Genomic DNA, 72,089 nt, shown 5'->3' with positions numbered 1-72,089 from the left:
ATCAGCAAGGATGACTGGACAATAAAAAATGTATGCAGTTGTCAGTTCTGTTTTCCGGGCAGTTATCACAGTTCCTGTAGGTTTTCTTACCCTCTTTGTCAATTTTCGGTCCTCTGTGAGTGCCAGTTCTAAATCTGATAACGGTTTTAGTTAAAAATCAATCTCTGTTGATGTTATGGACCTGGTGCTTTATTGGAATTGAAAGTTCCTTCAATCTGTATTTGCCCATGGCATTTTCGTCCAAAAGAGGAGACATTTACATTATTATTATAGTTGACATTTCGATTCTCTTTTGCCAGTTTATATCTACTTTCTTATTACCGTGCGCTGGCAACCATGGAAGAATGTAGACCTTATTTAATTTAATTTTTCTAGACTCATCATAGAAAGGAGTGCTACTGCCAGAAGTGTTGTCTTCTGCCTGTTGATTCGTGGAAGATATTTTATTTCCGTTCTACCACGCAAAGGAAAACCATTGGAAGCATCCCCCTGTCCACCTGGAAATACGCTTGCTAATGGTTACATGTTCCCACGAGAGATTAATATGTTTAAAAGTATATACTCAAGTTTGAAAAATACAACTTTCATTAAAAATGGTAAATTTTGCTATATGGCCGTGACTTAACAAACAAGGTGATCTCACGGACAACATACGGCTTTCAGACTTGTTGTTGGCCATTATTGCACGTAGTTTAACTGAAACAACATGGACGATTTTATTAGCAGCGTCCAGAACAGTTTTTTTAAAGATCAGGGAGTGAATTTTAGTAAATTTTACCTTGAAATAGTTGTTCCACTTTCTTTATGGACATCACTTTGTATATTTCTACTCAAGTTATTTATAGACGGCGTCGCTTAATCGTACAGGAAGGCAACAGATTTTGCTTAAAATAGAAAATGTAAAATAAACGAATTGTAAGTAGAACTAAGCAGCCTAAGCTGCACAGAGTTGTTACCGCGCAGTTTGCACTTATCTAAAAATCACTGGCGCAGACTGACAGATACATAATAAGCACGACCCTAAGCTAACTTAAACCTTAAACTAAAGCTTTAACTCGTACACAACAGCATGGCCGAAAGGTAGAACATGCTCTCTCTTTACCTCTCCTTACTGAAGTATCTCAGAAATCAGCTTAAATAGTAGTTTCTCACGTATTTGCCTTAAGCGTAAACCGATAACTCATTCTGGTAGGATTAGTTTGTATGATTATGGCAAAGCCTCTAGGGCTATCTGCTTAAAGGAAAGGATGCCTTCGGGGAGGACTTCTAAGGGAAACTGGCTCTTATACACGTTGCAAATGAGGAAACCCGCGAAAATGTCCATACAGTTTGCGAGATTCGATTCTCGGACCGAACTACCAGTGTTCAGCGACTTTACCGCTCGGCCGGTGATGGGCCCCCGTTCTGGTAGGAAAGCGTACTTTAGAAGGTAATAATGTCACGGGGTTTGTCTCACACCTTGTATTTTGTACTTTCGTCAAAAGCCACTCGGCTTTATTATTTACAAGTACTTGAGCCTTACTTTATTTAATGAAAGATATATCGAAAGTCAACTATTACGTAACTTTGGTACTTAATAATGCAATATTAAATAAATAAACGTTGCCCAATAAGCGAATATTTTAGCAATAAATATGATCAACGTAATTTTATAAGGCATCTAAGTTATATTATTTGTATTTTGTTAATTAATATAAAACATATTAATAAAACATATTTAATATTATTACATAAACTATTTTTGTAATTTTTAAAAGAAGCTTCTAAAAGCAAACTCCATTTACCTTTGTATGCGACATGTAGTCTTCACGCCAGCTAACAAAGCCAGCCCCCTTTCGAATGTTTGTTGTTATATGAATTTACTTCTACTTAGGTTACTCAGTTAGGGTTAGGGAAAATTATGTATCGAAGATCATTTCCCGTCATTTAGAGAATAATACTCATTATAAGAAAAAAACTATTTGGAATTTTATCAAACGGCTGCTATTATTATTAGCATTTATTTAAAAAACAGCGTATTTCTCAGTCTAATAGGTCATCTCTTACTTTGAAAACTATAGTGTTAATCCTAACGTCTTGTTCATCGACGTGAGCTTAATTTTCACGCATAATCGTTCGAAGGAAAACTCAGAATTTTCATGTTTACGCAAATATACCATTAAATATTTAGCAAATTATCTAAGTTTTAAGTGCCTTTCGAGACTCCAAAACTTCTCTACACTATTCACTAAATTAATAAAATTTGCCGAAGTAACAGCCTGGAGACTTTAAGATGCAACTTTTGTAGAATTTAAAATAGGATTGTACGAAAAATAATACCTAGAAGTATGTTTTGATTTTAATAAAATCAGTAAAGATTCAAAATACCAAGTATATTTGCCTCCTCCTAGCATTAAATAGATTGTTTATGAAAGCTAAAATCATATGTGTATAAATCAGCAAACAAGCGACTAAGTTACTAAACAAAAGACGACATGCTTGGTACTGCATCTCAGTTTGTTTCTTTGGCCGAAAGGCTTGGTAGCATGGAATTTTATTGCATTCTCTATTTTGGACCCACGTTACGTTACAAAGATAGGGATACCACCTTAGAGGACTTACTAAGAAATTTGTTTAAATTTACATTATTCTGAGGAAAAAAAAAAAAGAAAAAGCATCATTTAACCACTAGCAATCGAGTTGTAAAACTATCGAACAAAAGTACTCCAGTTCGGATTCAAATCGTTCGTGGATTCCTCATGTGCAACATAAATATGAGCTTGTTTCCCTTAAAACATCCTCCTCTAAGACATCCCTACTCTCTGATTTTATCCATTCTGCTAATAGTTTATATACCTGTGATACAAATTCAAAAAAGAATGGTTTCAAAAGTCCTTCGTTCAAAGCTAGCATCCATTTCTTTAGTTAGGTAATCGTGAATTATGTTTTCATAACAAGGTAATGCGAATACCAGGTTCTGCAAATTTATTACTTCCTTGTACGAAGTAAAGGAAGTATTGTAATTGCCAAAAATTTTGGGTCTCATATTTGAACGAAAATATACATTTCGGCCGCTCTCGAAACCATTTTAACGATGTATTTTAGTGACATCTGTACATACAGACAGAATAAAAGTCTCCCAAAACGGATTATAAAATTGATTTAAATGGATCAGAAGAGAGTTTTTACCCTAACCACTGTACATACGTACATACGTATCTCGCATAATTCAAGAACGAGTAGCCGTAGAACGTTGAAATTTTGTATATGGAACTAATATAAGAAGTAGTAGTTTTAGCTTTTTTCGTTACAATTGGCTGCACCAATCGTATATATATATATATATATATATATATATATATATATATAATGATATATTTAAATCAATTGATTAAATTAAATTCTAATCATATTACTTAATAATGCGTTGACAATTCTCTACCTAAATTGCACCGCTGTTCCTAAATTTTGGTGAAATTCTTTCTTTATTATAAATTATATTAACCGGTTGGCACCCGCCAAAACACTAAACTCAGAAATCTGTCATATTACATAAAGTACTTAAGAACACTCCTGATGAGAACATAGCGTCACCTCGTGCTTTCAGTTAATATCGCTGATTGGATGAGCACCGTGACGCACACATATCTATTAATAGGGCTTCTCCCCTATTTATAGATTACATTAGACACCGCTATTCAGATATATTTTTCCTGCAACCAAGCTTTCCTGAAACTACATGTATATAATCTATATTTAACCAAGAATATCGTTTTTCAAGTATTTATTCTGCATTTTGTTTTATATTTTTCTTTTATTCTATATATGCTACTTTTGACGAATACTTCAACACTAGTCATATGTCATTTCAGAGCTCACGTGACTTTGGTCACACCCCTTTCTACATCTCAGCTTCCTGCACCGCCCAGCTCAAGCATTTCTCTACCTTCAGCGCTCTTAGTAGCATCTAAATTAAGACAGCCGGAACACAGCACGTAATTACTGCGTGCTAATTGCGGCTTAGAGAGGAATTTGGAACTTGGTACAGGAGTAACGCTTGTGAGATGGATGCTAAAATAAACGTATCACTTTATACTCCAAAATTTGTCTCATTCCTGTTGCACCGGCTGCACAACACAAATGATATATGAGAAAATACATTTCATATATATATATATATATATATTACAGTAATATATACTATTACAGTAACAGAGTGAGAATATATGTATATATATTTTCCCACTCTGTTACCGAGTTCGATTAGCTTAGTTTTTTATGCTTATATACGTATGTTGGCAAAATGTGCATTTTTTGCTGTAAAAGTAACTGAATTGTGTGTTTTTTTATGTTCCGGTTAAGAATTTTATGCTTTTAGTTAATCTGTATGCAATAATTGTAGAATTATCAACAAACTGAAAATTTGAGTTAAGCATAATTAACCGCCGCTTGTTTACATTTCAAACTCTGTAGAATAGTGAATTAAGTCAGTTTCTGCGTTTCTGCACCTTCAATGTCTTTTTGTGAAGTGGTACCAAAAGTAAACTTTCAGTTTCCCTTCTCACCGCTGGCCGAATTGCTTTTTTTTTGCGTAGAAATTCTAATTTTAATCGTAAAAACTGTTTTTTCAACTGTTTGAACTGTATTTGGTGTTTTATGTAATTTTTAATATTTAATGAAGTTTTATTGAGTTTTTATGTATTTTTCTTTGCCGCGAATTGAGAAATGAATTTTTCTAATGCGATATATATCTCAATGAAATTCGAGGAAATGTGTTTAAAGTAAATGCAACAATAATGTGTATAAATGAATAGGCCATACAAGGAAGTCACGTGGTGTCCACATCAGATTTTTTTGAATAAAATTTTAAAATATACGTGTTTTATCAGATAAGCATTTTGGCAACATGTTCAAATTTGGTTTAGAAGTTTAAAAAGTTATCAGGTCCATTTTTAAAACTCGTATTTTAAAGGCGGAGCATCAGTTAATCAAAATAATTTTACTGCCTTTTTAAATTACATAGTAACTGAAATACGATTTCTGTAAAATTACTTAGTGCAACATTTACCTATAACAAAAATTGCTTAGTAGGGAATTAGTGTTGAATTGTGGTCATCATGAGTTACAGTTACCTGCTCGCGAGTTACAGGTTAGAGATGATTCTGTGATTTAGAATCAGAGAGTTGTTTGCAAAATTCCGTAATTTCATTTTGTCACCTTCAGTGACAAACGTTTTAAAATCAATTCCTTTGCAACATTAATAATACTACTTAGGTGTTATACTTTATCTGTGCTGAAATACTATTGCCATACAATTAGAGTAATTTAAAATGAAAATATCAAGACAAAAAACTTTGGTTTACTCAACCATGTTGAATATTAATATGGCTTTGTTTTTTCCTATTTTAGCATGCAACGTTTATGTATATTTTCCTCGCTGCAAACTTTAGTGTTGCATAATTAAATGCTTTACTTGAATACAAAGCAAATTCTTTGAAGTAAATATCACATTTTTATTGGGAAGTTTTAATTTGCAATAATTTGGTAATAAATCACTAAAACGTCATTTAAAAAAATACTGAAGTATAAAAATGTTTCAGTACGTCATTTGAAATTACTATTGCAGTTGTGCGATGCTGTTTGCGATCAAAGCTTTGCATCATTCATATTAAACCAGAATAACTCGACATTTTCTTTATTTTCGACACTTTTCGAAAATATTACGATGCGTCTATTTCTTCTAAGCTTGCGTTTGTTACAGAACGGCTGAATTTCTTATGAAGGTAGAAACATCTGCTACTGAACTAATTTACATATTTGCTGCAAAGGAATATTTCCCAGCAAACTTTTCTATAAGTCAGCATGATCAAAACAAAGGAAGGCGCTAAAATATTAAATATGAAGTTGTTCTATTCCAAGAAAGCTTTTAACGACTGAAAATATTTGAAGCTGACATGCAAAATATAATTCTTTATAATATGTTTAAATATTGAATAAAATGCGTAATTCATAAATGCGTAAATTCCGACCTTTATGAAACTTGTCTCACTCGACCTTCAAAACAACAAAATAAGAGGAAGGTCACTGTCTATGTAAGATTTTTCAAAAACAAGTCCATTGTGTTAACATGCTTTACATACATATGTTTTACGCTAATTTAATGAACTTTTGAATAAAAACTTAAGCGATGTGAAAGCTCTGCAAAGCGAAGGGTATGTTTGTTTCAAATTTAATCAGAAAATTCGGCGGTATAAAAAAAATCGTGTTGCTGCTGGAGAAAACGCAATAACATTAATTTATCTCGAATTTAAAACAAACTCAACTATTTAAGAGAATTGTACTGCCACCGTCCAAATTAAAATATTTTAAAATGCGTTATCGCTCAGCAAACCGAAAATTATTTGATTTCTCACGCATTAACGTGCGTGTTATTGCATCACAAATATTTTCTTTGTTATTTTTTGTAGCGAATTTGTATTATTTGCACAAAGCATTACTTTCTCTGTAAAATCAATTATGCCACCAAAACGGAAACCGATTGCTTGATCTACATGAAAGGGCATCACGAGCTTTCGAAACGAACGAATTTTTCGGGACACAAATCTGTAAAATTTTTTAGTACTTCAGTCGCAACAAATATATTCAATGGGCTGTTCGATCCGCTCAGTCAGTCCTCTAGCAGAGTATCAAATGGGTAGCTATTTAGCTACAATATCTTTCAAAGTTTCAGCCCTACAACCAAGGGTCATACAAGACAGTATCATATGCTCCCTGTCGAGCTTGAACATCCTCAAAATGGGAGAAGGGTCTAGTCCTGTAAAGACTGATTTCATGTCCCCGTGAACGAGGCTACTTAAGTACAGATCCTAGCCAGCAGTTTCGCAGATTTACCTGCTTTGAGCCAAGGGGGCAGGGGGAGGGTGAATGAGATGATATAAGCCAATCGAAACATGGAAAATAAGCATAAACCAAACATTTCGTGACAGAATTAAAAAACTAAAACTTTCATTCCTTTAAGTAGCATTGAAACTTATACTGGTTAACAGCTATTGATGTACTATATTGTTAGTGAGTTAATTTTTCAATAAGGAAATAGCCTGGTTTATTAAATAGCAACTCCTTCATATGCAGTCATCAGCTCATGAACGTTTATCGCATCCTACAATGAGTTGTTATTACAGATTTCATAGATATAATTCTCAAATATTTATTTAAATTAAATTCCAATATAGAATATTTGTATTAAAATGCCGTAAAGCTTTTTTTTTTTTTTTTTTTTACATATAATTCTTACTTCCTATCTTAACACTGGCCAATATGTTTGTTTTTTTCCCTTATATTTTATTTTTTCCCAGATATTTTTATCATCCAGTTATGTATATTTTCCTATCCATTGGTTAAGTAATACATTTTATTTCTCTTTCTGTACAAAAGATAGTCAGCTTTATTCTGAAATTCTAGGGAGAAACAGAAGTCTTTAAAGAAATAATTAATTCATTTTCAAGCACGTTCTCTAAGACTACTAAAGCAAATACTTTTCATGCTGCAATGAGAGTTATAAATCAAATTAGGATACAAATGATGATGCTGGAGGATAAAAATAATTTTCTAGTTTGCTGGAATTTATTATTTAATTTGAGAATAAATAAATTTCGAATTCAAGTAAATTAAGTTTAAATAAATAATATATATGTAGATTTTTCAAGCGTTTCTAGTACTTGAAGATCACGCGAAAATATAAATTATTCTTGTAAGAGTACCTGACAGAAACCGTTTCTTCTTTCCCTCCTTTATATTTTACATTTTTAAACGAATCAGAAGAAATTTTTTTTTGTGTCAAAAGTGCTCTACGTAAAGACAACTGAGGACAATCAAACGTCTTTTCAATGGTGGCAAAATAGTCGAATGTCTTGTATGATATGTCGTATTTTTCAACACCAAGCGCGTCAGTAAGATGTCGCGCCTAATGTTGCAAAGATGACTACTGTATCATTACGATGACGTTGTGTTACTTACGTTTCTGCAAAGATTTATAACGTTATTTGAGGATTCCCTTGGGCTGATGCATTTAGGCATGAAATTGGTACGGGCTGAATTTTCCGCCAATTTTCGATTCGTACAAGGCAAATCCTTTCCTTAGGTTTGTCATCCTTCTGTTTTCAGATCGCGATGAGGACCCAAAATGTCAAAAATGCAGCTATTCTAGCTAAATCCTTTATCATAAGATTAAACAGAAAATAACTGATAAATTTAAGTAGGATAAACTACAAAGTACAATAATAATGCCTATAAATATTCCTTGTGCAATTCCACTTGTGTTAAGTAGGAAAAGATTATTTACCTTCCACGATAATAAAAAGGGGAGTTTCGATTAAGATTACGGAAAATTTTAATGGGCTGTTCCCATTAAAATTAAACCGCATAATGAAATACAACAAATGAAATTTAGTCTTTAACAATAAATGAAGAAATTATTTGAATAAATTGTTCAGTAGTTTATATAATAGCCTCAGGTTTGACATCCTTTTATTTTCAGATCGCGATGAGGACCAAAAACGTCAACAATGCAGCTATTGTAGCTAAATCTGGAACATAATCTTTCCTTTAGAATGTTATTCGGATTTTGTGCTTCTCTGGCTACATTTTACGGGACATGAACATCAGTATAAGGCCTACACCGAGCAAATTCTCTTTAACGTATTTCAGCGGTATTACTGTAAGAAGTAACACAATTAAATACCAACAAGCACTTTCACGGCAAAATAACTCCGACAGTTACGCTATATAAGATAAAAAATTTATTGAAATCGATAAGTCTAATATTGTAGCGACAAAACATTATTCCTCATTCAGAACGGCAGAAAAGTTAACATCTTCCTTAAGTTTGTATTCTTATTACAGAAGATTCATTAAAGATTTCGCATGCTATGAAAGAAAGAAATCGAGGTTTGTTTGATCAGCGAAAGCGAATACAGCGTTTGAAAAATTATAAACCTCAATAGTTGAAGGTCCAGTTTTGAAATTTCCCAATGAGGGAAAAAGATATAGAAAGAGCTGCAAATGCGTCTTATTTTGCCGCTGTTTACAAGTAAAAATATCGCGGAGAAAACAGCACAAGTGGTAAAACACCTTTGTTCAAAGCATCGTGGGAGAAAACACTGCAAGAAAGAAACATTGTACTAATTTGAAAATATCGCTATATAAAATATCGTGGTTAAAAATAAAGCAGTGAAAAGTCTTCGCAGTTTAAAATATCGTCTTAGAAATGTGGTAGTAAAAATTTTAAGCACCTACCAGTCATCGCATAGTGATAACATAGCAGACGTGTTTTCTAACTGAAAAAAAAAAATTAAGTTAATTTTAGCGTAATCATTTGAGAGCGTAAAGAGCCCTAAGTGACATTTTTACTTATACCTTTCATATTTTTGTACTAACAGATTCTTACTGGAAAAGTAAGAAGAAAAATTAAGCTGGAAATTAACAAAAATTAATTAAACTTATAGTCCGATAACAGAAATTTAAACTTCGGCATCTTCCTCTTTCTAATCTTTTTCACATCATATTTTATCAAAAAAATATATACTAATACATCGCTATAAATGAGGTTAATTAAATAATGGTTTTTAATATCTTATTTCCCCGCGTACTTTTCCTTCTACTCCTCCTGTGGCTTTAAAGTTACCAATCGTTTTTTGACGAATACGTTTAGTTAATATACCAGTAGCTTATCGATAAATGCTGCAAAGAAAATATTTGGGGAAATACGGTATGTAGTAACATAATTTTAAAACTATATTAACTGCTATGCGTAGCATTAATTTTTACTAATTTCTATATTTTGAATGTTTAAATTTCCTTCCTGCTTTCTTGGTAAAAATTTATTAGTTAATTTAATAATACAAAATTTAATAATACAAAATTTAATAATACAAAATTAATTTAATAATACAAAAAATGTGATATACTGAGATAAAAGTGCTATTTCTTCCTTCTTGTGCTCATAAATCACTAAGCGAACGTTCACTTAAAAATTTTATAGTCAGAAAACGCATGTGTGCTATATTATGAAAATGCGAATTTTTCCAACATAACATTTGTAATGTTCCTCGTTTCTTTGTCTATGATAAAATGTCGAGGAATTTAGTGAACTAAGTAGCGACTTATTGCTGAGTTCAAGTACTTACAACGTGACTCGAGAAGGATTAAAATACCATTTAATTCACTCAAAGAATTAATACAGAAGGCTCCTTCTCGGGCTTACAGGAAAGCCTCCCCTCGGGAATTTAAATCAGGATAAGAAAATAAGAAACTAATCTAATACTAACTAAAATAGACATAGCTGAAGCTAGACAGAAATATCTAATGTTGTTAGCCCTTAAATTCAATGAATATCAACAGCAACAACAAGATTTGGGCATTCCCTACTCCGTGAACTCAATCACACTACAAGTCCCCCCACAATCCTTAGAACCAGGCGTGGAAGAACCTCCGCTCTGGCGCCTCAGAGAGGGAGGCGCACCACCTGGAATTTACCAGGCAGCACTGCTCGTTAGATTTGCTACCTGCCAGTCACTTGGGCGAGCCCGTAGCAGTGGGTTGTTACCCAGCAAACCGGGGGATCACCCCCTCCGGCTACGGATCCATACCGCTCAGGACATGCCAGACCCCGAGGGAGGCCAATATGTTACTTTTTACAGGGCCTTCAGACCCACCAAGTTCATAAATTTTATACCCCTGTCGCCGAGACTGCCTAGGTACAGATCCTAGACAGTAGCTTCGCAGAGTTCTCTACGTCGACACCCACCGAGGGGAAGCCGGTGAATATCAACTGGCTCGTATAATAGGGCCGAGAGTAATAGATTCGAAAACGAAGTAACCAGAAGGCAAACACATGCCACTAAGGGCTCCTAAGCACTTTCTATCTAAGTAAGTTGAACTTTCTTTAAATATGACTTCCAACTCATTTGTATTCAACGCCATTCTAAAACCTCATTCTGGGGAATAGTAAGTGAGAAACAAGAATTGAAAGGAAAGGTTTTTCAAAATTAAAACTAACTGTTATATAAAATTAACATATACCTTGTAGAGATTTATATTTATTTTTGAATAACCAGTTAAGTTATGCTACCTTTCCTATAAGCCTTCACTCCCCTAATTGTCAATGTCACGATATTTAAATTTGGTAGCGCGCGTGAAGGAATGGTAATTCTACCTTGAGAAGAAAAGTTTTAAATACTGAGTTCTAGAAGGGAAAGCACTGTACCTTTGAGCTTCTGGTTCTGTATTTAATTGCTGGTAAAAGGGGCGTAACCGCTAATACTTTGCTACCACTAGACTTCGACACGGTTTTAAAGAGTATATGAGCCCTGTGGTGTCTTCCGATAACATCGCAGCATAAACATCGCGGACTGAAACGTCGCGGAGAAAACAACTCAAGGTAAAAACGTCGTGCTACAAAACATCGTGGGAGAAAACATCGCAAAGAGAAAATATCGCAGTTCTAAAACATCGTGGTACAAAACATCGATGGTTAATTTTTACTTTCACATTTTTTTATTAACGAATACATTTTTGCTGAAAAAGTAAGAAGGAAACTTAAGCATAGAAGATTAAATGCAACCTATAGATTATACTTTTCGTGAAAAATTACCAGTAAAAACTTTATAAAAATGATTTATTAATGACCTTTGTTAGTTAACTATGTCGCTTTAAAATTTTATTAAGTGATATAAGTTGCATTAATTTTCTATTCTTAAGTTTCCTTCTTATTTTCTCCGCAAAAATTTATTAGTTAATAAAAATATGAAAGTTATCCTTCCTTCCATCTTGCGCTCACAAATCATTATGGGAATATCTATTTACAGTTATTAAAGAGTGAAAAAGCATGTCTGTGATGTTATCGTCATGCGATGATTTGTAGATACTTTATTTTTTACCACGATACTTTCGACGACGGTGTTTTTAAACTGTGAATTTTTGAACAGCTTTGTTTTCGACGACGATGTTTTGTATCACAATGTTTTAGAACTGCGATGTTTTTTCCTACGATGTTTTGTAGCACGACGTTTTCGCCTTGCGTTGTTTTCTCCGCGACGTTTTCGTCCGCGATGTTTTCTGCTGTAACCGAGCCCTGCAGAAAGTTTCTACTGTTTGTTAATATCTTTGAATGTTTAGTTTAGTTCTTGTTAGTTGAGTTACCGGCCGAACGTGGCGTAGTTTGTTAGTGTCAAACTGACGCATTGTGAATTTTAAAGAGCTTTAATAAAGGGTTCCTTTAAGCCTTTTCCTGTATGGTTCCTTCTCGTACTTCAGCTGTCACACCAAAAACTAACAAGTAGATATTACAACCTTACACATTTTATACAATGATGTTTGAAAGCTGCGATGTATACCAAGAATGTTTTCGAACTGTAATGTATTTTCTTTTCTTTCTGATACCCCACGATGGCGGACGCTTTATCCTCGCGATGTGTTTAAAAGTGACGATGATAACAAATAGGAAATTTTTGATGAATTTTGGGAGAAACTCAGGGAAGGCATTCAGCAACTGTAAGATAATTCTTACTTTTCAGATAAATATTTGGAACATCTGTAAATTTATTTTAGGGAAGAGCCAATGACGGTGTACATCGATCACACTGCAATTAGTATCTTGCACAAGAAAAAAACAAATTGAGGTAAAGAAGATGATATATAAAATATAAAGTTATACAGAAGTATAATTTAATTATTCAGCACTCGTCCAGGAAGGATAATCTAGTTGAGGATGTAAAACCGATGATTAATCTTGCCAGTGAATGGAGGGAGGTGAGATATTCAGTATTAACTAAAATACATGGTTTATGCATCTCAGGGGATAAAAATAAAACGGAAAATCGGATCCGGAATGTAAACATTTTATGCGTATTTAAAGATTTCGAATAAATTTCAATATACTGTTGCAGAGGTATAAGCAATGCATAAAACAAGTAGTAAATATGTGTCCGTTCCGAAAAAAATAAAACGGAAAATCGGATTCGGAATTTAAACATTTTATGCGTATTTAAAGATTTCAGATAATTTTGAATATACTGTTGCAGAGGTATAAGAAATGCATAAAACAAGTAGTACATATGTGTCCATTAGTTTTAAATTGTACTTCAAATTAAAGCACCAAAACGTTAACACGTTAATTGTTACTTCATTCTACTCAGGGTACTAGGCTTAAAGGTTTAGTAATTAGACTAGTTAATGCATGCAAATCGGAGTCTAATTTTATAAATTAACTTTTAAATTAACCGTATGAAGTACAATTAAAATTCATTCGCAAACATGGAAAACGAAACGAAAGGGAGGCATTATTCGAAACAAAGCCATGCTGGAAGGAGAGAGAGTAAGATCATTTGTAAGATCATTTCCAGAAGGGATCTGTTTTTTCCTGCTGGCCTTTCATTCAGATCATATATGAAAAGCCAGAAAATACAATAAGGACACTTAGGTTATACATGTTTTAAAAACGGCCTAAATGTATAAAAGAAAATAAAGAGAATAAAAAAAAAACGAATCTGAAAGCTTTCAGATTTTACATTACGCCCAAAGGAGCTTTATCTAACGTTTTGTGTATTACCCTTATTTATTAAATATCATGTTCTGCGTACTTAAACCATAAAATTCAGTTCACCACAAATATCACAAAATAATTTTAAAAAAGCATAACTTTAGTATTTCCGATACAAAGTCTCGCGCGCTGGAGATAAAAATGTTTTTCACGTACAGTTGTGCCATTGGTCTCTTTTAAATCGTTGAGTTTGTTAATCAAAAAATCGTTAACGTTTTACAAAACATGAAATATAGATAATAAACCAAATTTCAAATTAATACTTCCTATTCAGGGTGGAAGATTACATTATTCAAAATTTGATGGCTCTAAGTACAGTTATTTTATCACAGTGCGAGAAACACACGTACATTTATTCAGATTTTTCATTATTTAATTTCTTTAAATATAATGCACGGGTCTAACATTTCGTGACAACAATTTGAAAAGTCATCCGCAATTTATAGTGATTCGACGCAGAATGCCAAAACGAAATTAATAGCCATTCTGGGCTGACGCCCTTTGGCCTACTAAAACTTTAAATGATAGTTTTAAACACTTACATAACTTTATTTATTTTGTCAAAAAAGCGGTTAAATGAAATGATAAAAATTATATAAAAGTATCAATTACTTCACTTATGTCTTTTATTGAAAAGTCGTACATTTAGATATGTTCCCAAGCAAATTTTAAATCTTTATTCTGCTGTAAAAATACCTCTTTTGCAAACTCCGAATAATTAAAAAAGTATCTGACTTTTCCAAGCTATTTTCTTCGTTTGTTATCTAGCCATCAAAACAATGAATGAAGCTGAAAGCTTAATATGTCAAAAACTGCATAATTTATAGACACATAAACTGCGTAATTCATGTTCTTGAGCAGTTGATTTTCTTTCTGCAGCATTCTAACTTACACAAATATTGAATAAGGAATTAACTTTGTAAGCAATCCAGTCATTTCCTTCTGAGAAAAAGCGATGTTGAATTTTTAACAAGGACAGCTGCAAAGAAGATGCCAAAGCAAACATAAATAACTGCAAAGTAATTTCAATTATACATATATCTATTTCGATATATACATATATATATTTCCTTAATTTATAAATAAGCATTTCGTACGATTTAATTTTTAGCATTACAAACGTTACCACTTACTGATACTCAGAGCGTTTTTCATAGACCTAAAAATATGATGATTCCTGAGCTAATCAGTTATTAATTTATGCAAAGCAAAGACCAAACCTAACTAAGATTACCTAATCAAGAAAAAGAAAAAAAGGACTATTTTTGCTGATATAACTGCTAAAGCATTTTTAAAGGAAATTTCGTCATGCGTTTATTCACTTCAGCAAGCGTTTTGTGTAATGTAGTTACTATAATTCGAGACTTGATGTCAGTATATATCAGGACAAGATCTAGTACTGAAGCGTAATTGCTTCGACGTATGTGTATACAAATTCCCTGAACGGTATAATGGTTAGAGCTCCTAGTAGTTGAAGCTTAGGGTTAGGGTTCGAATCTGAAAAAATGCATAGATGTCTGGAAGTGTATAGTATCTATGCGGAGAGGGGAGGCTACACATACACGGCGAGTCGAAAGTTCTCTCGGATGACTAGTGACAGCGGAAGGGCAGTGCGAGACCCTCTCGTTGTCCAGCGAGGTATTCTACATAAAATTTAGAACGAAGCTTAATAGTTAGTTCGGCGGAACTAACTTGAGCTCTCAATGGTGCATATCTAGTGTTCGCCCCAGTTATATCTGTACCTCTGCATGCGTCTGCAGATACTTAAGAGTAAAATCGCATGGATTCGAAAGCTGTAGAAAGCAACAACCTTAGTTCTAGCCTTCAATATACAGTCCTTCTAAGTATATGTAATAATATAATCATGGCACGGTTTTACAACTGTCTGATTCCTTCCTATATTTTATAATACTATTTAATTATTCATTTATAGTTTTCTGATTCTCTTCAGTATTAGTAAAATAATGACATTTGAGGTGAGACTTAACTTGGGGAGGAGGAACTAGTGTGCGGTTACGAAATCTGGTACATAGAGAGAGTTACAGAGAACTGCACCACACATCTCTCCTAGAAACTGCTCGAAGAGAATAGAATTGTGTGACTGGGTATGCAGCAAATGCCATATATTTTAGTGTTTTCAGGTCTAACATCTGGACATTTTTTCTTGACTGTAGATTCAATATTTATAAACTATGAAGCTCAGCGTCAGTATATCCGGTAAAACTTTTTTGTGAATTAGTTACTCAGCAGCAGACAGGTGAACTAACAGTTGTGCAAGGAACAATGACCTTGGACATGGGATTGATTACATGTCATCTTCTTAGATGTATCCCGGTTCTTTCTACAGCATCATGATGGACGTATCCATGCATGTGCGGTGGGGAGGAAAGCGAATATTGTCAGCTTGCATTATAGTGTCATTCATGTCATTATACTGTCATGACATCTTGCATTATACTGTCATTCGTCAGCTTACATTATACGGTTATATGGACCCACCATCTAGCGTGCTGTAATGAGGCTCTACTGAATACTTATTTCAGTCACCTTTCGGTTGCATAGTCGGAAATGTGTACAGCCATCGTTGTATTTCTGACATATGTTAAGTCCTGCGCATGTGCCCTATATTCCATTCCATATTGGGTCACATTTCAAGAAAATATTATACGATTACATTTTGCCCATGTTATACTGAACTTCCTTGATACCGAGAGTGTCCAACTTTTGCCCTGATTAGAGCAACCTTTCCATTTCTTAAATGAGAACATCTGGTAATAGGTTGACGAGAGACTGGTACACCACCACTCATCAGTATCTACGATTGATGAACTTTGGCACAGAAAGGAAGACAGATGGAACGAAGTATCCTTATCTGGCATCCAAGGTCAGACCGATTACCGCCTTTGTTACCACCGCTTGCAAAGTGGCAACTTCACCTTTGTGTGCTGAATTCTGTACGCTGTGTACTCCAAATTACCTGCAAAATTAATGATGTCTTCCTCCCATTTAACTATATAGTACAATGAATAAAAGCCTGCTATTCTATTTCTGCTTTAGTGTAGCTGTTTTAATAGAAATCAGAGTACGTACAGGATGGTGTTGGTGTATTTAATTATGGCAAAGCACAGGAAAGCGATCTACCTAAGGGGAGGGATGCCTTCGTGGAGGACTTTCTAGGGAAACTGGCTCGTTACACATGGGTAAAACCACGAAAACGCCCATGCAGCCAGCCCGTTCGTGGGATTCAAACCTCGGACCGAACTACCAGTATTCAGCGACTTTACCGCTCGGCCGCTGGCGGGCCTCACTTACAGGATGATTATAAAATATTGAGCCGAATGTGGGAGGAGGAAGAAGGGGACCGAAAAACGCAGATTTTTTAACAGAATGTGTTTACAGAAATAACACGAGTAAATGCTGTCAGGTACGGAAGGTGTGAATTACATATAAATTGAAACATAGATAAATTAAAAATAATAAAAATAATCTGTAAGTTAATAGGATTTTAACGGTCACCAAAAGGGTTCGTTAAGGTTTTTCACTCTCATCCTGAGCTAGAAGTCTGCAAGTCTGCTTTTATACTTCTGCTAATGCATTTCTTTTTGTCTTTTTAACTTTATTATAAAACGTAATTTTCTTCGCACTTACGCCATATGCAGTTCAATAGTAAAATTACAAAAAAATTTTAAACCATCCATACCTGCATACGTTTAGAATTCCCAATGCAGCATTAATTGCTAGCATGCATTTTTCTATTTTTTTCAGTCATTTCTAAGTTCATCATATCAGTGTCCATTTTTTTTTTTTTTTTTTTTTTTTTTTTTTTTTTTTTTTTGTAAATTGGTTTGCAAAACTTCTTTTTAACATTTTATTATTAACTTTTTATGCACTAACTTCATTTATTAAATATCATGTTCACTTACCCCATATAAAATCCAATTCAAAAGAAAAATTACAAAATATTTAAAAACCGCATATTTTTAGAATTTCGGCACTGGAGCTTTCGGCATTCTCTGGAGCTTTCAGCTGGAGATAAAATGTCTTATTCCGTACAGTTGCCACTGCTTACTTTTATATCCTTGAGTTGTTAATCACAAATTCATTGTTAAAAAATATACATGAAATAAATAATAAAACGCATTTCTAAATTAAAAATTCCAGTTTCCAGTTGAACATGTTAGATGGAAGACTACTTTATTTAAAACTAGATGGCTCTACGTACCGTAGCTCTCTCAAAATGCGAGGAACATACATCCACACATACAGATTCGCCATTGTTTAATTTCTTTAAAAATAATACAGGAAGCTTATATTTGGTGACAACAACTTTAAAAGATGTAAGGATTCTGTTAATTTTATTAACAATTAAATTGAGTTAAACTTCCTTTCCTATCGCTTCTTAATTTCAACTTACTACTTCCGGCTAGAACGTAGTTTTAGTATCACGTCTGCATTCTAATGAGGAAGAGCGATATTTAACAATGAAGTTCTACTCAGTTGAGAGAGATACCAGATATTCTGGCTGCACGCGTCCGCCTTTTTAGGCTACTTTCTCGTAAGCTATTATTACACTCGGCCGTACTTTAGGCCCTTGATAGCTTCGCAGTGAATTAGCGTTAAGGGGCCAACTTTGTTTGAATTTTGATAGCTTCGGCTATATCTCTTTAGTTAAGATTAGTTTAGTTTAATTCTTAGTCTCTTAAGTTCAAGCCCAAGTGTCGGCTTTATTGTACAACTCCAAGACGGAGTTCTGTTAAATCTTGTTTTGAATAGTAAAGGGTATTTTAACCCTTTATAAATTTATTCACTGTCTCACGAACTCAAGCGATTATTCGCTTACTAGTTCTTAAGATTCTTTACTTTTAACTGTAACTTAGATATACACAGTGGAGAATCCTACAAAGTTATACTCCTTTTATACTGCACTGACGCCAAATCCCAATTTCGAGACTAACAGCCATTTTTGGGCTAATAAAATATTTTATTGACTCAACTTTCTACAATAGGTACTCGGAAGTATTATTATTAACAGTAATACAAGATATAGTGCGGTGGTGTAAATTAGGGCATTTTAACAACTATCTCGGGCATTTTGCGCACATTTCAAGTAGCAACTGATTTGAGAAAATAGTGTAAATTACTTAAAGTCAAAATAGCCATGTATTAGATTATCATCTTTGCACAATGTTTCTAGTAAATTCAGATAGAATTATTGAAATAATAATTTTGTTAATTTAACTCCGATAAGAGTAAGTTACCTATACATTCTTCAAATGCATATAAACAAAATTATATAGTCATTCTTAAAACAACAACAAAGCACAAAAAAGTAATATAAATGATAAAATCTGAAAGATTTCAGATATATTAGACAAAATATTTAAAAATATTTAAATAAATATAATATTTAAAACAAATATTTAAAAATAAATATTTAAAAAGAGCATGTCCTTAGAATTTCCGATACACAGTCTCGTGCGCTGGAAATAAAAATGTTTTTTTTCCTTACTTTGTTACAATTGTTCCCTTTGAAATTTGTGAGTTTGTAAATAAAAAATTCGTTAAAGTTTTACAAAATATGAAAATTTTTAGAAAGAATAATGTTTCACAAATTTGGGCTTCTAGATGCCCATATTCAAGTGGAGAGTTACGTTTTTCAAAATTTGATGTCACTAGGTATATTATATATAATGTATATATTGACGTGATCAGTAACGGGTATCCCGCCAGTGGGGGTCTTTTCTTGATCACTTTTCGGTCATCTTGGATACTGTTTTCGATTTAGAAAAAAGAGGAAGTTTTCTAATATAAACCTGATGTCACACAGAGTTTGAGGATGAAATATATCTGAGCGTCTTTTGAAGAAATTTTGGGACATGTGTTGGGATTATATTCAGTTTCATTCCGTTAGCGATGGCTAAGAGACCTTACTTAAAAACTTAAAAATTTGTGCAAAATCACCGGACACTCGACCTTTCCGTCTAACTAAAAGACAGTTTCCGAATATTTACGTTGACGGAAAAGGTAATAAAGGTAGGAGGAGATGCGTTATGCGAGCTAAAACCAAGGAAAAGCGAAAGCAAAGAAAGTATTTTGAGCGCAAAATTTGCAATGTAGGACTGTGTGTCGATCCTTGTTTTAAATTATTTCACACACAGCAGAATTTTTAAATTGGAATTTAATTACCTACAGATAATTCTTGTTTATTTATTTATTTTTTAATTTCGTATTTGTTATTTTTTTCCATGTTTACAGTATTCAGCTATCTGTGTATAGTTATGAGTTTAGTATTTTTCCTGTTTAATTTATTTCTATTAATGTGCTATTCTTTATATTACATTAAAAAGAAATAATACACATTAAAAACAAGTACATTAATTAAATACGAAACTTCAAAAATTAATGTCATAATATCAAGATGCTGATTTTATACTTTTTTTTTTTTTTTTTTGGTAAAATTAGGCTTAACTGCTAAAAATGCGCCGTCCGGTGCCATGACTGCGCTTCGTTCTCCCGGCGTTGGTCCTTAAAAAAAGATAAATTTAATAGTTTCTGAAGCTTATGAGGAATTTTGAAGAAATATTTAGCAGGAATACTTATTTTTCTGTTTGTTTCCACATTCATTAAAAATATTTTATATGAATTAGTTTCTTTTACAAAATTATTTTTACGTCGTAACTATACTACATTTCAAGTTAAAAATGTTAAACTAAATATGCGAAGCGTCTGAATGTTTTGTAATCTTCCTCAACATTCGCAAACAAACAACAGAATGCAAGTTTTCTACTTAAACAATGTAAGTCCTCCAACCGAAATTAAAAGTAATCCTCACTCTACCACTGTATAATGCCAGTCTCTCGAATCACGAAAACTCCTTCTATTACAGCATCCACAGACGCGCTAATAGACTGCCCTTATGTTACAAGTAGACAGGGGCTTTAACTCTTCCAGACCTTGTTTTTACTCTATTTGGGTCGCTGCTTGGCACTAGTGCCTAATTCCCTAACGCCTGAATCCAGCTTCAACGGTATCTCTTCTATTGTGCTATTTCTTCTTTCCCCCTTCCATTCATTGAAAAGACACCGTGTAATTTGCAATGTTCTTGCTAATGACTGTCGTGGCAAAGGGTGGTGAAGGAGGTGCTGAGGGTGATGCCGCGCTCTTGTAGCAGCTCTTTTCCCATTAAGTCGACCTTCATCTATTCTTCGTACTTTAAGCCTTTGCTGGAGATAATTATTCCCTTGGGAAGGTGATTTTCTTTCTGATCTTTGTCGGTCTGAGGACGAGGCTTAGAGAAGGAATCGCCGATTGCCGCCTTTTTGGAATTACCTGCTCAAACTTCTTTCTTCCAATTGAAGTTTCGAAATACCCGATTTTTAATCTAAATTTCTAAAGATTATGCAGTCTAGAGAAGTATATTCTCTATGTAAGATTGAATAAATTTAATTTCGAACTTCTTGAAATTTTCTCTTGAGCAGTTTCACTTAATTAAATTTAATGATTTAGTATTTGAGAATACGCTGATGTTGATTAAGCTTTTTAAATTACCTAATTTCTCATTTCAAATGTCTAATTAGTTACAGCTTAAGATCACTCTTCAAAGAAGTAAAATAAAATGAGAATTTTGGTGTATGTTATAAATGGCAATTTACTGGTGTTTGACAATTAAGGTTTAAAGGTTTAATAGATAGAGGAACTGCTGAAAGTTAATTCAAATTAAGTGTCGACATATTTGCTCATTTAAAGTGTTATTTAAAGTTCATGGTTCACGAATAAAAGGATATGGAAGAAAAACTATTTTAATGGTAAACATTACAATTAACCGAGCATATTATTAAGAATTCGAAATAATTCTATTGATACCTGCTTGATCGAAAAAAATTTTAAGTTTTGTTTAGATAGGTAACTCGATATTTACATATTAATATCCTAAGTTAATTTCATCATCAATTAAGTGCTTATCGTAATCAGTGATTCCGCTGTGGAGAGCTATTTCGCATTGTTTTTCGTGTGAGAATTTAAGAAGTATAAAAATGTTTATTGCTTATACCTGACGCAACGAACAAAACATATTTGCCTCTAGTTTAAAAATCAACATGAGACTTAACGTTTTTGACTCGCATAATATAGATAAGTTCAATCATAAATTTTAAATATTTCACTGCAGAAAAATTTACAATTATTATTATACTTAAATGAAGCATTACTTTAGTGAACAAAATTTTTAAATAAATGAAATGTAATGAAAAAGAGATGTCATTCATTTATCTTGATCATTTATTACATCCTTGTACAAAGTAAAAAGGAAGTATTGTAATCGCGAAAAGTTTCAGGCAGCATAATTTAACTAAAATATCCCCTTTGACCGCCATCGAATGGAATTTAACGATGATTTTGCGTGACATCTGTACGTAAGGACAGAATAAAAGCCTCTTTTCCTCCAAAAACATTATAAAACTGGTTTAAAATTAATTCTGAAGGGAATTTTTCGTGTTGTCTGTATGTACGTATCTCGCATAACTCAAAAATGAGTAACCTCAGAACGTTGAAATTTTGTATATAGGACTGCTATAACATGTAGATGTGCACCTCGCATTTTGTTGCAATCGGCCGCACCAAACGTATACAAATATAGTTATATATATATATATCCACTCTGTTACTCGGCTCAGCGATCTCAGTTTCTTTACTCTTATACGTTTGGAAATTGTGCATTTTTTGCTTTAAAAATGATTGAACTATGTTGTTCTTATTTCCCGGGTAAGATTTTTATGCCTTTAGGAAATCTGAAAGCAATATTTGTAGAATTATCAACAATTTAAAAGCTGTTTAAGTGCGGTTAAGCCTAATTTTTAAATAACATGGCGGACACATTTGTTTACATTTGAAATAACGGAATAGTAGATTTGTTGCTAATCTAGAGAAACTAAACGGCAAAGATAACGCCTTCATTTATTATTCATTATTCATTTATTATTCATATTCGAATTAAATCATGCTTAATCCTTTCTGGAATTTTTTCGAGGAAATAAGTGTTTAAGATTTACTTCGTAATTTGTAATGTAGATATTTTGAGTTTTTATGTATTTTTGCCTTGTCACGAAGTGAGAACTGAATTAATTGAATGAGATATAGTGAATCGTCAGTGAAAAAATTTTTCTGTTTTGTTTTGTTTGCTTAATTTCTTTTATATATCGTTCTAGATTTATTATAGTATTTGAATAGAGCATGTGGCAACGATTCGATAATTCTTCAAATGATATAAATTTTTTGCATTCTGAGTTATAATATGAACGAAATATAACGCTGTTAAGTGAAACTAGCGCCAGATTGTCGATATGGTAAACAAATATAGTGAATTTTAACGAGTGCATTTATTAAGCCAAGTTATCGTAGGACCCCCAGTGTTTAGTCCCCAAGCGAGCTTGGTACTCATTTTATCGACCCAAGGAATGGAAATCAAGGGATGAAAGGCTGAGTCGACATTGCCCAAACCGGGGTTCGAAGCCCGGATCTTAGGTGCTGCTGCGCGATGCGCTAGCCACTGCAAAACCGGGCGTCGTACAAACACTTTTTGGCTCTTTAATCTCTTAAGGAGCCAGTCGTTAGCTATCTTATGAATTTTACATTCTTATTTTTTGTTAATATAGTTTGTAGTGGTAGTGAATTGTGAGGACAATGTGCGAGCATCTGTTTGATTTAGTTTAAACAAAAAGGTTATTTAAAACCATTTTCCGCAGCATTTATTCTTCAAAGACACAGCGAACATTCGCTATTTCGTCTTCTACGTAGAGTCCACGTTGTATGCTACCAAAAGGAACACGGAGATTCTATATGTTAACAGAGATGAAGTATTAAAAATTTTAACCTTGCATGTTTTTTTTTTTTTTTTTTTTTTTTTTTTTTTTTTTAACCTTGTAAGACTTTTTAACCTTTGCGTTACTGCTAATCGCTTAGTTCAGAGAGATAGAAACGTAAACGTACGAAGGGTTAATTACCCTTTATTATTAAAAATAAATTTAACAGTTGATTCCTTCTTGGAGTTTACAACGTTTCCTCCACTTGGGCTTGTACTTAGGAATGCTAGGAAATAAAACTTAACTAAACTAAAACGATATAGCCGAAGCTATCAAGATTCTAACCGAGTTGCCCCTTAACGCTAACTAAACGGCGAAGCTATCAAGGGCCTAAAGTACGGCGGAGCGTAAAGAGAGTGAGAGTAGCCTAAAAGGCGAACGCGCGCTTCTCAGAATATCTGGCAGTCTAATGAAGTCAGTAGCACTTCAACGTGTTCAAGAAAATACTTGTTCTTCCTTCATGTGCACTTAACCGCCATTCTGAAAACAATGGACAGGGCAGCTTAAGGGGTGTTGAAATTCCATTATCTTCCAAAATTTGAGATTTCGAATTTTTGCATTTTCCAATTCTCTTCACTTTTATCTTTCTAAAAATACCATTCTTTAATCTCTATGGAAATTAGAACTGTAAAAAATATAGTTTTAATTTGTCATCGAATGCTTTGATCAATGAGGATTTTTACACAAAAAAGCTTTTTTCTACAAACGTAATTTTTTTTGTACTCGATGTACCTTTTCTCAGGAACTACTGCTCGCAGGTATCTAAAATTTGTATGGCTTATTTATTAGATTTCCTAATATTTACTGAAATGACTTTTTTATGATAAACTGAGAAAAAGGAATTTTTAAAAAAATTTTGTGTGAGAAAAGTGCTAAATTTTACTATGCCTAACAAAATATTCTGTAAATTAATCTAAAATTCAAAAGGTTTCAAAAGCTCTTTCTAGTATAGTTAGATAGGTATACTTTAATTACACAAAAAATTTCAAGCGTGTATCTGCAGCAGATTTTGAGAAAAGGTACATCGAAAATGGCCAATTTAACATTGTCTGTATAGGGGTTGCTAATACCCCTTAAACTAAATATTAACTGTTAAAACCTTAGAATAAACTTTACAACCTGTAGTGACAAATCTCTAAGCAAGTGGGAAATACCACCAGAAATCCTTAAGCTTCAGAAAAATATGTAAAATTTTGAGGTTTGCGTAAAATGTTTGTAAAAATTTGAGTGGGCTTCAAACTGTAATTTCTGCTTAATTTTTAATCCAAGCTTAATGCATTTGAAGTAATAAACATTTTAAACATGCTGACTTTTTTAACTGTTCTGAAAAATCTCTGATGAAGACTAATGTGAAATTTAACCAGCAGTTTCGGTTTAAAAGAAGTTTGAGGTTTGAGTAAAATATAAGAGATTTGAGAGTTTTGCATAAAATCTCAAATGCATTCGCTTTCTTTAATGACACAAAATCTTCTAAAACAGATATGAGAAATGATTGAATTGTATAGAATTATATGACATTAAAAAAATGAAAGGAATGCTAAGAAAACAAAGATTGTTTTCTCTTGTCTTACATTGTGGAAATATTAATAATCTGCCGAAACATAAATATTTTACTCTTTTACAAAAAAACCCTTTTCTTCTAATTTAAGGTGCTGCGAAATTCCACCTCTTTTTCGTTATTTTCATGACACAATCTGCATCATAAATATGTTGCCTTCTAGTCGCCATCCACTACAGGAGACAAAGCTCTCTATCATGACAATGAAAGCGACTCTCAAATACTCTGAAATCATTAATGACAAAACATTGTTAACATTCTAAGCGAAGTGTAGATTCTCATAACGGTTTCTCGCAGCTCTTTCTTCCACAAAAGCCTTAAAGGCTTGCCAAAACGTTGGGCGTCCACCGAGCGGGCCAATACAAACGGATGACAGTCCGAATCCCAGTGGAGCAATAGGCCGCTTATTTAATGGCTCGATTTTTCGTGGCACGGTTTCGTCATTAATTTAAGCGCGTTTTTGTTCCTAAATGTCGAGATCTTTGTTGATGATCTCTCTTCGGTACGTGTCATAATTCCCCACCGTTTATCTCTATTATATTTTTCAGAGTACTTTTTTTTTTTTTTTCTATATAGAAAGTTTGTTGCTTAATAAAAGCATTTTATTTCGCTTATTCGATTCTAGAAGATTATCAGGATGATTCGACCTCATATCTTCTGTCACACAGATAGCACAACTCGGCGCGAACTTATCTGTCTTCCACAAATGATTCAATTTTTAAAGAAAAAAAAAAAAAAAAAAAAAAAACCCATAATTTATTGATTTTCTGAGGAAGGCTACGCTTTCAAGCAATTTCAAGGATTTCTGAAATACAGGGTTTGTGTTTTTTCTGTATATTGTACGGAAGATAACCAATTTTGTGGTGAGGTTATTCTCCTTTCATTTTTTTTACAACAATTTTTTTTTCAATAAAAAGGGTTATCAAATTCTGGTCCAAAGGGCAATTTGCCCTGAAGGATTATTATTTTCGTATAGGCATTTTGTGTTGGTTCACTATAAATGTCCGATTCACTTTTCAAATTGTTGCCACCAAATATTATCGCCCAAATATTTCAAGAAATTAAATAATAAAGAATCTGCATAAATGTATGTATGTTTCTCGCATTGTGATAAAACAACCGTACCTAGAGCCATCCACTTTTGAGTAACGTACGTTTTCACCCGAATATGGGCATGTGGAAGACCAAATTTTGAACATGGAATTATTTTTATTATCTATTTCATATTTTGTGAAGCTTAACGAATTTCTGATTAACAAACTCAACGATTTAAAAGCGAGAGATGGCAACACTCTACGGGAGGGACTTTTCGTCTCCAGTGTGCGAAACTCTGTATCGGAAATTATAAAGCTATGCTCATTTTAAAATAATTTTGCGACATTGATGTTGAACTGAATTTTATGGTTTAAGTGCGAATATTATATTTAATAAATAAAGGTAAACTACAAAACGTTAAAAAACGCCCCTTTAGACGTAATTTAAAATCTGAAACCTTTCATATTTTTGTTTTTTATTTGATTTTTTTAAAATTTTATTTGAAATAAGAACCATATTATCAGAAATATGATTCGGTTTTCTATTGCAATTTAAATAGCTCTTTTCGACTTTAGCTGAGTGAATCAGAATACAACGTTTTTAGGTCAAATACATAACTCGAACCAATATGCAACGTTAAAGTGAAATCCATCAAACTGTTTCTAAACTCTATGAAATAGGCTTATGCCTTTACTTCTATCGCAGCACTAAGCCCTGATAGAAGGAAGTAAAGAACGGTTTTTTTAATTATTATTATTTTTTTTATTTGCTACCTTATCACAAAATTTATCCCCGTGCTTTGGTTCTAATGTTTTTTCCTGGGTTGAATATAGGATGTATTTGAATGTTTTATCTTAATTCTGTTCATATTTCACCGCCATTAGGCTTACAATTTTGAAATAGAGATTGAAAAGAACTAAATACATTTACGTTCAAAAATGGCATAAACTGCATGCCACTAAAATCCACCAAAGGTGAGTTGATTAGTATATTTTATTCATTCATAAAGCAAGTTAAAACAAGAACATTAGGAAACAGATCTGATCTGCTCACCACATAACTTCCTTGTACGGCCTATTAAATTATACACATTCTTCGTTGCATTTCAATTAAACTTATTTCCTCGAATTTCATAATATAGATATATTTCTCATTCAATTAATTCAAGTCTCACTTTACGGCAAGGCAAACATACATAAAAACTCAAATCATCTTCATTAGTTATTGTAAAATGCAGGAAAACGTAAAGCACCAAATATAGTTAAAACTGGTTTTAAAAAAACAACTTTTGCAATTAAAATTAAGTTTTCTACGCAAAAGCAACTCCACTGGCGGAGAAGAAGGCATACTTTTCGGTGTACAAGACTGAAAGTTTACTTTTGGTCTCAGTCGGCAAAAAGGCATTGAAGGTGCAGAAACTTAAATTGGTGATATTTCTAAAACTAATGCATGCAGAATAATTAAAATCTTAACTTAAAAACCTTAATCAGAACACAAACACAATATAATTTAACCACTTTTAAAAGCAGAAAATGCCCAATTTACCAACATATAGGAATAAAAAAACTAAGCTCACCCAGCCAGGTAATAGAGTGGTAATATATATATATATATATATATGTGTGTGTGTGTGTGTGTGTATGTGTGATTGATGTGCAGCCGATTACAACAGAAAACGGAGGTGCACAACTACATGTTATAGTAGTCCCATATACAAAATTTCAACGTTCTACGGCTACTAGTTCTTGAATTAAGCGAGATGAATACCTACTTCCGTACGTACCTACATAACTTCCTGAATCCATTTTAAATCCATTTTACAAACTATTTTGGCAAAAATAGTCCTTTCTTCTATCCGTAGATGCGGATGTTATGCAAAAACAGCTTTCAAGTGTTTTCGAGAGCGGTTGAAATGAATATTTTCTTTTAAATACGCCACGGGAACTTTTTCGCGATTACAATACTTCCTTTACTTCGTGCAAGGAAACAAAATGGTGCACGAGTTAAAATAATATTAACGAGTAAATAACATTTACTCATTAACATATTTCTTTAATTGTCTTTACATAAAGTACCTATAACATATTGATCAAATTTAAATATTTTTGTAGATTTATTTTTATAAGAGTGGGATCGGGTTCTCAGAAAAACCTCATAATTCTAAAGGCTCCATGACACGACAAAATTTAAGGAACTCTGCTATACAGAGAGAAACAAAAACTAGCGTAAACCTTAAAAAAACCTCTTTGTTTGCACTTGATGTTTTACCTACATTATCTCAATATCCATCGTTTAGAACTCTGCATAAATTTGGAGAGTTAGTTTCTCACGAAAATTCGTACTATTTGATTTTAAAATGTAAGTAATATTACAATAGTGATTTTACTAATAGAATAAACTACAGAGCATGCCTTTAACACTAGAAGAGCCGAATTGCAGACTAACCGAAAACCGCCATTGGGGTTCAATTTGACCCTCATAAGAAATGTAAGTAGAAACACAGTAAATGATTGAAATGATGCTGAAATGACCACATAAAAGAGTTTTTAGAGGTTTTTATTTATTTTTTATATTTTAGAATTTTTTTTGTGCAATTAGTGCAAATTAGCACACAATATCTTTCAATGTAAGATTACAAAAACAAAATCTATGAAAAACAAACAAAAGATACAAATGCAAATGTGGAAAATAGAACATATGCAAAAAATTACAAAAATGGCATCACGTTTTTCTACAGTAACATGCCAGTTACTATCATCTCTAAGTTGGCGTCGTGCCTCAGCAACTGTACATGATTGAATGTGTTTCACCATTGATTCACTCACCATCAAACGCCACGCTGAAGCAGGATTTGTTCCTATATTACGACGAGCAAACGACGTTGGTCCACTTGCAGTGGTTACAATATTTCGAGCTGGCGTGCGACCTGAAGGGGAAGCGTTGTTGCTAAGGTTCATAAGGGTCCAGAGAATACCGCTGGATGAGGTATGCTTCTCATTACTGCTGCCAGCAACGTTTTTGCCTCGTCCTTGACCACGTCCACGTGAGCTTCCGGCCTCCCGCATAGGGATCACATTTCCAGAATTGTCCTCGACATCACTATCACTGCTTTCAGAGAGCGACGCATTCTCTCAACGTTCACATCAACGTTAAAATCTTCATCACTGCTATCATCACCACTTATATCTGATTCCAATTGTTCAAGGAGGGCAAGGCACTCTTGTGTACTCAATCCTCTTCCTCTCGGCATTGCAATGGAGAGAGAATATGCTCCGTTCTGGATTTTATTTTTTCCCCTGAGTCATCGCGATAAGAGCTGCGTGTTTCCCAATGCGCAGAAAACGAAAAATTGGCATCGGGAATTCGAAAACGGACATTCGCTTAAAAATATGCCTTTTTTCTTATGAGGGTCATAATGACCCCAGTTCGCTCTTTTAGGTATATCTGCGATTATTTATTTAAATAATAAACGTAGAAATATGAAAAATCGACATAGTATACTTGGAAACATTTTAGAAAAAGTAAAAAAAAATATCAGCTTCGAAGCTCAGCTGTATGTTAAAAAAAAACGCGGAAAATTGGAAAAAAAAAAAAGTCAAAATGACCCCAACGGCGCTTCTAGTGTTAAGAAAGGGTAAATGAAAAGAGGGCGAATAAATGTGAAAATTATTTTGTGGTCTTTGTGAGCAATAAAATTCTATGCTGTGTTTCTACATATGCAAATATCAGTTCCAAAAGAATGCAGTTTACGTTACTATTACGAAATGTATCGTAAAAAAGTGGGATGCAAATCGGCAAATTCAGGAAAGAAACGTTAGTGTTTTTATGAAAGGCTTACAAGAGCAACATTTTTTTTCCCCCTGAAACAGATAAATCCAGCAAAATAACACTTCATGCTAGTTTTGTTCTCGTTCACATCATAATAAAACGATCGTAAATGCCAAAATCCTTAAAATATATTTGATAAAGTCTAATGAACTTCTTTATCCTAAAGAACAACAACAATTTTAAAATATTACTTTTTAGCCAGCCCGGTAGCGGAAAACATAAACGATATGGTTAGTGATTTCTGACAGTTACACTATCACAAGTTAAAAACATACAGACTTTACAACGCTATTAAAATGGTTCAATTATTAGGTGATAGTGTAACTGTTATTGCTGCTAAAAATGAAGTAATTATAAAATTAAGAGATAACATAAAAGGAAAAAAAAAATCTGATGTGTACGTCACATAACTTCCTTGTACGGAATATTATATTATACACATTTTTCCAGCATTTCATTTAAACTTACTTCCTTGAATCCCAATAGAGATATATTTTTCATTCAATTAATTCAGTTCTCACTTCGTGGCAAGGCCAAAATACATAAAAACTTAATATATCTGCATTAAAAATTGAAAGAACACTAAATATATAACATTAAATACAGTTAAAAGAATAATAATAATAATAAAAAAAAAACACTATTTACAATTAAAATTAGAGTTTCTACCCAAAACAAGCTATTTGGTCAGAAGGCAAGAAGGCAGATTTTCTGGTGCACAAAACTAAAAGGTTCGTTTCGGTACCACTGGGTGAAAAGACACTGAAAGTGCAGAAAGACTTAATTCCCTATTTTGCCAGTTCTAAATGTAAAGAAATATGGCTGCTATTGTAAACAAAATTATGCTTAGCCGCACTTAAATAACGTTTGAATTGCTGATGATTCTACAACTATTTCATGCAGATTAACTAAAGGCATAAAAACATTAACTAGAAGATAATTCAATTACTTTTAAATCAAACAATGCACAGTTTGGCAACACATTATATTATTCATCAAGAAACACTTTGTCAGCAAATCTTAGCCATATCCTACCTCTGAATCTTCGAGAATTTTCTGCATTGTTTGAAGAAACTCACGGAAATAGGATTTATAGTGACGAGGAAAACGGGTTTAGTATAATAAAGTAAGGTGGATCCAAGACAAAATTCTTAATTAAATTTCTTTTTAATAATTTAAAAATATTTCATAAAGAAAGCATATTATGATTAACTTTCCAGGCAACTTTAGTATTGCATTTAACACAATATCCGTCCATGGAAAATTCTTCTAATGAAAACTTGATGCATACTAAGCTTGTTTTCCTAGATTTCCACACATCATTTCATTACGTAAAATATTTCAGAAAGTTTCATGAAATTTAGAACATTATTCTAAAGTACACGTTTTTGAGGAATCAACTTAAAAAAAATTTGTTTTGCAGCTTCATTTTTAAAGGTATAAGGAAATTTTACGTACAGATTTTAGGAATATCATTATTCTGAATAAGAATTATGATAGCACTTAAACCATTACAAAGTATAATCAGAAGAGTGAAATTTAAAAAGTACAAACTCATAAGAATTTAATTAATTGTTGTAATACATAAAACAAGAGTTGTGTATTCATAAGTAGAAACACCTTTAACAGTAATTCCAAAATAGTGTTTTCCTAACTTAGTGGCCCATCAGCGGCCGAGCGGTAAAATCGTTAAACACTGGTAATTCCGACTTCGGTTCGATTACAGGACAACGGACCTCATGTTTTTCCCGTGTTAACTTGTATGTGAGCCAGTTTCCTTTGGAACAGGGTTTGTTAAACTGTGGGTCGTGACCCCAGAGGGGGTCGAAAATGTTTAGCAGTTTGGATATTTCTTTAATTTTGTAGAGACATTATATATTTTTTGCGGAAAAGCCGGAGAGATGAAAAATGAGTAACGCCTTCACCGAGAATCGAACTACGGACCGCTGAAATACCGGCCCAGCATGCAGAACCACTACACAAAGAAGGCACGCTAGGAAGGCGGAAGAAATATCTTATGTACTCCCCCTTTTAAAGAGCGGCTGGGGTTTTTAAAGGACCACAAGTGAAAAAATTGACAGTTTCACTCACGCGTGTGTCGGATTTGCGCAATACTTGTGGGGTCCCACAAAATTTTGTAAATATTATGGGGTCCTGGGGGTCACGAAAAACTCTGAGTGATAAAAAGGGGGTCGCGACTTAAAAAAGGTTAAGAAACCCTTGCCTTAGAAAGTTCTCCATGGAAGCAGACACCCGCTCAGGCAGATAATCCTAGTGTGCTTTGCTATAATAAACTAAACGAAACACGAAACCTAACTTAGTATTAAGCCCACTAGCGGCGGAGAGGTAAAATCAACATACGCTGGTAGTTCGGACCTAGGTTAAATTTCAGGCGAACAGGCTATCTGCATGGGAGTTTTCGGGGGTGTTCCATACGTGCCAGGGTGTATACGACCCAGTTTTCCGTAAAATGTCCTCTATGAAAGCATCCCTCCGCTTAGAAATATAGCCCTCGTGCGGTCTGCCGTAATTAAATAAATCAAACCAAACCAAGCTTAGCATTATTTTTTTTTTCTTTTACTGTTACTGGAATGTTTTTTTAAGCGTTATGAGATTGGACACTGTGAGTTGAAATATTTCATAATTATAGACGAGATAGCATTCGTTAGAGTTTATTTTATTTATTATAATTCTTGACTGCATTTTTATCATTTTTATAGCTTGTAATATTTTTTATTCATCCAACTAACGAGAGCTTGTGTAATATACGTCATGAAAGGGTCTTGGAATATAGAACAACCTACGAACTGGGGATGGAAAAACAACGTAGAACGAAATCTTGCTTTTCAAGTTTCCATTTGCATGCAATAGAGAAGAACAAAAGATGTGGAAGATGAAAAATAAGGTGAAAAACGAGAGGAAAAGGCGGATTTTATAGTTGCGCTAGGAAAGGGTTCTTACAGGCTTTTTCTCACAATTTGCGTAGAACGAGATCTGAATACAAAATAGGAATTCCTACAACCGAAAATCCTGCTACCGAGATTCTTACAATAGGAAACGAAAGCTGGGAAAAAAATGTTAAAAAAGTGAAAAAATATAAAAGAATTTGATTCGGAAACGTCTAGTATGTTTACTTTCTACTTTCTCCTGTCGTCTTGCAAGACTACCACCCATAGGCGAGAGAGAGAGAGGTTCTGAAAAACAGGAAAAGATACAAACTTGGAGGGTGATCGCTGAATATTTGCGACTCAACATGAACGTGCCTATAAAGTTAGGCTTCTTGCAGTCATACTATGCGAAAAATAAGAGCAAATCAAAGAAACGGAATTTTGGAAAAATTTACTGAAATGCCAAAGATTTAAATAAGATTTTAAGTTCTCAAAAGCCTTTTTTATAGATTTTCACAACCAAATGTTATATACTTCAGCGGCTCTGGCACAATATTTTGAATATTATATTTATTTTTTGAAAACAATTTTGTTCCTTTGTAGATATATCAGAAAGCTTACTAAAATATTTTTATTATTAAATAATACGATAAATTCAATCTCAATTTAAATTTTAATTGAATCGAGCTGAAATCTTTGTTAAAGTATAGTTACACACATTAGATTGGAATATAGCAATCAATTTTTATGACTAAAATCTAAAATACGTCGAGAAGATAAAACGCCTGAATTCTGGTATTTCGATTCTGGTCACATAAATTTGTTAGCTGTGTGGAGGTGTAGATGTTAATTAAGTGTGTGAATGTCAATTTACACAATTGTTTTCATTATTTTGCCTGTAATATCACTTTTAACTTTGGCCACTCTCAGGCCCACCAGCGCATTGCTTCATGAAGTATCGAGTTTCGAGCCAAAGATTAGGTGCATGTTACTTTGCATTTAATATTTTAATTTGACTGGAGTATTTTATTCAAGCTTTCCCTTCCCCCTTCTCGAAAGGCTTTAGTTCAGCTACACAAAATGTGTGTAGTCTTCAGACTGTCATGTCAGTTAACAGGTTTATTTTTTAAATCTCCATCTATGTTTACTGTAGCAAGCAGATGTGATGGGACAATAACTCGTCTGTCTGTCTTTACGATTCTGGGATTTAACTATTTAGAGTAGAGTAGAACCGCGCAGTAGAAGATGATTTTCCTCTTGGTGACTTGAAGAAACAATGATTAAGAAGATTTCTCTGCTCCGTTTTACACATAAAAGCAGAGTTCTATGACGTGCTAGTCCAGGACATTCACTCACGTGGGCTAAACTGCGTCTTACAAGAGAAAAACAAAGTTTTCTTTGCTATAGAAAAGGAATTAAGTTCTTTTTTATCAAGAGAAATCAAAAACTGAATTATGATCTGTGAAGAAAAAATTCAAAAAATCATTTGAATTAAATGTGACAATTGCTTATAAAATTAAATAACCGAATACAAAGACACACGAATAACAAGCACTGCAATCTATTTTAGTATCCTGTTCAGTTTTCCATTGTGTTGGTTGTTACGATATGGCAAACGGGCTAAGACCAATATATTTTTAGATGACGCGAATGCTGTTGTTGCAAGTTTCTATTTATTATTCATTTTGGTGTTACCTCTGAGGACCTTTAGGCTAACTTTTATGCCGAATAACATGAATGCGTGACCATATGTATTCAGAAAAATTTATAGTGATTTTAAATTATCTTGTAAGGATTATGTTAATTTTATTAACATTTAAATTTTAAGTTAAAGTTCCTTTCCTGTCAAATTCTTAACTTCAATTTACTACTTCCGGCCAGAACTTAGTTTTGGAACCTTTCTTAATACTTAATGAGGAGGAGCGGTATTTAAACCGCGAAGTCTACTTACAGAGTTAGAGAGAATCAGAGTTTCTGATTTACGCGCGTCTGCCTTTTGGCTACTCTCTGTCTCAAAGCTGTTATTTCGCTCGGCCGTACTCAGGTCCTTCATACGTTTCGTAGTCAATTAGAGTTAAGGGGTCAACTCGATCAGAATCTTAATAGCTTCGGCTATACTTCTTTAGTTAATCTTACCGTTGTGTGCGTTCTTCGAGTGTCATCTCTGCATTATAACTCTACACAGTTATAATGCAGAGAATCATCCTCAATCCATTGCAACTTTCTTTCACCAAGTCATCTTATTACAATAATGGAAAAGTCTTATTACAAAAATGGAGCAGTTATACTTATATATGTGGTTGTGTCTGTGTGCAAGATAAAAATACGCAAATCAGCATTGCAAAATAATTTAGTAATAGCCTCCTAATTCCTCATCTTTAATTTGGGTATTTGCTCTCTGTATACTAAAAGTAATACTAACGTTTCCGGACTGCGTCGTTTCTAAATTAATCTATGTCACATTGCTTGCGTAACACTGAAGACGTAGATAACTAAGAGCTTGAACTCAAAATTTTGGGAACTGAAACCTTTAACCTAAACCAAAATCTTCTCTTGGGGTGCTTCTATATTAGAATAATTGCGCACTTTTGCTTCTACCTCTGTGTCACTTGGACGCTATTTCATTTTGTTGTCCTAACAGTAACGATCCCAACGGTATCAAAAATGTAAATATTCTACAAATAGGCGCGATTAGATTGCAAGTGAATTGTGACCACAAATGTCAATTGAAATAAAAATGAATATTTAATTTTACTCGTCTGGCAAGTTCCCTAGTTGTTACGGATTCAACATTCTAGCATTGTACGCAATCAGAATTTCTCCTCTTCAGTATGGATCTACGTTCGATGCTATCTAAGTGCTACGCCATCAGTATTTCCGCGATTCTACATCTCTGCCTTTACATCAGTACTTCTAAACTTGTTTCTATTACATATATATGTACACATACATTAAACCAAAAATTAAAAAATAAAATTCATAAAAAAAGAAAGAAAGGAAGGATGGAAGCAAAAGCAAATAGAAATATATAAAAAGGAACAGAAAACGTTAAAGTAAATAAAGCACATTAAAAGAGCATATTTAAGGCCTGTGCTGGCGATGAGCTTGGCAACTGAAAGTTACCAACCCCTTTGTGATATTATGTGCGATTGTGAAGCTGTCACGTGTGCGCTTCAAAGCCTAGCGGTTTTTTCAAAGTCCTTTCAGTCCATGGGTGGGCACTTAAAGATCTGCACTTCCTGCCATTCCACATGAACACTGGCCGTTTTCACGTTCTCTAAAGTGACGCAGATAAGTCATGAAGGGCTCTCTTACACTGTAAAAAAAAACCTCGAAGTTTACAGACAAAAGTCTTGTATAGTTACAGAAATGCGAACAATTACGAAGGAAATACCTGTAACGAACACAGAACCAAACGAAACTGTAAACTCTACAGGAGTTTTTCAAGAAGTTTTGCTTGGATTTTGTCCGTAGCGTGTGATCACGTGGCTTAAAACGGCTGAGAGAGAAGAACCAATCAGGAAAAAGGTGGAAAAACAGCGTTTTAGCGGGAGAGTTCAACGATAGTCGCCATGTTAGCCATTATTTTTGCTATGGTCGAGGTAAGTTCGAAATAGTGTTTGACGTGTATTTTACTAATTTTATGTAATGTATTTGTTATGTTCTTTACACTATCTATAATTAAATTCTTTTAATGTTTAGCTTATAATTCTAATGCTCCTAAATAAACCTGTGTTGAATTATTGTTAGAGTTCAAATCACAGAGCTTGTGTTCCATTTAGTAAAATAACAACTTTTATTCGTTACATCTGCAGGTGTCTGCAGTTAAACTGCTCATATTTATAAACAGAAACAAATTTGTTAACATGTTAGTTTAAAAACAAATAAGCTTAATATTAATGTTCTATCTATAGTCTAATAATTTCTCATGTTAAATATTTATGTATCTTTTAAAACATATCGCGTTAGAATATTCATATTTTTCATTTTGTTGACAGATGTAACATTATTATTCCATACATGTTATCATTAATCCCAGCGTGAACTGCTTTAGAATATTTTTCAGAGCATTATTACACTATGTATGTTATTATTAATCTCAACGAAAAAGAAAAAATAAATGTAATATATTTAAAAAATTCGACAAAATAACTTAACATACATTAAAAATGGAATATCATTTCATTAATACATGCGATAAGTTCGCCTTAAAAGATTATATAGTCGGATAGCAATTACATACTTGTAAAAGTATTCAATGTATGTTATTTTTTGTGTTAAAGATAGTTTTAATCCAGGACAGTCTTTACCAACTTATAAAGCATCTATTAAGTTACATTATAACCAACATTTACAAAAGGCAATCGAAATGCCGTGACTTTGACATATTTTTAACTATGATGTAACATACTAGGAACATTAAAGAAAAAAAATTCTATTTTTTCCTTTATGCTTGTTGAAAAGTAAAATATTAATAAAATGGTACAACATTCATTCTAGTACTTACAATGTAAATTTACATATAAATTTACTATAAATTTTGGTGCAAAGTTCATTATAAAATGCATTTGCTAATATTTAATAGTTATAGCATTCAATATCAAATCATGGAAATATTAGTAATGATACGTCAGTTGCATATATTAATTTCAATACTCAGCTCAATGCCAAATTTCTTCTATATCTGAGATAACGTATTTTTTGAAAATAATTATTTTGTGTCATCTTTTCATTTAAAAATCTCTTTCAGATATATTTTAATGTGAATTATTTTCAAAATTATCCTCATTAGAATGAATGTTGTTCTCTTTATTATGTTTGAAACTGCCGTTACGCTAAAAAATATATTCAGAAAACTATTTATTGCTGAATGTTTAAAATAAGTTCTACTGCTCCTTTTTGACAAAGAGTATCCATTTGAATTGCAGTTGGTTTTAATTAATCATTGGTTGTATTTTTAAGAACTACTTGATAAAATTCAACAAATTAGTTCAATCTATGAGTTCATCTGAAAAACCTAAAATTTTTATTCCAATTCTGTCATGTGTATATATTTCAAGAGTGAAAAAGAATTACAAATTCACTATCCAACAATACTGAGTAATATGTTGTTGATATAGCCAAACTTAAAATGACCCATTTTAAAACCAGATTAAATAAATCATCGCGTATTTTCGGTCATCGAATTTCTTTGGCGTTAAAAGTGTCATAGATTTAGTAAATCCAAGGGTCAAGGTAAGCTCAAATATTTTTTTTCATAGTTCATATTTGCTAAGTTATAAATTTTGCTGATGCAAAAGTTATGTAACTTATGCAAACATATGCTTAGAGTATTTGAACTAGTGTTGAAAAATCACTGGAATTTAAAATGTAATTGACAGTATGCCTTAAAGCTTGTTTTGGTAAAAGCATATTTATGGGTGCCCCTTGGCAAAATTTGGCGATTTTTGGCAGTACATGGATACCGAGTTTGTGCAATTATTTGACCATGTTATTTTGGCTTGTGTAGCGACGATTTGTGTGCCAAAAACCGCCGCTACACGAAGACAGATTGCACATACTCGGTATCCATGTACACATCGACCTATTTTCACTTAAAAAAAATCTGTGAATTGTACAAACTTGGCATCGCGCACTCCCTTAACTTTATCCATGTACACATCGACCTATTTTCACTTAAGAAAACATCAGAGAATTGCACAAACTTGCGCTCCCTTGATAATACAGGGAGCACCCTTCAATATACTCTAACTGCTGTTTTTCATAAATTAAAACATTTTAGGCATTTAAGATATCTTCCTGTAAGTTACAACTAAATGAATGACTCTTAAGCATAAAAATTTCAAATTTTTATGCTTAAGAGTAGAAGGAGTTATACACTTTTTAAATAACAGTGTCAGAAAAATATACTTTTTAAAATATGTAAACCATTGTTTAAAGTATAGAAAAACCTTCCTTAGCAACTATACCTCTTTAAGTGATTATGTCTGGTGATACAAACATTGATATTAATTATCACTGAGAATCATGCTTTGTGAAGTAACCACCTCCATTAAATATCAAAATTGTACAAAATTATGGAAAAGTTATAGAGTGGTTTTACTGTATACTTAAAGTATATGATATCACTGTTAGATATTGATGATGTAAAAGATATTATCTAATCATAAATATTTCAAGCATTAAATAGCTTAGTGTAAGTCAATAAGTTTTCAGATTCTGACTTTGTACCCTGTCTTTCACTATGTAACATTTTTCTAGCAACTGTGTTAAGTACCAGTAAGTAAGTTTGTCTTAAATACCACTTAATGTAATCAGGTATCATCTGTTCTGTCTGTAAAACTTAATCGTAATAAGTGAACAAATGAATATCTGTAAAACTAAAGATGACACTCTATGTAAAAAATACAAGTATTAAAATGTCTATGAGAGGAACATTTAAAATATTAAATCCATGATCAATTTTTGCGACATCTAAGATAGAAAATACCCAAACTGACTAGTTAATTCAGAGGATGAATGCATGTAACATCATTGTTCATGTGTTTGTTAATTGTGTAAGTATTGAAGTTCATGCATTAATTGTTGATAACTATATTATTGGCCTTATATATATATACTTGCATTTCAAAATTTTGTATATTTTGCCAGTGAGCTAAGTATTAAATGCTGTTACGTATAAGTTCATATTATGTGGAAAAGTAGTTTTTGATCTAACACTTTCTGAGAATTTTTTAATGTTGATCATCAAGCTTAAAGCATATGGCTGAAATTACCAGTATTAACCATAATTTAATTATTCTCCTGTTTCAGCGTTTCTCAAACTTTTTTCGAATAGAGATTATGTGAATTATCATAATTTGTGAATCACCTTGCTGCTGTTCCCTTCGAAAGCAATTTTTTAGCATATATTACTACTAGTACACTTATATTTTAATATATAATTAAAATCCGTTATATTTCATAATTAAGTCCATTGAAGAAAAGTTATATTTCTAATATTTCAAGATTATTAATGAGAAGGATGATTTGTAATTCTTGCATGGCTCTTCTATATTTGGATATATGATGGTAAGACCACAGTCTTAGTGGATATATGATAGTATATTTGGATATATGGTGGTAAGTACCACAGTTATAGTGCTTTAAATCCATCTTTTACTGCTAAGACTGAGTGGGAAGTCTGTAAGTAGGGTAACCAATAATAAATTTCATAAAATGTCTATCTTACGAGAAAAGGTGATAGATGATTGTCATATGTAACTTTTTAAACTCTGAGATTTTTCAACTAAATTTTTTTGTCTCCTTTGGAAACTTCGGAGGACCATGAGGGCAAGCTGTAAGATCCACAGATTGAGAAGTGCTACCTTAATACATTTCAATTTCTAGAGAAATTAATCTTAAAAAAAATCTGATCATTATTAAAACTACTTTACAGATTTATTTTATATTACAAATAAATATAGTAAATATCTAATAAACCTCAAATTATTTTCTGCAATATTTCTGAATTATTTAAATTTGTACTGTTTTTGCTTCAAAAATGGATGATACATGCAATTTATGATTTCATGAAAGGACCAAAAGGAATCTTGTTTGCAATTTAATTATTTAATTTAAAAAAAGATTTAAATCATTTGGAATATGTGCAAGTGCATGCAATTATTATGAAGAGATTCTAAATTAAGATGTCACATAATAAATTTAGAATATGTTATGTACTTCTAACGAATGTGATTTTTTCTTTATTTAGGAGCCATGCTTTGAATCCTAAGAAGAAGAGGACTGCACCTTCACAACTAGTTAATTAAAAATAACAATAATATAAATTTTACCTATTTTTTATTTTATTTTCCTTTTGGATAGTTTTCAAATAAAAATAAACCTATTTTTGTTTCTATATTCTGTGTATTGGAATAAAGAGTCGAAATCCATTGCAATATCCAATATTTTCAAAATATGATATTTTTTGAAATAAAATATATGATTATGGAATATTACGTTAAAATGAAATGGTTCCTTATGTAACCTGTATGTTACACTAAAAGGCTTCATCGAATACTTGTAAAGTAATGAGCAAATACTAAGTTAATATCTTGTGTGAATGAATATTATCTTACAGAATTTTTGATTCCATAAAAATCTATCTAAAAATATAATTTTGTTGAATGAAGATTTAAACATTTTTCCCGAAGATTTAAAAAGTCGTTTGAAATAATGATAACAAAAACATTAATCTGAACCATTTAATAAATGAATAGAAAATTTTGAGAACAATTAAATCATCCACAGGAATTTTAAAATAATCATCGTATTTTTGACATCAGTTAAAGAAAGAAAATCTGAGTCATTTTGATTACAGTGATAAATTAGTTCCATTAATAGTAGGATAGAAAATTAAAATTTTAAGGAGCCATTATGCATTATCAATTTTTCATTAAAAAATTTTAGTTTATTACTATTATCATATCAATTATTAATGCTGAATTCTTTATCTTCAGTTTTTACATTCTTTTCTTAATTTTCTAGGCATAGCAGAGAAAAATATAATTATAGGATCAAGGCATTTCCAAATACATTATATTTTCTTCCTTAAATTTTTAAGATCATTCTATATTCATCATGTATTATAGACACAGTATCAGGGGATTCTGTTCAATTTTTCAGTTAGAATTTGGGACGAAGTTGTGAAGTCATACCTACATTAAATGCTTGAATTGATTATTTGAAATATGACAAAGCAAGAGAGGGCCATCTGTCCAAGGAAAGGAATATTTTAAGGAAAACTTCATGTTACACAAACATTTACACAGGCAGCCCATTCTCTAAGATTTAAATCTAGAGCCAAATGCTAGTGTTCAGCTTACTGTCTGGCTGCCTGTAGGCAATAAATGTTTTAGTAGAAGGAATACTTGAAAAATTAAATTTAGGACTAACTAATTCTTCAATTTTGTATTCAATGAGAAGAATGTAATTTATTAATAAAGTTTTAAATCTGGGAAAATACCTGTACAACTGTCCGATTAATTAATCTATTATTTCAATTAATGGTCAGTAGCAGAAGAGATTAAAAAGCATTTATGCCTAAAAGAATTATATGTTGTAATTAAAATGAATAATGCAATTAAGCATGAAAATAATTTTGGATAACTTGTGATAACTGAATTTAAGTTCATTGTTGAGTTACATAAGTAATTTTTTTTAGGATTTGAAAAAATATTTAGAATTGTTTATTGAAACAATTTCATTAAAATATTTTTTTTACTGTAATCATATCCAATTGCAGTCTCTTTAGATTACACTGTTGGGTATAAGGAGAATGATTTGGTTTAGTTTACTTAAGTATGGCAAAGCACACTAGGACTATCTGCCTAAGTGGAGAAATGCCTTTGTGGAGGACTTTCGAAGGGAAACTGACTTATATACATGTTACACATGGAGAAAACCATGAAAATACCCATACAACCAGCCCATTCGCGGGATTTGAACCTCGGACCGAACTACCAGTGTTCAGCGGGGGAATTCTAGAACATTACTAATTTATTGCCAAAAAACCATTAAGTCTAATACACAAGTTTCTTTTCCAGCTATTTCGTGATGCATATGTAACTTTGAGATGTCTTAAAATTCAATAAAGGAAAGTAATGCAGATTTAAGAAAAACATAAAATTTGAGCTTCTTTTTAACATTGGAAATATTTTGAAAGAAAATGTTGTATATCTTTTAGAAAATCTAAGGTATTTTTCCCTAAAAAAAAAAAAAAAAAAAAAAAAAAAAAAAAAAAAAAAAACTTAATATTTAAAGTTATATAACTTCCCTTTCCCCACAAATAAATAAATGCAGCATATTTTGTTACAAGCAGTAGCTGTAGACATTTCACATAAAACATATGTTCTACATGTGTAATTATTTATAGTAATATTACAATCAAAATATTTAATATTTAGGAATACATCATTTTTGTATTTTGTATAAGACAAATATGTTCTATATGCATAATTATTTGGAAGAACTTTTAAGTAAATTATCTGCAACTTTTACATATATATCCTTTAAAATTTCACATGAAAATACATGTTTTTACATAATCACTTGCAATAACCTTACAAGCAGAACACTAGTAATCTACAAATATTCCCTTTAGTAATTCACATTCAAAAATTACGATCTACTTACACTATTATTTCCTGTAATCTTTACAGATGTTTACATTGGTAAATCACATATGAAAAACATGTTATACTTACACGATAATTTCCTGTAACATTACAGATCAAAGATCTGTAACCTTTACAGGCATATGCTTCGGTAATCAACATACAAAAACTTTGTTATGCCTACAGAATAACTTCCTGTAACATTACATGTCAAACATCTGTAACCATTACAGGTATAATCTCTGTAAAGTTACTAAGAAAATTCCTGTTTTGATTACTCAAATAATCCATGGCATCCCAGTTTCCACGACTTTTCTTAGTAACTTTACAGATTTTTTTTTACAGTGTAGAAACTAAGTAAAGAGAAGCGAGCCGCTTGTTGGAAGTTAACTAAAGTTTGAAAAAAATATATAAACTCTTTTGCCAGTATTCTCTGTTTCTCATATATGTTGCCAACGTTGTAATACTTTTCTTTCGAGCTCAGCTTTAAAGAACGAGCCTGAGAGGGGCACATCAAGTATGAGTGCATGGAGTTCAGTCATTGTTGTCTATGCTGTTGCATCTGCATTTCGCTACCCAATACTTCAGCGTATGCAGGTACCCACTGGAGTTTGAGCCCACGGTTGTCTGTTATATTTATAAAGAGATTTTTGTATGGCCCTGACTAGTGGATTTTTGCCATATGTGCCTTGGAGTACTTGAAGGCTACAGGCAAATTCGGTTATTAGACAATGCAAAGACAAATTTAGCTTTTAATGCAACCACTTAGCGGGAAAAACTAAGTTGTGCTGCGTCTAGTTTCTATGTAGTATAAAACAGTCACTGCCGTTGCCACATTCTTCTTTTGAGCCATAAATGAAATTTTTGGTGGCTTTGAACGATGCTGGTAGCTAACAGTTAATGAAAATATTGCATTCAGTCAAGTGACAAGGTGGTTCGGATTTACTTTGCTCAGTAAAAGTCCTGTTCCACAAAATTAGTCGTCTCTTTGAGTCGGTGTACAGGCACTATTGAACTTTCATTCTCAGCTAGCAGATGCAGAAGCAGCAGTCCTGAAGTTATATTTAATGCATTAGTAAATGAGGTTTTATGTCCTCGTCGAATGGTTAGGAAGAATGGTTTTTGAGATGAGCATAGCACAATCATCGACTACGGTAAAATATTAGCGTCATTTTCGGAGTTATGTTCGCATTATAGGACACATATTAAGGATGTTGCAACATTAATGCACTGTTGGACACTGTTGCCAATGTGTTTACAAGGTAACATCACCTTTGTAAAATTCTATAGCTATGGAACTGACGAAGGTCATCCATTGCTTAACAAATTGGTGCGGTTCCAGCAAAGTATTTCTTGAATAAAAGATTTTTTGAGTGTCAGAAGAGAGTCATTATCTATTGAGAAAAAGTAAAATGAGTTTGAAGAATGAGGCAAAATTTTCGACTTCTACTTTTTCATTTGCTGTAGGGTTGAAGTTCCATATCTAGTCGAGTATCATATTGAAGCAAGATAACTCTATGCTATTTTCACAAGGACTGGTTTGTTAGGACAAAATGTTTTATGAATTTTCCCATATCTGAACAATGTCAAATTGTATTTACTGTCCCACATCTTGGATAGAATGAATAATGAGTATACTAATGGTAGTACACCATACAGTAAACATTTTCTCTAAAAGCCTTGCCTTCGTTTCGTTAATGAATGGTACTCACTGTCGGGATTCCTGATTTTTTCTGTTGCTATAAAATGCTATGCTATATAATAATTTAAAAGTAAGCATTTAGATGCTGGGAGCTTTCTTGTATATGTTTTCATGAATCTAATTAAAATAATCCTTTACTTTCTTCCTCTCAATGTAGAAATAATCAAATTAAGGATTGTTATTTGTAACGTCTAATGCAGCGGTTCTCAACCTCTTGACTAACACGTACCATCTAAACAAAAATTGAAAACCTTTAGTACCACCAAAGTACTGCTATCACCACCACTCTTGAACAAACTCAGATCCCATAAATTTACTAGTGTTAGAGAAAAAATTCAATCAGGATGTTGGGGTTTTAATTTTTGAATTTAATAATTAAAATTATTTTGCTTCTTTGCGTACCAGCTATTTTTCTCTCGTGTACCACCAGAAGTACGCGTTCCATCGGTTGAGAACCCCTGGTCTAATCTGCTGCAATAAAGTTTGTAAAAAATGGTGAGTAGATATCTCATTAATTGTTCCTTTACTGAATTATTTTTATGTTTCTTACGGCAAGTGCTGTATTTCCCAAATTGAGCTCTTCAAAGTGAAAGCATGTTTAATTGACTGGGTTTCCTGATTTAACTTGATATCGGCAATATTCAACGCTATAAGCGAAAAATATGCTACTAAAACAACACCTACATATGATGTTGTCACATGACCTAAGCAGTTTACATAAGACTTAGCGCTTGCTTTCTTCCTCGAACACAAGAAACCTAACGTCATCATTGCGTTTGCAAGAGCCCTATGTTATCCGAAAACCAAATTAATGTCCAAAATTTAATTCTACCTCCTTATACTAGTCGCATTAACGAATAATAATTTAATAGCTTTATGGTGCCAAAGTTGGACTCAAAAAATAAAAAAGATAATTAATCTCCGAAAAGTATTTATCAAGTTTCAAAGTGGATATATATATATATATATTGTGTCGCTACAAGAAAGAGAAAATGAAAGCTACTTCTGACCTTATTAGCCGAAGTAATAACAGTAGGGAGAAAAACGTTCTTTTGGCATTTCCCCTAGAAAGAAATAAAAGACATAAAAGGAATGATATTTAAAACGTCATTCCTTACTTCTGTTCTTCTCAAACTTTACTATGCAACCACGTAAAAGGAAGCAAGCTTTGAAACATGAACTGGCCGGAAAATTTTCAGCTGCATTTTGACTTCCTGTGAACAAGGTAAAATTGTGAAGAAGCGAAAATTGTCTCTTTCGTAAGCTGAAAAACAATATTCAAATAGGAAATGATGAAGCACTTTTTTTAAGTTTTTAAAACTTTAATATTAAAACGTGCATGCATCATTAAATACGTTAGGTTAAAAATAGTTGAAAATTTTAATTTAAAAAGTTTAAATTTATCCAGAATTATTCATTTCCATTCTTTGGTAGGATATCTTCAGCTATACGTAGATTAAAACAAATTTTTTGGAACATATTAATATATTTTGCTGTTTTGAGCTTCAGTTATTAAATAATATCACATTTGTATAATAATTCACAGGAAAGCAATAAACGATGTTTGGGATGAGATCAAATGACATGTGACATTTGGTTATGTACATATATCAGCACGGTATTGAAAAAACATTTTACTTTAATTTTACTTTAATTGAAAAAACATTTTACTTAAGTATGTGACGGGGATATTTTTCTTATACAGTACCACTTTTTATATTTTAGATAGATACGTTTGAAGCATTTTGTCTAAAAGATGTATTTTAGTCACTGAACTTCAAATATGTGTTGCTTATATGACGTTTCGTAATGATCCTAAAAAACAATTTTTCGGTCATAGTAAAATTAAAACTGTTTTTAGAATACCTGCTTTTAAAAAATGATAAAAAAGTAAGCCTCATATCTTACAATTTACAAGGGTCAGAATGCAGAAAAAATGAATTCAAGAAGCTTTAAACGTAATGAGTTAAAATAATTTGATAAATTTTCTTGTGTTTTTCAAATTTTGAATTTTCGCAATTAATTACAATTCCTAGAGAAAGAATTGCCATCTACCTTCTAGAACCTAAAATTTTCTCGATCACCATTCGAAAAGAAAAGTATTCTACTGTTCTATTGTATTATTAATTAGAAACTATTTCTATTATTAGAAAATAGGAGTGCAGTGCCTGGAATTTATATGCTTCTATTAATTGAATCCAAGATTATAGATTTAATTTGATATTTTATGCACGGTAAAAAAAAAGTTCGCTCTTTACAGGCAAACGTTTTGTAAAGTTACAGAAATCAAAAAGTTACACAAGAATTTCCTGTAATGGTAATAGGTTGAAAGCAAACTGTGGCGGGTACAGCAGATTTGCCTGTAGCATTACAGATAATGTTTCAGAAGCCGCGCGGAAGAATCACGTGACTGACTGAAAATTAGGCAATCAGGATAAAAGTGTTTGAAAGCTAGTTGCAGAAAAAAACATGGCTGAATGCATGTTGGTTGTATAGAGCAGGTAAGTAAGAAAATGTTTACAATTACTGTTTGAAATATTTTTTGTTCATTTTATGCAGATTATTCTCATGCACTTTGCACTGTTACATGTAGTGAGTAAGTATTTAAACGTTTAAGCTTAGCGATTAATTAATATCAGTGTTCGTAATGTCTCTAATGAGTTGAAAGAGTGCAAAATATTTATTCCAAATGCAGATCTAATAGTAGTATTTTGTCATTGTGCATCCGATAAATTACGCCTTAAATTGCCCGTATTATTATTTATAACTAATTATTCCAAAATTTAATCACTGTTGTGGTATTTAATTGAACCGGTAATGTGGTTGTTGAAAACAATAATAATTATGTTAGCGTTCGTTTGCAATCATCTGAGCAAAGAACGTTTGACATCTTTTTCCCGGCAGGACTTGCAAGAAAAGTTTATGTAAACATTTAGAATTCTGAATGTAATGTCAACGCGATCGAGAATCTCATTTATTCTTTAGTGTAATAATATTATTTTTTTCACTGGTATTAATTTCTTAACATTGATTAAAAATATGTCACATAATATACTTTTCGTAATGTTCTGTTTTACTAACTAGATGCAACTTAATTATTCCATATGTATTTTAATATACCAATATCAACAGGGGAAAGATGGAAATGACCTAAAATATTTTTTCTAAAAATTCGTTAAACTAGTTACAAACGTAAACTAAAATTTTGTACATTATTTTCAAAAATGTCATTTCATTAATATTTTATAAATGACAAAATTTATTATATTGTATAAATATCTACCACTGCATACTTATAAGTTTTAAACATTTAATGTAGAATTTATGTTGATTTTATTTTGCCCAGTTTTAATATAGTTTTGAAGTATGATAGTCTTGTTACTAGAACAGCATGAATCTGCTAATACAAGTTTAATACATTTCTCGACAAATGTTTCTCTTATTCATGTAATATAATATATAAATCATAAAATAAGATTTCTTTAAAATAAATTATGATTGTTTATTGGAATTTAAAATAATTCTGTATCTGTATGTTAGTATTAAAAATAAAATAATAATTAAATTTTAATGAAGCACTGATTTTAGCATTTAACAATGTAAATATATATACTATATACCCACATGAATAAATGGAAGTGCAAGCTATTTTTCCTTACAAAGCCGTTCATGAATATATACTTTCATTTAGGCTGATAGCCTTTGCATGCTTTGCCATATTCTATCCATCAAATGATGCAAATATGCAAAACATTTTACTTTTTTAAGTTAATGCAGGAAATAAAATACAGTGCATTTGTAAACTACATTAGTTCTCTTATAGCTTGCCATTTAATTGCCCAATGATTTACTAGTCCAAAGTAATGCAGAATTCAGATATCGTTCAAATAAAAGAAATTTATGAAGGTCTGATGTTTTAGACGTATATATGAAGATTAATTTTTTTAAATATTATTTTAAGTTAACCAAATTAATTTTAAATTTAAGTAAGTATTCATGCCTTTCAGTAGCATTATTTTTGGAAATTTTAAATTAAATAACTGAATGCAATATTTCTTGTTAATAAAAGAAAAGCAATGTTATGAAAGACTAGTGAAGTCGATTTGCAAGTTCTAATTACGAAAGGCCATTTTTAAAAATAATTAATTTAAAGAAAAGTTTTTAACGTAAAACTTCCAAACTCACACAAGTGGAATATTAATTCTATATATTTTATCTCATTCTCATGTTATTGATTAATTTCATAGCATTTCATGTGACACTAGTAGTAATTATTAATTAAATTTGATGCAGTTTCTGATCTATGTTTTGATTTTTTTATTAATTACGTAAGGTTACATAAGGTTTAAAATTATGTAAAGTACAAAAACCTTCTGCATCTATTAATGCATGCAGAAGTGAATGAAATTATGCCAGTGAAATTTTTTTAAATCAAAAACAAATTTCTGTGTAAAATTAAAGTTATAAATTCTAAATGCAAACAAAGGAGTGAATTTGAAAGTTATCAAATAAACCAAAGTGTTGGTAATTTTTGCAGTTTTGCAGAATAATTTTTATACTTTGCAGAACGGGAATATGATGTTTGGTTTTGTTAGTATTAATTATTACAACTGAATTATTGCAACTTAAACACGTAATTTATAATTTTCTAATTTATTTTGATCATGTATATTTCATGTGTCATAAGTCTTTAAAATGAACTTAATTCTCATCATATTTATTAACACCAATTTTTTTAAAGAAGAAAAAGTCACATTTGTTTTGCTTAGTTGCACACGAAGATACATGCCTATTTATAGAGAGAGAGAGAAGGAGAAAGAGGAGTTATGTTTACTTGCAGAATTTTTTCTTCCTTTTTACTAATATAGTATGAAAATCAAGGGGGAAATTAAGCAATCAATTTAATTTTGAAGGATGTGATTACAGTAAGATCATTACAGTAAGATAACCTATCAAAATATCCATTAATGAGCTACTGGTAACTATCATATTATTATTTAAAAGAGACCTACATTCCAATAAGAATGCTTAGTAACATTAACATTTCAGTATCTGATAATAATAATTTTCATTCCTACTTCCCTATACTTTGAATTTCACGCTTATTATTGTCCACTGCTACTCCCTAGAGCTCAAAGCATTTAATGCATCTGGAACTGCAATTTGTGTCGTCTTCTACAGCATGCAAGTTATTACCGTTCAGTTTGTACTACCACGAGGAATGATCTTCAGAATTACCGTATTGCGTTGCATTTCCCCCCTCCCCATCCAGCTTTAGAACCAGATTCTCAAAATTTAAAAAATATTTGCAGAATTTTCCCCTTTTTAATGCATTCAGAAAATGAAGATCCCAAGATTTTAAAATGGATTTATCGACATAATGATTGTTTTCGTCATACTAACAAAGGCAAACTTTTGCACACTAAAGGCCCCATTGAATCTTTCTCTTCTAACTGTTGAATATTATGTCAGGCTAATAAAAAAATGATCTATGATAGTTATACCAAGCAAATACCAACTGCCATTCACTGTGCAATTTTGCCATATCAGCTGCATATTCACCTTCTCTAATTATTTATGTATGATCTGAGGCCTAAGGATTTGCAAGAACAACAATGATAATGAAAGAAATTCAAATTATAAAGAAGTAGAAATGAGATAACTTATTAGATGTTGCAATTGTCTGTATTATTTTTGAACTATAGGTTTCTTTTAAAGAAATAATATTGTGATAGAAGTAGTTTATCCATGATTACTTTTCATTTGTTATATTATTACTGTGACTGTGTCCTTCGTAAATTAAATTATTCGTCTAATTTTTCCCTCTCAATTTTCGGAAGATAAAATTAGTAAAAATAAGTGGGAATTTGGCATCAAGAGCATTAGATATCCCCATTTTCTTAAAGCTGTTCACTATTATTATTATTGTTTCATCAATGATAGGCCATGGACCCAAAATTCCTTAGTAAATCAGTTAGTAAGATGAAAACGACCACTATGCGGACGAAAAATTTAGGGTAACTCGTTTTGTGAGCGCCTTAAGGAAGACAAACATTACCAAAATCATTAAAACAAATTCAGAATTCTGTTGCTGAAAGAAAGCTAGGGGGAAAATGTTGTCCGAGTCCCAGTGATTCATTTGAATTAATATGTAATATTGTTTTAGAAATTTAAGGTAATAAATACAATATTTTTCGAATGTTAGAATAGTTCAAGAAATTTATTCAAGTTATGGATTCTGAATATAAGTATACTGCATATTATATTTAATAACTGTGGTGGCTTCATTTATGAAAAGATTTGCATATTGGCTGTTTTTGTACAATGAACATTCTCTAAGCTAGCTATACGTGATTCCTGAAGATTTTGATCTTCAATGATAATAATTGTTTTCGTCAATAGTGATCAATAATGATAATGATAATGTCAATAGTGATCTATAATGATTTCGTCAATAATGATCTAATAGTGGGCACCCTAGAGAAGTTATGTTTACTAATTAGTTATTTTATGAGGAATACTGGGTAAATTTAAAAAGTGGTTGACAGGGGTAGTTTGTCTTAATGAGACGGTTCACTGTAATCCAATATTTTAAAGAATTTAAGCTGTTCTTAATTTCTTAAGATATTATAAAAGAATATGATTAAAAGTATTATATAAGCACACGTTTAAAACATCTATTAAAATAATTTTTATACGCTTTTTAAGAGCATGGTTATTATTTTAAAAAAATGCTTTTTTCTTTATTTAGGAGGCATGGTTTACAAAGAAGGAAAAAACCATTCATTTTTTCCAAGCAGTTGAAACGAATTTTTATGAATTGTTATATTGTGTTATTTTTAATTAATTCTTTTTTCAGATTTTATGTAAAGCTTATGAATTAAGTAATAAATTATTTTTACTTCTGTATTTTAATTAGCATATTATTTGCTTCATAATATTTCACAATAAAATTATAAATTCAATAAACTTCTTAATTAACATGCTGTAATATATATATATAGAGAGAGGGCATAAAGTTTGTTTTCTGGTGTCACATGTATATTTCATAATTTTGTATGCAAATCTCGAACTTTATAATAAATAGGAATATTTTTAGTATCACTTTCTAAATGGTAAATATTAAGCTTAAATTTATTACATATCATGTTTGTAAAAAAATATAGGTAAAACTAAAATGCATTAAATTTTAAGATAAAGTGAAGTATTAATTTTTGAAACAAATTTGTTAAAGGCATAATTGTATTAAGCATTAAGAATTTTAATGGAAGCAAGGCTTTGAAAATTAATGTCAGTTGGTGAAGTTTTATACTTATTCAAAAAACATGACATTAGGCTTTTAATGAAAGGAAATTATTTGAAGGTAAGTTAAAAACGTTATGCATTTACTATATATTATTTTAAACAATAGCAGACTGTTGACAAACACTAAGTGCAGATAAGAATAAAAGGATTAGTTGGACGTTGTAATGCAAGCTTATGAACAAAATTTTGAATTCCTTGCAGTAACAAAATGAAGTTCATTGCTATGTTGAATTCTTTAATTTACTGAAAATGTCATTTTTTAGAAGGAGAGAATATAATATTTTTGAAACATACAGAACAGCTGTTCTGAGTTCTTCATAGAAATATTTCACAAAATGTCTTCTACAGTAATAATATGATCATATCAACATGCAACATGCTTACTCATATAAGTTAAATCTAAAGCAACATGTGTCTATTTTAGCTAAAATTACTAAAAAGAAAGTTCTAGAACATATCTTAATAATTGACACTAAAACGTGCAAATAAAGCATATTGTTTTTTTCCTCAGCTATTTTACAGGCCGAATATAAATTACAGATGCCATTTCATTATTTTATATAAAGGATATACATGTAGTTTAATGTAAGGAGTAGCATATCAATTTGAACTTAATTATCAAATTAAGTTCAAATCGATTATTAATCAAAATGATATATATACATACAGATATTGTTTTACTCAAAACATATTGATTTCAATGTATTTTATTATAATAAGCATAATTTTAGAGAAAAATCTATTACTTTTATAGATATATCATTTAGTATTTCGTCTATGAAAAATATATTCTACACACATATAATTACTAATAAGATATTAGAAGGAAATAATCTGAAACCTTTACAGATACAACCATTGGAATTTTACGTAAGAAAAGTATCTTCTACTCACATAATAACTTGCTGAAATAATACAAGCAAATAACCTGTAACGGTTACAGGGATATCTGTTAAGATTTTACATGAGAAAAATATGTTCTTTTTACATAATTATTTGCTGTAATATTACTAGCAAATAATCTGTAACCATTACAGATATATCGTTTGGGATTTTACATGAGAAAAACATGTTCTTTTTACATAATCATTTGCTGTAATATTACACGCAAATAATCTGTAACTATTACAGATATATCATTTGGGAATTTACATGAGAAAAATATGTTCTACTTACATAACTATATGGTGTGATATTACCAAGAAAAAGATCTGTAACCATTACAGGCAAAACTCTTGTAATGTTACAAAGAAAACACCTGTTTCTGTTACTCAAATAACCCATGGCATCCCTGTTTCCATGAGTTTTCTTAGTAAACTTACAGATTTTTTTTTACAGTGTGGTAGCCATAACAATTCTTAATTAATGTATTTCCACTAACTTCTATTCTTGTGCACAATCACGTTTTTGTTTTTAAATTTATTTATTTTTATTTAGCATCAGACTAAATCAGATTAAGCACAGCAGTTCTTTTGATTACTGTTATCCGCCAAATTATGCTTAATAAGATATTTTTTGCAAACGAAATAATAATAATAATAATAATAATAATAATAATAAAAACTGAAAGATTTCGAATTTAACTGTCACCCAAAAAGCCTTGTTAAAGTTTTAACGCTTTCGCAGTTTATCAGTCTACCGCTACACTATATCGCTTATCCACCTTTTTTTTTTTTTTTTTTTTTTTGCTTTATTATTAAGCGTTGTTTTCTTCTCTATTACGCCACAATTCAACTTACGCTTCTAATTCAACAGTATATAAGGTATTTCCCCCGCCTCCCTAGCGTGCCTTCGTGGTGTAGTGATTCTGCACCCTGGGCCGGTATTCCAAAGGTCAGTGGTTCGATTTTCGGCGAAGGCGATTGCTAATTTATCACCTCTCCGGCCTCCAAAAAAATCTTAATGTCTCTACAGCGGCGTCCGAACTAAAAGGGTTGTGGATGATGATTCTGCACACACAGGATTTGGCGATTGGGTCCACTAAAAACCCCAATCGCCCTTTAAATATGGGGAGTATTTAAGGTATTCTTCCCGCCTTCGTGGTGTAGTGGTTCTGGGCGCTGGGCTGGTATTCCAGAGGTCCGTGGTTCGATTCTCGGAGAAGGCGATTGCTTATTTTTCATCTCTCCGGCCTCCAAAAAAATCCTAATGTCTCTACAAGCAAATTCTTAAAAATGTTAAAACCAGTGTTGGTATACATGCTTTTCTATTTGTTTCGCTATTTTCTCAGTTCATAACATCAATATCAGGTTTCTTAGATGGCTTACAAAGCATTTTTTTTTTGTGTGTTTTATTATTAATGCTCATGTTAACTTTATGCATTAAACATCAAGTTCTTCGGACTTACGCCATATAAAATTCAATTCAACAACAAAATCACAGAATATTTAAAAACAGTTTATATTTAGAATCTCCGATAGACAATCTAGTGGGCTGGAAATAAAAATGTTTTATTCTGGGTAAATGTTGCCACTGCTCGCTTTGAAATAATTGAATATGTTAATCAAGAAATAATAAGGTTTTACAAAATAAGAAGCAGATTATAAAATATATATATATATATATTCGAAAAAATTTGAAACGTGATTCACAATTTATTTGCATCGACGTCAAAGCTCATTTCCTGACTAATAGCAATTTTGTTCAAATAAAAACAAATTTGTTTGTATTTTTTTAACTTCTTCCACATGAAATCATTGAGTAAAATTATTTTTTTATTTAATTCTAAGCACAAAGTAAGTTATATTTCTTGCGTTCCTTTTAATTTAATTTGCGAGGTTTCTGAATTCTGTAAAGATTCAGCAGTAAATGCTCCCTGCAAATTCAGAAACAATTTTTAAAAAAATCCAGAATCCTCAAGCAAATATGTATATATATATATATATATTCCCCTGTAAAATAGTTTTCCTTTCTGAAACTTCGGAAATAAGTTATTTTACTTTTGGTAGCCAGAAGAATTGGAAGGAAATAGGAATTCCTTTGAAAGTTGAAGAATTTAGCAGATTAGGAGCCAAGGTTTGAAATAGGAGAATTTGTTTAGGATTTCGCCTTTTTATAACTTACTTTCTTGCGTCGGAATTATACATATATTTTCATTACAAGAATTTTTTCAAAGGCTTTTTGAATCAAATTTCGTAGCGACACAGTATAATACGTGGTAGGAAAATATTTAATTTATGTCAAAATAAAATAGTATCCGTTGAAAAGGCTTTTATTTATTTTTTTTTTCAGAATTTTCAAAATGTCCTAGTTAGAGGAATTTATTAAATGTACAATATATATATATATATATAATATATATATATAAGATTATATATATATATATAATCTTACGAGCGGAAATCTTTATCTGTTTTGTTTTATTAGGTGCTTACCTCAAAAGTTTATTTAAATATAAGTTAAATTGTTTCGAAATATTACAATCTAACATTAGTTTACTTAAAACAGTTCAGGCGTCTGCTAAAAGAATCGTAACATAATTTCAAAAATTTATGTTTTGTGATAAATAACAGCAAAATTTTAAATAGAAAATCATATGTTTGAAACTCTATTGTGAAAAATGAAATTTTTAAGACACTAAATCTACATATTTGATAAATGTTAGCTTAAACGCCAAATTATTAACAATGCAAACAATTACATTTAGGTGAAACATCACTTCTGAATCAAAAATAATGTAACTGCAGAATAAAAAATCTGTTTTCTGGTCATATTAACTAAAAAACTGTATATGCTGAAGTGCATTTTTACAGAATTAAACATCATATTTATTAAAATTATATGGAGAAATCCTGTTTTAAAACTAATTGGTTCAACTTTCGGAATCCAATAAATTTTATGGCTCTATTCATGCGTTTTGGTTTTCACTAACTCTTACATAGTTTTTCATTAGATAGCTGCTACAGCACCAGTTGTATAATTTGTTCTTTTTTTCATAAAAATGCATATTGTTACGGATTTGGTATTTTAATAGCTTATGTTAGTTGAATTGTAAAATAAATGGTTTTATTTCCCGCGCAGTGCAGTGCGTGACGAATATTAAAAGAAAGCTAAGCCGGAAAATTGAAAATACAAGAGCGCGTGCATGTAACATTTAATAAATATCTAATACGGACGCGAGCAATGAAAGTATCGGTGCTGTTTTGTCCCAAGAAATAGACGGCCAAGAACGTGTAGAAGCTTACTGGAGCAAGTGCCTGTTTAAAACGCAGAGGAATTACTGTGTCACTAGGAAAGAGTTACTCGCCATAGTTAATACCGTAGAGCATTTGCATCACTATCTATACGGCAGAAAATTTCTCCTCCGCACGGACCATGCCTCATTGGTCTGGCTTTTAAATTTCAAGAATCCTGAGGGTCAAATAGCCAGGTGGATACAGAGACTCCAAGAATATGACATCGCTATCCGTCATCGTAAGGGATCACCACACGGGAACGCCGACGCCCTGTCTAGAAGACCTTGTCCAGAACGTTGCCGATATTGTTCCAGGGTGGAAGCGAAGTACGAGCTGTTGACTCCGGTCGCAAGACAAATTATAACATCAACATCGGCTGATAGAGACCCTGTAGTCCTACAACCAAACAATATTGGGCACTCTGGGATTCACTTCACATTCGAAACGGCTTCTTATACCGGAAATTGGAATCGGATGATGGGATGACGTTCCGATGGCAACTTATACTTCCAAGATCCCGGATTCCTGATGTTCTTAAAGAACTACATAACAGCCCTACAGGAGTCACTTTGGAATTATGAAGACCTTACAGAGAGTTCGTGAGCGCTTTTACTGGAATAATGCAAAGGATGACGTGCAAAATTGGTGCCGATATTGCTATGCCTGTGCAGGTCGGAAAGGACCGAGGAAACGCAGCTGAGGCAAGATGCAACATTACAACGTAGGGGCGCCTTTTGAACGTATCGTTTTTGACATCTTGGGACCTCTGCCACGAACTGCTGATGGCAACAAATACATACTCGTTGTCATTGATTACTTCACCAAGTGGCCTGAAGCGTATCCTATTTCTGATCAAAATGCTGTTACAGTAGCTAAGGTTATGATACAGCACTGGATTTCCAGGTTCGGAGTGCCTCTTCAATTACATTCCGATCAGGGAAGGAATTTTACGTCGGCAGTAATCAAAGAACTATGCAAACTGCTTGGCATTGACAAAACACAAACGACGCCATTACATACCCAGTCGGACGGCATGGTAGAGAGGTTCAATCGAACCATCCTTAATAACCTCTCATTAGTCGTTTCCTGAAACCAGCAGGACTGGGACAAGAAATTATCGCTGTTTTTACTGGCTTACCGCAGTGCTGTCCACGAGACTACCGGCTATTCCCAATCGCAGATGCTCTTCGGTCGTGACATTCGTCTGCCTTGTGATCTCTTGTTTGGTCGCCCTCCGGATGCTCCTTCATCGCCTGTTGAATATATTCAAGATCTCCAGGCCCGGTTTGATGTGATGCACCGCTTTGCACGAGAGCGAGTCAACTTGGCGAATGAGAAGATGAAGACCCGCTAAGACACAAGAACTACTGAACATCAATTCCACGAAGGAGACGAGGTGTGGTTGTGGAATCCGACTCGACGGAAAGGACTTTGTCCGAAATTACAGTCACGTTGGGATGGTCCGTACACAGTCGTAAACAGGCTGAATGACGTCGTGGTTCGGATCCGTAAGTCTTCGAACTCTAAGCCTAAAGTCGTTCATTACGACAGGTTAGCTCATTACTATGGCCATAGTACATAATGTAAATAATTGTAAATAGTGTAAGACCATAATCCTTTTTGTTTCTAAATGTGTATTTAGTATTTGATTTATATTTGATAGCATTTGATTTGTTTTGTTTATTGTATTTATTGTTCATGTTGTTTATTATTGTAATGTAATGCCTATTATTGCATTTATGCCACAGTTGTAAGTTTGGTTTCCTGTCCAGGGATTGTACTGCCCGGAACGTGTAGTCCTTGGGAAAGGGGCAATGTTACGGATTTGTTATTTAAATAGCTTATTTTAGTTTAATTGTAAATTAAATGGTTTTATTTCCCGCGCAGTGCAGCGCGTGACGAATATTAAAAGAAAGCTAAGCCGGAAAATTGAAAATACAAGGGCGCGTGCATGTAACATTTAAAAAATATCTCTTTTTGATTTCGAGAAAGTACTAGAAATTTCTCGCGCGCGAATTTAAAATCTTATAAATAGGAAGAGAACCTCTCAATTCGAGGAGTTAGTTAGGTTGTTGCTGTTTTAAGAGTTTGTTTAGAAAACTGCTCTTGTTGATTGTAGAGAATTCGCGGATTAGCTTTCTTTAGCTGTTTTGAATTAAGTTCTCTTGAACGTTTGAGTAGTTAGAAGATACTACTGTGATATATTGTGACACTACATGATTATTTGAGGACATTTATTCATATTTGTTGTGATAATAATAAATTTCCTTCATTTTTCATCGGACTTGTGTATTCATTTCGTAACGAACCCGTACGCACGCAACAATATTATAAATATCGTATTTATGAACATTTCTTCTGTACGTATCCTGCATTTAGTTTGTGAAGACTCATACAGAAAATATGATTGCTTGTGATTCGTTTTCCCACTACGGATATAAGAGTATATTGTACCTTAGATATAATTAAACTTAAAATTATTCACGTTTATGTTATCCAATAACTAACAGAATACGCATTAAAAATGCAATTAATTTTTATATTTCTTATTGCTCTAAAAAGTGGAAAATTTTGTTTTCAATCTGTTTTTATGTTAAAAGATTTAATTTTCGATATCGAAAGTACTTTTATATTATGGTACAGAAATTTCTTCTTTGTAGGGTTTATATTTATTTTAACTAACATTTATTTTAAGTTTAAACTATCTTTCCTGTCAAGCCTTACTTTCCCCTGGAACTGCTAGTGCCAGAATATGTAAATTTGAGTAGAACGCGCAAGCATTCAAATTATCAGCGGAAGTATTCTGATTTAAATAGAAGGAAACGAGTTCGGTGTGATATTCTTACTTAGCGAGCGCGGAGGTAGTTAGCGAGAATTTGAAGGACCCCGCGTTTCGGCCTATGTGCTTGGCGGGAAGTAGTGGTAATCGTTCCAGTGAGCTTCAAGTCTGCTGAATTAGCAGCGGTATTGTAAAACGCGGTGAGTAAGTTATTTTAGAGAGCTTCGTAGTTAGAATCTTGTCTTTACTTTCTTTTCAGGTTATTATTTTTATTTGACTGCCAAGTTGGCACAGTCTTTGAGCGTCAAGAGCACGCAATTGTAATTTTATTCCGTTGAATAAAAAGGGACTTAACCCCTTCACAAGGCTCTATCTTTTATACAAGTTTTCACAGTCACCTCTTGGATGCGTGCAAGTTGGAGGCGCGCAACGTTATATTGGCGCCCGAACACTTATCAAACTGAAATGGCCGAAAACTGGATGGAAGCCGCTGGACAACACCAAGAAATGACAAGTCAGTTAGAAGGATTTGGATACCTGGTCCAGACTTTGAGAGCATCAATCAAGCCAAACGTCCATTTCGACGGAAAAAATTCGGTGGCGGTATTTTTAGAAGGTCTAGAAAACCACTTTCAGCTCTACCCTGTGCCTGAAAGACAAAAAGTTGCCATCGCCACATCAGCACTAAGAGGACAGGCCGCGCTATGGTGGAAAAACATAGGAAAATTTCTACTAGGTGAATTTGCAAGCCAGACATATACATTTGAAAATTTCAAAAAATCGTTAGTAAAGGCCTTCCCCATAGTGAAAAATCGCGCACGGCTGGAAGCCGAGCTATATAGTTTCTATCAACGGGATACAGCAGAATTGACGGACTTTATTTTACGAAAAATCAAGCTAACGGATATGCTGTATGGAAAAAACCCCGATGCGGGGATTATCGAAATAATATTACCAAGATTGTTACCCGCTGTTCAAGACTACTTTGAAATTAGAAACCCAAGCACACTGCAGGAACTTTTCGAATTGGCGGTGAAGTTTCAAAATCGCAGAATAGCGGAAAAAGCGAGAGGGGAAACATATTCTCAAAGTACCCGAATGAAGGAGGAAACCAGAAATGGAAATCGCTCTTATGGGGGAAAGAACTATCAAGCTAACGCATCGAAACTCGAAGGTCAAGGCCCAAAAAGAAAATTTGAAAATAAACATCCGCGTACCCAGAAGACACAGATTGAAAGGAAAGCTTTAAACGAGTAGAGGGGCCTGTGAAAGGGAGGGTCCAGACCCCGGAAGTTTTAGAAAAACCCTCAAATAGACATTTAAACACGGTCATCGTAAAAAACTCACAGCTACCAATTATACAAGTCCTGGTTGGCGATGTACCAGTAGAAGCCCTCATAGATACAGGAGCAGAAGGAAATTTTATGAGTGAAAATTTCTTCAAAAAGAATTTTTATAGGATACGACTATTTAAAATCAGAAATACGGAAATTATAGCAGCGCAAGGAAAAACATGTCACTGCATCGGGAAATTATTATTAAACTTACAGGTAAAAGAGGAAAATCTCAAAGTATTAATTTTTGTGGTGAAAGACCTACAACACTCTCTTATTTTAGGTATGGACTTTCTAAGGGCCGCGAGGGCCAAATTAAATTTTCAAGATAGTTCCGTGGTGTTGGAGATGGACCAGAGGGTGGTGGAACCTGTGGAGACACCTGAAGTGGACCTTAGCCATCTGAATGACCATGAAAGTAGAGCAATACAGCAAGTGGTGAGTAATTTTTCTCATTTGTTTTCAGAAAAACCAGGAAACTGCCAGATAGTAACTCACAAGATTCAATTAAATGCCGAAAAACCTTGTAGGACTAAACCGTATCGTTATGATAAACAAAAAGACCTAATCATCGAAGAACATATTCAGGAGATGTTAAAGAATAAAATAATAACGCCCATAAATAGTGAGTACGCGAGTCCAGTCGTACTATGTAGGAAAAAGAACGAGTTTCCTCCTTCGGATAAAAGGGCTTGGAGGTTTGCTATTGATTACAGAAAACTAAATAGTATTACTAAATTTCCAGTTTACCCTTTGCCGGTTATAGACGAGATCATTAGACAGATCAAATCGACAAGATATATGTCTACTTTGGACTTAACGTCTGGCTACTATCAAATAGCTATGAGACCCGAAGATATACACAAAACCGCGTTTATAACAAAATCGGGCTCTTATGCATTTTTACGCATGCCCTTTGGGTTGTGTGGGACCCCATCAACATTCCAGAGAGCTATGGACATTGTTCTAAAGCCTGTCCTAGGAAAATCAACTTTAATTTATCTAGATGATATAATTATAACGAGTAGTACGTTGGAACAACACATTAATGACCTCGAACAAGTTTTTAAATTATTAAAAGAGGCCGGTCTTACAATTAACGCCTCAAAATGCAAGTTCGCAACTAAAGAACTTAAATATCTCGGTTATAAAATTTCGCAAAAGGGTATTGAAACGCAAGATTCAAAAATAAAAGCTATTAAGAATTTCCCACCGCCCAACACCGCCAAGAAACTTTCATCTTTCCTTGGGTTATGTTCTTACTATCGATCTTTCATAAAAGATTTCGCTAATATTGTTGAACCACTCTTAGTAATCAAAAGAAAAAAGAGTAAATTTACGTGGACAGCGGAAGCTAACACAGCTTTTGAAAGATTAAAAGAAGCGCTTATTAATGCCCCTGTTTCAAAATTCCCTGAGGGGGACGAAAACCTGGAAATTGCAGCAGATGCGTCAGACTATGCGGTGGGTGCGGTTCTTATGCAAAATAACCATCCGCTGGCATTTTTTAGTAAAACATTGAATCAGACACAAAGGAATTATACAGCTACAGAAAGAGAAACATTAGCCGTATTAATGGCTGTACACAAATTTCAAGTTTATTTCGGCAAATCGCCAGTAACAGTCTTTTCGGATCATGCGGCTGTTGGTAGACTTTACTCGGGGAAAAATCTAACGCCCAGGTTAATAAGATGGGCTTTAAAACTCCAAGAATATAATATCACAATAAAATATAAACCGGGTAAGGAAAACAATGTAGCTCACGCACTTTCTCGTATAAAACTGGACGATGAAGGAAATGAACTTAAATGCGCTGTGTTGACTTCAAAAATTTTAGATTCTAGAGATACGGTTATTACTGAACTGAAAGCTGATCCTGAATTTGGAAATATCTATGCTTATTTGAAAGACCCCGAAAGCTTTGAGCATACAGATATCGATGCGATAAGAAATAGAGCAAAAACCTATGAAATAATAGATAATTTATTATTCTCTACGAAAACAACAAACGAAAATCTTGAGTATAAGCCAGTCATCCCAGCCTCGCTTCGATTAAGCATTTTGAAGGAGTTGCACGAAGAAAAAACAGCGGGCCACCTCGGGGTCAGAAAGACTATAAAAAGGGTACGCGAGGCGGTATATTTCCCGCAATTATACAAAATATTAATTGTGTATGTCAGGTCCTGCAATCAATGTCAGTTAATAAATGATATTAATTACAGCCCGGCCGGGTACTTAAATAGCATTCGCGCTACATTTCCGAATGAAATTTTAATCATAGGTCTTCTTGGTCCCTTCCCCCAGAGCGAGTTAAATAAAAATCGTTTTCTTTTAGTAATAGTAGATCATTTTTCAAAATGGATAGAAATTGTTCCACTTAAACGCGCGTCAGCCAAAACAGTCGCAGATGCATTCTTACACAGATACATTTTAAAATACGGTGCACCGATAAAAGTCATTAGCGATAACGGAAAACAATTCGTTAGTCAAATATTTGAAAACATATGCAATGGACTTGGCATACGCCATATCAAAATGGTTCCGTATAGACCACAGGCTAACATAGCAGAAAGAGTTAATAAAAATATAGTAAAAATAATTCGCAGTTACGTGAGCACACATCACAAGCGCTGGGATGGCTACATAAATGAATTAGCTTATGCTTTAAGAACGGCACATCATGATACTACGGGAAAAACTCCAGCAGAATTATTTTTAGGCAGAAAGTTAATTACGCCTTTAGATAAATTATTCTTTGTGCAACAAAGAGAGCAGGAGTTTAAACAAAAAGATGTGCAAAAGCTCATTGATCAGGCGCTTAAAACCTCGGATACGGCAAGAAATAGGCAGAAACTATATTACGATAGATAACGCCGTGAAGCAGATTTTAAAGTTGGGGATAAAGTATTGAAGCGGAAATTTTCTTTATCAAGTGCCCCAGACAATTTTATGGCAAAGCTAGCTCCAAAGTTTGAAGGCCCCTATGTAATTCAGGAAATCAAAGGAGTAGTCTTATATCTTAAGAAGAGAGGGGAAATCTGTAAAGCAAGTCCCGACCAGGTGAAAAAATACTATAATCCAAATGATTTTGAAATCCTTAAAAGTTTCTTGCAGGACTCAAGGCTAAACGAAGTAGAAGAATCAGAGACTACAACAACTATTCCACCACCCAAGAAACAGAGAACTGAAGAGAGACCTAGCACTTCTACAACCCGGACGTCGGTATCAAAACGAAAAAATAATTTTCAAACTCCAGAGTTTAAGAAACACAAAAATACAGATGCACCGGGTAAAGAAACCGTGGTAAAGAGAAAAACACCACCTACAAAGGATAGCAGGAGAAATTACACATCAAGGAGAACGCGCACACGGCCACAGAGTCAGGTGCCAGCAAGGCCGCCGTTCCGGAAACTGAAACGCCAACAGGAGGCACAAAAATACGAGGAACAGAAGAAATTCAAGAAGGACTCCAGACCGGAGGACGTCAAGACCAGCCGTCCCAGGGAGAAACGCAAAGGCCAACAACCAGACGATTACTCCGCCAAGAGGCCAGCACGTAGAGGACGCAAAAGAAAAAGCAACGTGGACGACACTCGGAGATCAATAAAGAGAAGATTGACATCCATGAAACCTCTAACTTGGGATCAATTTTGCCAAAAACGGATGACGGAGTTTCAAGCATCGAAAACTCAAAGATAAGTTAAAACCTTCTATATTTTTTTTTTCTGTTTTGTTCCGAAATGTTATGCATAAGTACGAAGTTCTATGTTTTGACGAAAGTCAATATGTCTCGGTTGAGACTTAGTTTTGTTTTACTTTATTTAGCTAAGGCAAAAGTATTATTTTCTTTAAGTGTAAAAGCTAAAAACAAGCATTTTCTGTTGGTCGAAAGACTAATTATGTTATGTTAAAGCCAAAATTTGGCCGAAGATAAAAATAACTTCGTATTCTTGTATTAATAAGAATTTTACTTTCAGTGCCGCCAGCTTGGCGAAGAATGAGTAAAGTAAAAATTTATTTTCTCTTATTCATTTTATGGTAAATTGTAAAAAGCATATGTATTAAAATTTTGTAAATGTACGTAAATCCTTGAAGGTTATGTAAAAGTAGAATTTAGTCTAGAAGCATAAAATTGTAGATGCTAAAAGTGAATGCTTAAAAGCAATAAAGTCAAAATTTAAGTATTAAACTGTAAAGTCATGCTTTAGAGCGAAAGCCTGCATGTTTAAAGATGAATGAGGGGGAAGTTAGAATGAATGTGTTTTGTAGGGTTCTCCACCTACATTTGAATTTTTAAGACTATTAAAGTAGCTCATTGAGTTGTAGAATGTCGAGTAAGGTGTGTCTATTTGGTCGTTGAATTCTAACAATTCATGGTGGTTAGGGGAAGTGTTGTAAGACTAAAACACGATCATTCCCGTTTGACACCACACACGGTGGAGAGCCAGGGTAAAGTTAAATTAATGCTTGAAAAATTGAATGAATGTGAAGTAAGCAATAACTAAGAAAAACGAATCGTTTAAAAACAAAAATTTATTGTGTCAAGAAAGTGTAAAGTATAATGTATTTAGAAAGATACTGATACTTATTCCTTCCAGATGCTGGAAGGAAAGACCAAGATTGATTGATGAAGTCCAGCAAAAGTTGCTGTAAGAAGAAAGTTATAACGAGCAACAGAATTTTAGTATATAATTGTTACATAAGATTTTTTTGTGTAAACGAGGTTCTCGCCAGTTAGTTCAGAATTAGAGAAACTTACAACAGGTCGTTTCCTGTCAAGCCTTACTTTCCCCTGGAACTGCCAATGCCAGAATATGTAAATTTGAGTAGAACGCGCAAGCATTCAAATTATCAGCGGAAGTATTCTGATTTAAATAGAAGGAAACGAGTTCGGTGTGATATTCTTACTTAGCGAGCGCGGAGGTAGTTAGCGAGAATTTGAAGGACCCCGCGTTTCGGCCTATGTGCTTGGCGGGAAGTAGTGGTAATCGTTCCAGTGAGCTTCAAGTCTGCTGAATTAGCAGCGGTATTGTAAAACGCGGTGAGTTAGTTATTTTAGAGAGCCTCGTAGTTAGAATCTTGTCTTTACTTTCTTTTCAGGTTATTATTTTTATTTGACTGCCAAGTTGGCACAGTCTGTGAGCGTCAAGAGCGCGCAATTGTAATTTTATTACGTTGAATAAAAAGGGACTTAACCCCTTCACAAGGCTCTATCTTTTATACAAGTTTTCACAGTCACCTCTTGGTTGCGTGCAAGTTGGAGGCGCGCAACGTTATATCTTAATAGAAGATATTTTAAATAAATTAATTTTTTATTTATAAATTTCTTAAAAACCAAATTAAAATTTATTCAGAACACTCATTTTTTCTATAAATTTCCTGTATATATAATATAAAATATATTAATTATTAAAACTAATTAAAAAGAAATCTAAAATTTTCAGATCACGGACTAACACCTCGTAATTAAAATTTTATTTTTTTTAATCTGAAAGGATTCTTTTAAGGATTGCCCAAAACTGTTTGCTAACGTTTCTTTCATGCTCTCGTTGAGTTTGTATTCTATCAGCGTGCTGTTGCCCTTACTCCTGCTCATCCATTTCTTAGGCATCATTTCACTTACCCCACAATTCAAATTAGGCTTGCAATTCACCTGCAAAATTTAACAAAAAATTAAAAACAGCATAGTAGGATATGTTTAGTATTCCAATGAAGTGTTACGTTTTGGAATGCATTTTTGTATTTTTTCAGTGTTTGCTCAAAACACCTGAAACGCAGGCATATAGTAACTTTTGTGGGATTGGATTTCCTTTCACCATGCGAAGTAGAATGCAACTACGTTAACAATAACCTACTTAAACGAAGCGACTACATTTTTCTTGGGATCATTGCGCAGTTTCATGTACTATCTGAAGTTCCCGTTAGAAGAGCAGCTGAGAACATGAATAGCTAAACGTTGACGCTAAACAAAGGAGAAGGAAGGCGTGTTGTAATAAGAGAGCTGCTTTTAGTCGCTTCAAAAGAATGACTGGCATGTTATTTACCAATTCTCGAAACCAATGAGCCGTATACTAACGTGATGGGGGGGGGCGAAAGCAGCATCAGGTAGGAAACAGAGGCAGGCTTTCAGATGACCTGCCGGTGTCTGAATGCTTGGGCGTTCAGGACGACTTCGCTGTGAATGAGTTAAGTCTTTTCATTTGCTGTCCATAAAAATATTCTGATGTTTTTGTCTACGTAGCAGTTATTTTCATCATCATAAGTTGTAAATATCCCGTCGTCGTCTTACAATCACTAATTTGTTATTTAGCTTAATTTTTAATCACTCAACCTCTCATTACTCTCTATAAAATAAATGTCTTTATTTTCTTCTTCATTATTATTTCATTGTTTAAATATTGTTGCGTGCGTACGGGTTTGTTATGAAATGAATGCACAAGTCCGACGAAAAATGAACAAAAATTTATTATTATCACAACAAAAATGCTTAAATTTTCTCAAATGCCTTCTCAAAATCTTCATGCAGTATTACAGTATCTCGCACTAGTTATCTTTTAACTACTCAAATGTTTAATAGAACGTAATTAAAAACAGCTAAAGAAAGCTAATCCGCGAATTCGCTACAATCAACAAGAGCAGTTTTCTAAACAACAACAAACTAAGCAACAACTACGAATTGAGATGTTTTCCTCCTTTTATAAGATTTTAAAATCAAGCGCTAGAATTTTCCAGTACTTTCTCGAAATCAAAAACAGATATTTATTTATTTAATGCACGCGCTCTTGTATTTTCAATTTTTCCGGCTTAGCTTTCTTTTAATATTCGTCACGCGCTGCACTGCGCGAGAAATAAAACCATTTAATTTATAATTGAACTAACATTAGCTTTTTAAATACCAAAATTTTAACACCGCCCCTTTCCCAAGGACCGCACGTCCCGGGCAGTACAATCCCTGGACAGGAAGCTAAACTTACAACTTTGGCATAAATGCATTAATAAGCATTTCATTACAATAATAAACAACATGAACAATAAATGCAATAAATAAAACAAATGAAATGCTATCAAATACAAAATGCAAATCAAATACTAAATACAAATCAAATCAAATACACATTTAAAAACAAAAAGGACCATGGTCTTATACTATTTACAATTATTTACATTATGTACTATGGCCGTAGTAATGAGCTAACCTGTCGTAATGAACGACTTTAGGTTTAGAGTTCGAAGACTTACGAATCCGAACCATGACGTCATTCAGCCTGTTTAGGACTGTGTACGGGCCATCCCAAGGTGACTGTAATTTCGGACAAAGTCCTTTCCGTCGAGTCGGATTCCACAACCACACCTTGTCTCCTTCGTGGAATTGATGTTCAGCAGCTCTTGTGTCGTATCGGGTCTTCATCTTCTCCGTCGCCAATTTGACTCGCTCTCGTGCAAAGTTGTGCGTCACTTCAAACCGGGCCTGAAGATCTTGAATATATTCCTCAGACGATGAAGGAGCATCCGGAGGGCGGCCAAACAATAGATCACAAGGCAGACGAAGGTCACGACCGAAGAGCATCTGTGATGGAGAATAGCCGGTAGTCTCGTGGACAGCAATGCGGTAAGCCAGTAAAAAGAGTGGTAATTTCTTGTCCCAGTCCTGTTGGTTTCTGGAAACCACTAATGAGAGGTTATTAAGGATGGTTCGATTGAACCTCTCTACCATGCCGTCCGACTGGGGATGCAATGGCGTCGTTTGAGTTTTGTCAATGCCGAGTAGTTTGCATAGTTCTTTGATTACTGCCGAGGAAAAATTCCTTCCCTGATCGGAATGTAACTGAAGAGGCACTCCGAACCTGTAAATTCAGTGCTGTATCATCACCTTAGCTACTGTAACAGCATCTTGATCACGAATAGGATACGCTTCAGGTCACTTGGTGAAGTAATCAATGACAACGAGTATGTATTTGTTGCCATCAGCAGTTCGTAGCTAAGGTCCCAAGATGTCAAAGGCGATACGTTCAAAAGGCGCCCCTATGTTGTAACGTTGCAGCTTGCCTCGGCTGCGTTTCCTCGGTCCTTTCCGACCTGCACAGGCATAGCAAGATCGGCACCAATTTTGCACGTCATCCTTTGCATTATTCCAGTAAAAGCGCTCACGAACTCTCTGTAAGGTCTTCATAATTCCAAAGTGACCTCCTGTAGGGCTGTTATGTAGTTCTTTAAGAACATCAGGAATCCGGGATCTTGGAAGTATAAGTTGCCATCGGAACGTCTTCCCATCATCCGATTCCAATTTTCGGTATAAGACGCCGTTTCGAATGTGAAGGGAATCCCAGTGTGCCCAATATTGTTTGGTTGTAGGACTACAGATAGAAATGTCCTGCCAGGTTGGTTTTCTGTTTGATGACTCCATTAAATCAATTATGAGTTTAATGTCGCGGTCTTCCAGCTGGTCTTTCCTGACTTCATCATCACTCCACGGTTCTCGATCAGCCGATGTTGATGTTGTAATTTGTCTTGCGACCGGAGTCAGCAGCTCGTATTTCGCTTCGACACTGGAACAATATCGGCAGCTTTCCGGGCAAGGTCGTCTAGACAGGGCGTCGGCGTTCCCGTGTGATGATCCCTTACTATGACGGATAGTGGTGTCATATTCTTGGAGTCTCTGTATCCACCTGGCTATTTGACCCTCACGATTCTTGAAATTTAAAAACCAGGCCAATGAGGCATGGTCCGTGCGGAGGACGAATTTCCTCCCGTATAGATAATGATGGAAATGTTCTACAGCTTTGACTATGGCGAGCAACTCTTTCCTAGAAACACAGTTATTCCTCTCCGATTTAGACAGGCACTTGCTCCAGTAAGCTACTACACGTTCTTGGCCGTCTATTTCTTGGGACAAAACAGCACCGACACTTTCATTGCTTGCGTCCGTGTCCGGAATAAATTGTCTGTCGAGCTGAGGATACGTCAGGATTGGAGCAGATGTTAAAGCTTCCTTTAAGTTGTTAAATGTAACCTCGCATTCCTTTGTCCACAAGAATCTTTGCTTGCTCTCTGTCAGCTTGTGAGGGGATTCTTGCGATGGAAGAAAAGTCCTTCACGTATCCCCTATAGTAGGTGCAAAGCCCCAGGAGGCTTCTCAACTGATGGACACTTTCGGTACGTTTCCAGGATTTTACGGCTGACACCTTTTCAGGATCCGTGCACACACCTTCTGCAGAGATGACATGTCCCAGGTAAGTCACTTCCTTTCGGAACAATTTGCATTTAGTGGGACTCAGCTTCAGATTGGCTTCTTTCAGTTTCTGAAGCACCTTTCTAAGATTTTCTAAATGCTCTTCAAAACTCTTTCCGACGATGATGATATCGTCCAGGTATATCAGACAGGCTTCGTAGAAAAGACCTTTCAAAACAGTCTCCATAAGGCGTTCGAATGTTGCCGGCGCATTACACAGTCCAAACGGCATCACCTTGAATTGCCAAAGCCCTTGACCCGTAGTAAATGCCGTCTTTTCTCGGTCTTCAGGGTGTATGTCTACCTGCCAATAACCACTCTTTAAATCAAGTGTTGAGAACCACTTGCTTCCAGAAAGAGTGTCTAGAATGTCGTCAATTCTAGGAAGAGGGTAACTGTCTTTCTTCGTAACATCATTCAACCGGCGATAGTCAACGCAAAATCTTGTTGAGCCGTCTTTCTTTCTGACAAGAACGATGGGAGATGCCCATGGACTTGCTGAAGGCCGATGACATTGCCTTCTTCCATATCCTTTAAAAGTGTTTGTACTTCTTCCTGTTTAGCAACGGTAGGCGTCTTGGATGTTGCTTGATCGGGTGATGATCGCCGGTATCGATTCTATGTTGTGTCAAACTAGTTCGACCCACGTCAGAAGACGAGCGGGAGAAAACAACTTGAAGATCTTTAATGACGCGATCGGCAGCATTCTTCTCTTCATCGTTTAATTGCGCATTCTGAAGTAACTCTGATATAATGCTTTCTGAAGACACGGATTCTTGGATGTTACTCTTTCTTTCAACGGTGGTTACTGGAGTACATGCTGCAACCACTTTACCTTTCTTAATAATTCTCACCTTCTCAGTTACATTGGCGAATCTCACCGGGATAACCGTTCTGGATAAGTCGACGAGTGTTGAGGCTACTAGTACTCCTTTTGGGCTATTACAGTTATCGGGATATTCTATGATGCCGTAGCGGAAATTTCTATTTTCGGTTATGGATCCAGGAAGTAAAATTTCTGTTCTTGCCGGTACTGTGATATTGTCTTGTGCTATGATTTTATGGACAGATTTAACTTCTTCATCATTAACTCCAAATAACGCTATGTCCTCAGATGTAGAATGCAATTCGTTATTTTTAAAGTCCAAGGAAAAATTGTATTTCCTTAAAAAGTCCAATCCGAGTATGCAAGAATCAGTGATTTCTGCTACATATGCCGTGTGATGGATGGTAAGCGGCACTTCCAAACGTGATGTTAACATTTACTTTTCCTTCGATGTCGATCTTCTCACCGGACACAGTTTGGAGGGTAACGCAGGGCGGCGTCCAGATAAGTTTGTTTCCCAGTTGTTGAGCCAAATCTTTTCGGATGATGGTAACGTTGGCTCCTGTATCTATCGTCATATTGCAGGGAACTCCATTAATATGTCCTATTATGAAAAGTCCATTACTGCCGCCTCTCACTGCAGAAATCTGAAACGCTTTAAATTTGGAATTTTCATTATCTGGCAACCCCCGCTCCGCGAGATGGCCACTAATAAGTTTCCCTGCTGTTTGTTAGGAGCGGTCTTAACTTCCGTGCCCTGGGATATTCTGCAGTTTCGTCGTATGTGTCCTTCAGCACCTCAGTTCCAGCACTTAACGGTCGGTTTCTTCTCACCAATATTCCGTCTGAAGGAGTTCAGTTGTCTAGTTAAAGCGTCTAGACAAGCGGTGACTTGATCCCCTGGCTCCTGCACTTGAGCAGATCAGACTGTATGGCGGTCTCGACGAGTGGCTTGCTGGGATGCCTCGAATTTCATGGCGTACACTAGAGCGCTTTTTAAATCTTTAACATCCGCCATTTGTAGAGCCTTCTGTATTTCGGGATCACGGATGCCATCGATAAAGTATATATATTTTTTCTTTTAACTCATTGTTAGTTAATTTATGCTTTTATTTTGAAGTCAGCTTATTCATACCCATTGTTAATGCTTCCTCACGTTTGGATTAGTAGCGCTTTTGTACTAATTTTGAGTGTACAGTTCTCCCAGACATGAGAAACACACGTTAAATTTCGTCAATCGGCCTAGTACAACAGGCCTAGTGGAACAGAACATATATGAACTGTTCCTTTTTGTGTGCAATGTGTATATCATATAGTAAATATGTGCACAAAAAAGCAATATGCAAAATTTACAGTGTATAATACTGAGCTGCAATGAGATCTGGTTTGGTTTATTACCATTATAGCAAACTAGTGTATCGAGTAGACCGCGCGGTGGCGAAGTGGTTAGCGCATCGCGCAGCTGCATCACAGGCCCGAGTTCGATCCCCGGGATGGGCAAGGTTGACTCAGCCTTTCATTCCTTGAGTGGGTCGATAAATGAGTACCAAGTTTGCTTGGGGACCAAACACCGGGACTCCTGCGACAAGCTGGCAGCTTGTCCAGGGCATATGCTGATGCACGTTGGGGTGCAAGACAAGAAAGCAGATTTCGGGGCACTGCAGGCCGTGGCCCACTAGGGCAGCTGCGCCACTGAGTTTAATTTAGTGTATAGAGTACAGATAGATGTGATAGACAGATAATCTGTTCTGGACGATTTGCTTATCCATTTTTTAATACTGAACTCAAATAATATTTCTTACTTTGCTAACCACGACTCCCTGGTGGCACGCCGCGGCCC

Source organism: Stegodyphus dumicola, chromosome 2 (genome assembly GCF_044657685.1).
Source record: "Stegodyphus dumicola isolate Sdum_Otavi_A_Nest chromosome 2, ASM4465768v1".
Taxonomy (NCBI): Eukaryota; Metazoa; Arthropoda; class Arachnida; order Araneae; family Eresidae; genus Stegodyphus; species Stegodyphus dumicola.
Note: the sequence above shows the minus strand (reverse complement) of the source record.